This window comes from Zootoca vivipara, chromosome 8 (assembly GCF_965207765.1).
Source record: "Zootoca vivipara chromosome 8, rZooViv2.hap1.1, whole genome shotgun sequence".
NCBI lineage: Eukaryota > Metazoa > Chordata > Lepidosauria > Squamata > Lacertidae > Zootoca > Zootoca vivipara.
In genome coordinates this window covers 49,928,931-50,001,019 of record NC_142591.1, presented here as the reverse complement: position 1 = coordinate 50,001,019, position 72,089 = coordinate 49,928,931, and the positions used below count along the sequence as shown (strand labels likewise).

The 72,089-nt window shown below is 41.5% G+C and overlaps 1 protein-coding gene across 1 annotated transcript; it reads left to right on the top strand.

Moving 5' to 3' along the window:
* The first annotated feature begins 41,329 nt into the window (after positions 1 to 41,329).
* On the top strand, positions 41,330 to 57,024 carry OPRK1 (opioid receptor kappa 1). The gene is made up of 3 exons (XM_035125287.2): positions 41,330 to 41,604; positions 52,310 to 52,662; positions 56,492 to 57,024. The coding sequence occupies exons 1-3, from the start codon at positions 41,342 to 41,344 to the stop codon at positions 57,022 to 57,024; spliced, it is 1,149 nt and encodes a 382-aa protein (XP_034981178.1). The 5' UTR covers positions 41,330 to 41,341.
* Positions 57,025 to 72,089: the final 15,065 nt, after the last annotated feature.

Sequence of the window (72,089 nt, the reverse complement as noted above, 5' to 3'; positions counted from 1 at the left end):
TCTCTCTCTCTCTCTCTCTCTCTCTCTCTCTCTCTCTCTCTCGTCATTAATTATACTGTCTGTGAAGTCAATCTGGTTTTACTTTGCTCACAGACGGAAGTGTTGATTCAAGGATTATAGCTCTGAATTCTACTGCAAGTGACAGGTTAGCCTCCAGACCTAAAACACTCTTACTTTCCTTTGCTCTAGTTTTAACAGCTTGTCCCAGACCCCTGCATTAACCTTGTTTGGGTTCTATGAGCCAAGGTTTCCAAAGGCAAACCAGCTTAATTTGATTTCAGGGTACTAGAAGGGAAATCACAGCTGTATGGCTGATAAAAGAGGACTGCTGTGTTTTGATGGGGAAAAGCAATAGAAGAGACCCCTAGGAAAGCTATTAAGTCAGTGCTGGCATCAACAGAGCATTTTAGTTGTTTTTTTAAAATGCAAATTCATCCAGGACTGTGAGCAGGAAGCCAGCTTTTCTACATTCAGAAAACGTAAGGGCTCGGGTCTCAATTATTTCCCTATCACTAACATTTTTCTAGCTTTTCTAGGTCAGTAGTTTTCACAGAATGTCCAAAGTTCAAGTCGGTCAGTCCAAAGTTGGAAATAACTCTTTAATAGCAAATCCATGATCTCCACAGACTTGTCTGACTATCAGACCTAATGAGCACAGCAGCTCCTTCCTGGTGGATCTTCCTCCAAGAAATCAGTTGCTGAGGCTGAAGGTCTTCACCTCTCCACAACTGTTTAGGTCTCCTTCTCTCCAGGGCTTTCCCCAAGCAATTGGAGACTGCATTTGCATGCGGCTAATCTCTCCTCTGCCCTTTTCATGCCTCTCCTGGTCCTGGGAGACCAGGGGAGAGGGCAGCTTGCCACAGCAAGAGGAGGTGACACTTGGGCTTTTTCACCAGCCTAACTCATCTCTGCCTCTTGGCCTCCCTCCTCCCACTTGCCAGCTTCAGCTTCTGATTCTGACTTTTCTCAATCACAGACTCTCCCTGCTCACTAAACTGTCTTCAGCTTCTGACACCTCCTCCTCCCCAGCCCCTCCCTCTTTTCCCTCTGACCACTCATCATTGTCCCACCACCAATCCCTGGGCTCTGAACCTTCTTCCTTTAGTGGTTCCCCAGCTGGTTCCTCCTACCATTCCTCTGCATCCAACCAGACCATGACAGTAGTATTTCAGACCCAGGATTCACCTTTAACCCAGAGTAGAGTCCATAAGACGATTGGATGGTACCCTTCCTTGTGGCAACTCCTGCAGCCAAGCTGGTGCCAAATGTATTGCTCTGCTTTCCTTTGGACCACATAAACAAGAGGAGGGGGTGGCCTTGTCTGGGCAGCCCAGGACCTCCATACACACTGAGCAGGCATGCACCCCAGAGAGGTCTCTTGGGTGGTGTTAACGCAGAAAAAACAACATGGGAGACAGCAGTTACCAGTTACCAGTCTCTGCAGCAGCAGCAGCAGCAGGCACTGTGATTCTCCAGTGGTTTGACTTCATCCCCAGAGGTGCACTCCATTGTCTCTCGGGACACATGAATGCCAACAAAACTGAGGCTACCATCTTTCAAGGAGAAAAAGCTAGAAATGTTACACCAGTTGCAACTAAAGATGCCAACTAGGGGAAATGAGCTCTGAGAAGAGACTGAGCCAACATTTCAAATGTAATCTGGATGAAGGCAGCTTTTGAAATTAGGTATGTAAAGTTACCCTGCCCTTTCCCCTGTACAATCACACACCAGTGTGAACTTTGAGAGTGGTCCTGTGGGTATCAAATATCTGTTTGCTGTGACTGTGTTATTAAACTGGAAACTTGCCTAAAGCTTTCAAAAGGTCATAGCCCTGGAATAAAACACAGTGTAGATTTTGATTGGCAGGATGCTGGAGACTATGCCATACTGGCAAGGAGCAGCCAGTTGCTGGAAATTAGGTAAGGGCTCCTGTAGCCCAGCAGTAGAGCAACCACCACAACAAAGGTTCTGGGTTCAATCTCTGACATCAGGACTCCTTTCTGAAAGACTAGATTGCTGCTGCCAGTCAGCGTGGAAAACACAAAATCAGAAATGCCAGTGTTTGGGGAATTTAGGAAACTGCCTTGTACTGTTTCAAAAACCAAACAAACCAAAACCAACAACAAGACCACCACTTCTGCCTCTGATTCTAGACTTCTCTCTACCACAGTCTCTTCCTGCTCACTAAACCCTGTTATGTCTTCAGTTTCTGACCCCTCCTCTTCCCAGTCTGCTCCCTCTTCTACCTCTGACCCCACATCGTCGTCCCACCACCAATTCCCTGGCTCTGAGCCTTCTTCTCATGGGGGTTTCTCAGCTGTCTCTCACCATGCCTCTGCATCCAGCCAGTCCATGAGAGATGTAGTAGAAACTGTTGGAAATTTTCATTCCACCTTTAGTTGCAGACGTGGGATTAGTACGTGTTTCATGTCTGTTTACATTCCAGCACTGTTTGCTAGCGGGTTGCTGCTTTTGCTTTTACTCTCTCTCGGAAGACACGGCAAGGAGAAAGACAACATGTTTCTTTCTTCCTGATTTATGATTAATAAATCCGTAGTTCCTAGTATGCCTTCACAAGCCTCAAGCCTCTTTGTGTTGCACAGTCTGCTCTGCTAAGTAAAGTGAAAGTGTGCCCATGTCCGCAGACTTGGGTCACTGTTTTATGTCACACCAGAGGTCGAGGGATCTTCTCCATGGGGGTTCCCCAGCTGCTGCCTCCCACCATGCCTATGCATCCAGCCAGTCCATGAGAGATGTAGTAGAAACATGACCATTGCTTGCCTGCTAACTTGACATCTCCCTGTCTGCTGGTCGCTTACATGTTATTGCAACACATAGAAGGGCAAATACACATAGTAAAGGGATGTCAACATGATGGGCTGTGATTAAACCAGTTAAACAGGGAAAGATTTTACCCTTATCCCACACAGCATATATACCAGGCCTCCAAAAGGAAATGCCATGTGAATGTAATCCTGAAATCACTGCTCTGTTGTACTAGATGCCAAAACACAGAAACCAGAAGAACAGTTAGAGAGTTTCAAAGCCACCCTTTGCATGCACTACAAGGAGATGTCTTGTAACCAGGCACAAAGATAATTTATTCCGAACAGACACTGGAAATCTGCCATAATGTAGTAACAAGGAGTTCAATTATCCTTAAACCGCTAATTCATTGGCACACGAGGAAACATTCATTTGTTCTAACAGTTACTGATTGCTTTTTGTCTCATTAATTATAAAACCAGCATCATCTATCTTGTGCACCATTATATAACTTTGATTTTCTCCTGCCTTCCCCCCACTCTGTCTCCTTATGGCGACATTAGCCAATATATAGTATTTATTTACTTACTGGTATTTATTTATTATCTTTCTATCTTACCCTTCCTCCCAAGGGCCTAGGGTGGCAAACAAGAAATGATAAACAATAAAAGCACATTAAAACAATTATAATACAGAGACAGACTGTATAAAGCACATAAAGGTGAAGCAGATACACAGCTTAAATAAAATTGTTTCTTGTGTGGTTCCACACAGAGGCTTGACTTACAGTGGATTTTGCTGACCTCGTATGTGCTTTCAAAAAGTCTAATGACATTTTCAGTGCACACATACGGCAGTTGGGTAGTCATGGGTGTAGCCAGGGGGGTGCAGCTCCCCCCGTAAATCAAGCAAATAAATAAAAATACTTAACTGACCAATCACATTGCAGTTAACTCAATTATGCCCCCCCCCAACATAAAGCATGCCCCCCAACATAAATCATGGCTATGCCCATGTGAGCAGTGCTTTCTCTCTAAAACCATATACAGGATGCTAACAACAAAAACAATAGAATGAAAGCTTTACAAAATATAGCAGAGACCTAAAAATAAATAAATAAACAGAAAGGGAAGAGCTCCAGCAGTTTAAGATGTAACACAGACTCCAACTCATGGACAGCACACACTGACTGACTAATGAGCTGACATCAGGAGTGCCAGCTTGGCCCCGCAACCATAGGTGCCATGCAGCATGCATAGCCCTGGCCCTGAAATTTGTGGGTGCCTGGCCCCTTTATGGAGAATTTTGTGGGTGCTCAGGGTCCGAGGGGATTAGCACCTATGACTGACATGCCTTAATCAATTATATAGAATCAATTATATAGACAACGCTGGGCCATTGCCACAGCAACTTGCTTTGCTGACCTTGTACCTGTTGACAAAGACGGAGCTAGCTGCTCCGGCACCTGGAGTGACGCACATGTTGTGCACCTGGGGGCAGGGCCATGTGGGCGGGGGTGAGCATTCCAGGGGGGCACTGCTGCGAGCATCCCAGGGGGCGAGACACCCATGGGGGTGGAGTGAGCCGCCCATGGCGGGCTGCTTCCTGGGTGGGGAGGGAGCCGCACTGCTTTGCCAGCAGCCTTCCTCTCTTCCCTCTTCCTTTTGACAGCTTGAGAGAGGCTTGCCCCCCCCCGAAGCATCCCGGGAGCTGGGGGGCAATGGCGTGCCGCCCACCCTCAACTCCCAAGCCTCCCTCGAGCTGTCAAAATGAAGGGGGAAGGCCACCAAAAAGGCAGCACAGCTCCGCCCCTTCCCCCAACATCTCGGGGTAGGCTAGGGAGTCGCGGGCGTGCTGCATGCTGAATGTCACCCCCTCAGTGATGACACCTGGGGCAAACCACCCCCACCGCACCTACTTCCTCTACCCCTGCCTATTGACTTATCTCATACATGGGTGATTTGGTCAGATGTTTGTGGCCAAAGAGTGCCAATGAGACAATGAAGAAGGACACCATGCACAGCCAACCCTTCATCTCTTCACCACCAAGCTATGCTTAACATCCTCATAGGTGGATGCAGAGAAAATAATATGCTAGTACCAGAGTTGGTGTTTTTCCTCTAATCCAGGGACATGTTGGGGAATCTTCCCTTTCCTAGAATGCTCCCTTTTGCCCTCTCCACTGCTGGAGTAACCAACTACAGGAACAATGATAGCAGTCCTTTCTGCCACAGCTAGGAGGGATATTCCAAAGGTGGGCCTCCTTCCCCAGGAGTGGAATATTCTCTCCATCCATAGAGAGGCAGAACCACAAAAACCCTCTGGTTCACACAATACCCTCCCAGTCAGGATGGTAAGATTTTCAGCAGTGTATTTAATGGGGTGAACCAAGAAAACGCGATAAAAAGAGGAGACAAAAGGAACCATGGAAGGAGAGGATGGGAAGTCGGTGAAGGACTGCTTTCTGGTTTTCTGTTTATTTTTCGATATTCCAAAACTGTTAATTCTTTTCTATTTCAGAGGGGGTTTTTGTGCCCCTTGCATTATTTCCATTCATTTCTTTGACATGGAAATGTATCAGGAGCACAAATAAAATTGAATATCAAGAACACCCTCCCAATCATAAAAAGCACTGTGGCTGCAGTGCCACAATCCATTCTTTGCAACCCTGAGCTTAAAGTACTGACAGATGATTCGCGGTTAAAGAAAATGTTAGCTGCATGAAAGCAGTGACATTCTGTGGTATTCATCAGGAAAAACGATGACCACATCAGATAACTGTAGACAGACTTTCTGATGGAACATAACTGAGATTTTGTTTTGGTGTTTCGGGAGCATGTGAACTTTTAGCTTTTGAATATAACAGGCTTTCAAATCTTGTTTAGACCTGTGCCCTTGTAATATGCAATAATCGTATGTCTATGACTGACTGACTCACTTAACAAAAGCTTAGAAACCTTATCTTTGCACATAAAGATGCACAGGAGTGAGAGCCAATGTGCTGCAGAGAAGAAATATAACAGCAGTATATTGAGAATAAAGCTTTCGGAATAATAGCCATTCGGAGTAAAGATTTGATAGCTCTATACATAATAAGGATGAGGGGCGGGGCTGCACTGATTCTGCCTGGAAAATACTAGGTAATCAATCAATCAATCAATCAATCCTTTATTTTACTGCTAAGTGGAACAGTAAAGGCCTGGTTTCTATTTTGTGTGGAAAGGACTTCTGGATAAGACAGTGTCAGCAGGAAGCCTTCACTTTCAGTGATTGATCAGCATATAAGGGGTGAGACAACTTTTTCAGTTATCCAGGTGCCATCTCGAGCTTGGTTTGGTAGCTAACTGACAGCTACTGCCCAGTGTGTATGGAGGTCATCTTTTAGCTTAGATACAATCCGCAGACTTTAGTTACATATAAAACCAGCTGCAGCAACAGAAATTCAAAATCCCAGTACTTGAGCAGTTTATTTCTTTTGTATAAACTGTGCATAAAGGTAATTTAAGAAAAAATGTTGTTGGACCCCAGTGCTCTTCCCAATGAAAGAGCACTCTGTTTTCTCAGTGAGAGTGAAGAACAATCAATGATACTACTTGTTGCATTTCTAGATAACACAACAATCTCTGACCCTAATTTTAGCAAAACCTCACCACAAGAGAGTTGGAAGGAAGCAAGCCTTCATAAATTGAAATTACCAATTTAAGCTAATAGTTGTCATGACATCCACTGAGCTAATGAAGATAACTCAGCAATGCCCAAAGGAACTTCTCACTGCCCTGCCCTGCCCCTTGCAGCAACAATATAAGACCTATCCTTTTCAAAGAAACAGAATACAGTGGTACCTCGGGTTACAAACGCTTCAGGTTACAAACGCTTCAGGTTACAAACACTTCAGGTTACAAACTCCGCTAACCCAGAAATAGTACCTCAGGTTAAGAACTTTGCTTCAGGATGAGAACAGAAATTGTGCTCCGGCAGTGCGGCGGCAGCAGGAGGCCCCATTAGCTAAAGTGGTGCTTCAGGTTAAGAACATTTTCAGGTTAAGAACGGACCTCCGGAACGAATTAAGTTCTTAACTAGACGTACCACTGTAAGTAGAATCTGCTTAGCTCCTGGCTGTATTTTCTTTGGTAGCAATTTAGTTTAAAATGCAATAACCCCCCCTCTATGTAAGAACTGTAAAGCAACAGACCAGAAAATGGCAGAAAAATGCCAGCAGAAACAAAAAATTCCCCAAAAGCCATTCAAAAGCCATTTTGATCCAACCGATGCCAAGGATGAACCAACCAAAAACAGTTCCTCCATTTTTGAAGAGGTTAGAAACCACTCTGAGAAGACAGTCATATACTTTCCCAAAGGATGTGGGAAAAGGTTGAAAGGAACAGAACAGGCACATTTAATGGGATGTAGAAGAAAATGTTGACCATGTACATCACACCCATGTTTTTTCTTGATGCTCCTTTGTGGACAACTCTCTCTGACACTTTCCTTTAACCTGCTTTGCACCATAGACCAGGTACACAACTAAGGAGCACAAGTCCCCCCCCCATTAACACTGTAAATCTATGTGAAGTTTTTTCAGTTCCTGCACCAAAGCATCTCCACTGGAATTCTTTCATGAAGAAGCTTCTCTGAATCACATCATTCTAAACATGGTTGCCAAGTAAGAGAGAGAGAAAACTATTCCTGTCTAGTAGTGTAAGCTTGATCCCTAGGCAACAAGCATAAAGAATTATCTCTTGGATACCAGTGTTTCTGAATCAATAGCTGGACTGGAAGCAGGAGTTCAGCAGGCCTGATTAAATCACTCTAGAAAAGTAGCGAGGACGACTGGATAAATGAGCTTTTAATCAGGAAACCATTGCCCTTTCAGTCGAAGAAACTCCTAACAAACAGCAGAAGTCAAATTTTCTCTTTGTGGTGAGAACAGATAATAACATCATTTTCTTTGCCCACAACCCCCCATCTCTGTTCTTTCTCTACTGGTAATTTAGTTATCACCACAATGGCCATCAGTAACTTCACAATTAGTGCTTTTCCTTCAGGCACTTACATTTGAAAGCCCACATAGAGGATTTCATTTGAGCTGGGGTTTCTGGGACATAGCCCCAAAGTATAATAAAGTGAAAACAAAGAAGAAAGTAAAAATAATGTGAATCTGGAGATGGCTTTTTCATCTGAATGTGGTTTGCAGGCCCAACATATAGCCTGGAGGAACCAACACGAGATTCTCAAGAGTCCTCAGCAAGACTGGCCCAATACATTTTGTTGCCTGTGTTTCAGGACAAGATAGTAACCTCCATACCAAATTTCACATCTAGAAGCTTACTGGAATACTAGTTGATCATTCTTCCATGTGAGACAGTGTCCTCCACTGCTCCCAAGGGCAGCAGGCTACTTACAAGGGTACAAGACAGGGTTAGGATCCTCCAAGAAGGAAGCTCAGGAGTGCCAGCCAAGGGAGGGGCCTCTCCCTGCTTTCCCTCAGCACTTGCCACCTGAGCATTCACAATGTCAGGAGTGCTGTGGAGCCAAGTGGGATGGGGCAGCGAGAGCAAAATCTGGGGGACGATTTCGGAGATGGGGAGAAGCCAAGTGGTGAGTTGGCAGAGGTTTCTGCCTCTTTTCTGCTAGAGAACACAGAAGGGATGGGGGAGCAGTTGGAGACAGCCTTCACTCCATCTTTTGAGAATGAAGTTCCTATGGTAGCCAAGGACGCAACTGTCCAATGGACAGGGCCAGTTGAGTCAGAGGCGGAAAGACAATTGAAGTGAGTGAGTCAGGTCCTGTTGCCGACAAGAGACCTGGCCCACCTACAGGACTGCATGCTTGCAAGTACAGTCTTTTGGCTTGGGTGAACTGTGCACACTCTTCAAAAATCAAATGAATCTTAGAGCTTAGCCATGAATCTTAGAGCTGTGCTTATAGACTTGATGAATCATGTGTCCAGTACTTTGAACTTATGCTGAGGGGGAAAAAATAACACATGAATTGTCTGTCTCCAGAGGGATGGAGGATCCAGGATGCATTTGGTGGGATTTTATTTCCTCAGCTTCGGAGTTAGATGCTCAATGTTAACCACCAGTGCCTTAATTTTTATTGGTATGTTACCATTTTTTTCTTCTATTATGTTTTGTTTGTTTCCTTTATATATGGAATGATGTAACACCATCTTACTGCACTTTTGTGTTGTTAGCAAAGGTCGTTATGTGTGTGTGTGTGTGTGTGTGTGTGTATATATATATATATATATATATATATATATATATATATATATATATATATGCTGAGACAGTGTGCTTTCATTTCCAGGCTTCCTCAAGCTGAGAGTCTGAGGGTGGGGGCCAGGACATCCTATCACTGCCACTGAGGTACCTGCCCTACGATCACAGCTGAATTTCTCAGCCGGGTTGTGGTTATGCTGAGAAAAGTTCTGGGCTACTATGGCACATGTGTAGACTGGCACTACCATGTTAATGATGCTACTTCTTAGATACTACTGATTCTAGCCTCACTCCAATGTTTCAAAGCTTGGGTATTGGGCTGGAGTCATTAGAACCGTATTGTTGGCCAGTAATAGTGTGCAGACTAGGAGCTCTGCTCGCCATTGCTGCTGGGTAGCCCCATTCCCTGGAATTTGTTCTGTGAAAGACTCTGCCCAGGTGCCAAAATCTGCTACAAAAATCTAGGTTTTCTGAAACCCTAGTTTTCTCCACTGATGCTAGTGGTCAATGAGCCCACATTCTTTGGGTAACATGGATCCCAAATCCCTGCCTGTGACCTTTAATTATGTGCACCAACAAGGCCATGCAAAGCTATGGACCACTGTGAACCATAAAAAGCTTCTCTCTTGGCTGATTGTCATAGGAGGTACTGTTGAAAGGTCTAGCTTTTCTGCTATTGTTAACAGCAGCCTTTCACGGTTTCCATGGAAGCAAATGTGGCAGTGAAAAGTTTTAAGTGACAGGCATGTTTCAAACCTTGACCTTTTTCATTTCTACAGAAAGGGCAGTAGAGAAGCTGGCAAAAGCAGAAGAGTTACATCTATGCTAATGCCAGTTATCAGTCTAGAGAGCTCTGGACATGTAGGCTGTCTGCAGTGTATAGAAAAAAATCAACCACAGAGCGGGGGGGGGCAGGGATCTTTGTATACCTGTATTACTTTTTCATTTTAGTGAGAACAACCATCAGGAAAGATAATTTTTAAATTATTGGCCACTCGGTCATGTTAAAGATAGGCAGGTGATGGAACTTGAACTTTGCGGTGGATTTTAGGTCATTTATGTTTACTGGCTTCTCCATGACATGATTTCCAGTAAGCCAGGGCACTTATTTCTGGAGATATTGTTATTCTAGAAATCATAGTGGCCTCCTGCACAAGTAAAGTGTGTGCTCCAAGAATACCGCAGGGTCCCGAAGCAATTACCTGTGGGTTGCTATGGTGCTGAGTGACCCATGGCATTGAGGCACACTTGTGAAGCTGCATAGGGACAATTAAGTTGTTAAAACAAAATTATGCATGGTAGTTAATGTGTGAATTGCAGTATTAATTAATTAATAAAAAATACCAATACAGCTAATCCATAAAAAAGTGGTTTACAAAAAATTCAAATAAAAACATACAATAAAAATCATATTAAGAAGTTAAAATCAGAAGTCAGGTAACTACTGTGGAAAGATGTATTCTTAACTGCCTGCATAAGTCTGAACAAAATAGAAAAGTTTTCAGGCAGCGTTTAGAAGTTGGCAGAGGATCCCACTAGACTGGGCTGAAGACACTAAAGGTTTGGTTTCTTGTTGTCAAATGAGCTTTGCCAACTTGAGGAATAACCAGTGGTGTTCCTGCAGATGGTATCAATCATCAAGCTGGGATAAAAGGGTTCAGAAAGCCCTTGTCGTACCCTGGTCCTAAGTTGTTTAGGGCTTTGTAAATTAATGCATGGGCCTTGAACCTGGCTTGGTAGTAGAGCAATTACCTCATAAAAATGTGCATTGATAATGCCCATAATGTGTAAAATCAGGGTGATTTCTGGGAGTGTTATACAGGTAATTGGTAAAAAAATTTTTTTTACCAAAATGTCTCATGGGAGGGCTGAAAGCATAGAGCCAAGAATATAGCCCTACTGTTAACACTATTGTCATGTCCCTGGGAGATTAAGGTAATTTTCTATACAAGTGCTAGCATATTGCATTTTGATGACAAATTAGAGCTGTTCAAATATGCTTTACTGCATGCAAAAACTGATGGAGTCTTTAGGCTATTTTTGTGCAATGAGAGTTTTGGGATACAAAGCTAAGTTTTTATTAAATTCTGCATCACTTGGAACTTTCTGAAGTGAAAATTGCTTTAATGATCGCAGCATGAAGAACAGTAGTTACCATACTCAGCCATTTTCTTGCCCAAATACCCACATTAGGAGGTAGGATTATCTATCAGATGGTCCTTGCTACAGAGTTTTTGGAAATTACTCTGGTGCAATACAACAGACTGAACTCTTCTACTGCAGAAAGTGTGCATTAGGGAGTTTGAATGCAGTCAGGAATGGACTGAAAATTCAATGGCACCAATCAGTATTAGTTACTTAGGATTCGAGGTGTGAAATAGATGGAGAGCATGGAGGAAGAATGGGTAAGTTACTAATTTTATGAGAAACAGGAGGGCTAACTGCCCTCTTTCCTATCTGGTAGAGTCACATGATTTGAAAGAGTGTTCTGTCTTTCAGCTTGGATATGCTTGTAAAAAAAAGAAAACCATATTCACCCTATCACACTCTTAAGTGAGGTTTCCAGTGGACTATCTGCCCATGTTGCTGATCAAGTGGGTAACCCACTTTGTTTGAGCAACAGCAGGTGCTACCAGACTATTTCATTGGATTCAGCTTCACTTTGGGTTCACTTTCTTCTTGGATTGTGGATGCCTGGATTGTGCATGGGGACTATTTAGAGCTCTAATAATAATAATAATAATAATAATAATAATAATAATAATAATAATAATAATAATGCTATAATATTTGCATTACTACTTCCCTGTTGCTATCTATAGTTGATGATTCTGCTTTGTGGCTGCTTTGGAAAAGGTTAAGAGCAACTATATAGGTAACTGGCCCCTTCCAAATATTTATGTTTGGATGTATGTCCTAGGCCAGGAAAACCCAATCTGTGGTGGTCCACAGACAGCTTCAGCTATACAGAATTTTTTCTCTTGTGTCATTGGGTCTGGGCCCATCGTTTCCATTTGGCCTGTTCCACCCAGCTCTCTTCCACCCTGACAGCATCATAACTCACTTTTCAGGTAAGCAAGAAGGTAAGTTAAAGATTCTTTAAGCATCATCATGCTTAAAGCCAGTCTAGCTACTCCACTAGGCTTTCCTTCTCCTTTTGTCTCCTGTACTCAGTGTCCCCTGATGATTGAATCTTCATACCACCAGATCAAGCAATTACATGATAGCTGGTGGGAATTCTGCAGCTCCTATGACAGGGAAATTGGCTATCATTGCTTATAGAAATGGGCAGCTCAGAGACACAGATCTGCAACTGAGTCAAAAACTTCTGTACTTCTCAACTGAACAGGCCACTGGGTTTGGGTAGACTGATGTAAAACTAACTAGCTTTCTTCCAGCCCCCCAAGCTGCTAAAAATGGGCTTGGGAAGGATTCCTAGCATATAAAACCTGCACAAAGGATAGATTTTGGTTCAAATATAGGCTACTCACTATATTTTGGGGGTCAACATGAAGTCATATAATTGATTATCTGTGGTGGCGATCTACCACCAACTGTCCTATGGGAAGAATTCTAGGACAGAAGGATACAGGTGAAGACAACCTTAAAGGCTGCTCCAGCTGGATTTAGCAAATAACCCAGCTGTTAGCCATGTCCAAATATATCAAAGGATGTCATATAGAGGAGGGAGAAAGGTTGTTTTCTGCTGCTCCAGAGAAGCAGACACAGAGCAATGGATTCAAACTACAAGAAAGAAGATTCCACCTAAACATTAGGAAGAACTTCCTGACAGTAAGAGCTGTTCGGCAGTGGAATTTGCTACCAAGGAGTGTGGTGGAGTCTCCTTCTTTGGAGAGCTTTAAGCAGAGGCTTGACAGGCATATGTCAAGAATGCTTTGATGGTGTTTCCTGCTTGGCGGGGGGTTGGACTGGATGGCCCTTGTGGTCTCTTCCAACTCTATGATTCTATGTTTGATGTTGATGAAGGAATGGTGAGACAAAAATCACAAAGCTTCGTGAAGAACCTGAACACATTGTGTAGAAGTGCTATGTATGAAGGAAATAGTGCATATCATACTGGGGAAGAAGAAGAAGAAGAAGAAGAAGAAGAAGAAGAAGAAGAAGAAGAAGAAGGGGGGAGGAGGAGGAGGAGGAGGAGGAGGAGGTGGTGTTGGGATTTGATATCCCGCTTTATCACTACCCTAAGGAGTCTCAAAACGGCTAACATTCTCCTTTCCCTTCCTCCCCCACAACAAACACTCTGTGAGGTGAGTGGGGCTGAGAGACTTCAAAGAAGTGTGACTAGCCCAAGGTCACCCAGCAGCTGCATGTGGAGGAGCAGAGATGTGAACCCGGTTCCCCAGATTTTGAGTCTACCACTCTTAACCACTACACCACACTGAGCAACTGCCAGGACCAATAGTGGGAAAGGAGTTTGCAAAAGTATCTACATATCTATACACCTTCCAAGTAACTAACTGAAATTCTTATATATTTATTTTAAAAATTATACTCAGTTCTTAGATATTTACCTAGGATCAAATGTAATGATCACCAGCATCCACCAGTGGAATGATTTTGCTTGCATGCTGGAATTTCCACTTCCTCTGCTCCAGATACAGCCCATTGCTCAGTTCTCAAATTTTCTCTGAAGAGTTAAGGGACACCCCCACGCCATGCAGGTGGGGAGGGGACATAGGGGCTTGGGGGAGGAGAGAAAGGGGAAGTTCCTTTGTACCAGCAGAAATCTGCTTGCACAATGTTGGATGTCACCTGTAGGATTTTCCCATCGACTCCACAGGGATGTCTAAATCTAAAACACATAGGACAGCTGTATTAGTAGGACAGCTTTTCCTTTGTTTTTAGTTTTGTTCTGCATGCACTGTAACATAGAGAGAGGACAGCTGAGTGAAAGAAACTTCAAGATCCCACTCCAAATTATTGTATGAACTGTGACTTTTAAAAATATTGGCAGTCCTCTCTGACTGAATTTAGAAGCCAGATCACCCACATGAATACTTAAGGATAAATAACATTATTAACATGAAGGACAAAAGATTAAGCAGGAATGCATGCCAAGTGTTTTAATTGATATAAATTTGAGGATCTGAAGAGTCTAGGTTGTGTGTTTTTTGTTGGGGGGGGGAAATCTCTTGTTCACTTTTCTATCTGCTCTGCTGGTTTCAAAACACTATTCAAAACAAAAAATGAGGATAAAGAAAGGTACAAAGCTGTTGGGAAAAATACACCATTTATTACTGATGGGTTCTTTGTTTCCTGGGATTCATATTGTAGATTCAGCTGTAATGAACAAATAAAAGCCACAGTACTGTGTTTTGGCTAGCTGTGAAAATTTCAGGTTTGTTTTTATTTGCACTCTTTAATCTTAGAAATGTAATAATAATTCCACAATGCAATGTTTCATGGGCACTTTATTGCTTTATAGAAATTCTCTGGTGTATTCATTTAATCCTGAGTAAGACAATAGGCTCCGTGAAGCCTTTCTGGGAAGTTTTCTGTATATTTTCCTAGCTCCCTTGTGGTGTAAATGTGCCCACCAGTTATAACCATATGTTTTTAATAGGTATTTGATGGATCTCCTTGAAAGCTGCAAATGTTTAATACCAGGCTGAATTGTGATTCCTGTCAATATGGCGTGCTTCAAGCAACAAGAAAAATAACACTTTTGTTTAATGTCAGTAAAGTGCAAACACATCTGCTTGAAGATATTGTGCCAATGCTGCAAATAGTTGCTCTTACCCCTGGCTAAGCCTGCTTTTAGACTTTATTATATTTAAGAAATTGACATAAATGAGATGCAGTTTTACACAAAAAGTTGAATTTAAAAGCAGATAAAAGCTAATAGCAAAAAAGAGAAATTGTATGGTTTCTCCAATGGGAGAGGAAGTTCAGTAACCAAAGCAGCAGAAAGTAGCAGGAAGTAGCCCAATGACTAATTGTGGTAGATCTCACTTGTGACAATTGTGGAACCCAGCAAATGGCACCATTTATGGCAGTCTTTGCCAGCCTGGTGCTGTCCAGGCTCCACCATCGTGCAGCCATGTCAGCTGGGGCTGATAGGAATTGTAGTTCAAAACATGTGGAGGGCACTAGGTTGGTGCAGGGTGATTTATAGACTTTCCAAAACAGAGAAATTGTGTGGGAGAACTAGCACACACTAAGTCATGCTGGTTCTTGTTCTTTGGAAAGGTGTGTAGTCAGTGACCAAGCTTGAAGTGGTCCCAAGTTCTTCGGATGACAGCTGTCACTTTGGAAACCAGGATTAAGGCCAGGCTCAGAGGTGCCTTCAGATTTGTGCTTCCCTGTAGAGAACTCTATACATTTAAAAAGTTTGGTCTAGAGTATCTTGTACAGCACAGGAAATTACTGAACATAATAGTTAAATAACCATGAGGCTATACTTCTGTGTATATTGAAAAGTCCCATTTTCTCCATCCTACTCTTCAAAAGCCTGTAAATTCTGAGTACGATTTTGCTTTAAGAGAAGCTTGAGCCTAATGGGCTAATTCTTAGGATTTAGAATTTCCTTTAGTTACAGGGGAATGCTTTTAAAAAAATATTTTTTATTAATTTTTCATTAATAACAATCCAATGTAAGCCACATTAATACAATACCAATTCATAATACAGTGGTACCTCCATTTACAAACACAATTGGTTCCAGAAGTCTGTACTTAACCTGAAGCAAACTTTCCCATTAAAAGTAATGGAAAGTGGATTAATCCGTTTCAGACGGTCCGTGGAGTACTCAACCTGAAGCATACTTAACCCGAGGTATGAGTGTAATTGGTTCCGGAAGTCTGTACTTAACCTGAAGCGTACTTATCCTGAAGCAAACTTTCCCATTAAAAGTAATGGAAAGTGGATTAATCTGTTCCAGACAGGTCCGCGGAGTACTTAAACTGAAAATACTCAAACTGAGGCATGACTGTACAATTAAAAGAGCCAATTATCAAATTCCAAATTAAACATTTTTGAATGACTTCTCATGTTCTGATTCTAAGGAGATGATGTTGTTCCTTCGTCCTGCTCTTATCCTGTTATTTAATCCAAATAAAACAGTTCCGATCTTGATCCTTTGTTTTAACAGCCACTGATGTGATGACTTTCATTCATAGTTAACTGTTTCATATCCAATGATTTGCAAGAGGAGTCTATTTCTTGTAACTTTCTGTGTGAAATGTTTTTTTTTAATGTTCATCATTCCCTTCATGTTGTAATACATCATTTTCAGCATTCCCCCCTACTCCAAGGACTCAATTGTTACTGCTCAACAGCCTCACACCATCTTGCTTTCCCCAAACTGAAAGAGATCTGGTGTCTGGCCATTGCTTCCAGGCAGACTTCCAGCATTTTCTTGTTTGATTTCTTTCCCAACTGTTATCAAGCTGGTATCTCGCCAAAGCAGTAATAAATCAAAGTTAGAGTCCTCTCTAGTGGGCGAGGCCACAAATCATCCCAATGTTTCCACACAGTTCCATTCTTTCAATTAATCCATAAAAATTATGAAGTTCTTGTTGATTCCCTCTTGCATTCCATTAATAATTGTATTCCATTAATAATTCCATTCCATTAGTAGTTAACTTTTTTCGGTGAAGGCTTGCTGAATCATAAAACAGCAGATATAATGTACATATAAACAGAAAACAAAGGTTCCCCTCCACCTACATACCAATCCGGTTATGGCAAAAATCCCCTACAGATCGAGACCTTGGTACTCAGTGACTGATTCATTTAGCAGGTTATCTTGTCTCCTTCGTCCAGAACACACCTGTTTCTTAAGTTCAAATTCAGATCCATCTTAAAAAAACAGAAGAACCTCTGCTCATGGTGGCTGCATTGGAGAGTTTCCGATATGAGCTGTGCTATGCACTCAGCACCCCCGGCCCCCTGCATTCCGTCGGAACAAGAGGCAGGTATTGGACGATCTGCAAGTGAAAGCTCACACCCTTGACCCTTGGGAGGGCTTGCAAGGATAATTACTCTCAAATATCCTTAATTGGCTGCACAGGGACCCACTGCTCACCATCCTAAATTGGCTATGTTGGGACCTGCTGCTCGCCATGGCGGCTACCGCCGGAAGTCAGGGGAATGCTTTTTAAGTATCTCCCACAATTACTGGGATTCAATTCACTTTTTTAACAGATTCTTGATGGTTGTTTAGAGGGTTCTTTCTACCATAACACTAAAGGATATCTACACATTGACCCAGAACTTCCACACTGCTTTTTGTGTACATAGCACATCAGGGCAACCATGCTCAAGCAGCTGTACTTATGCACAGATGTGTAGTATCATGTGACTGTATAAAAAATGATTGCCATGTATTGGTCCACAACAGGTGAACATTAGTGCTTTAGAAAACAATAATAATACACCGTGGTTGTGGAAAAACTGAGCTACCAGCACATTGTAGTACATTGTGACACAGTGCACAATGTAATCAAGTTTTTTGGCATTACAGTTTACAATAAATCTGGAAGGAAACAAATCTGCCTGTGGATCCAAATTTAATGATCTCTACAGTATACCAAATGTCACTTCTGAATATATATTTATATCTACCAAAGCAAAGTGGCTTCGTTTACTGCATATGTTTCATATGAAACAGTTGCTAGCATAATTATAGCCCTGTTGTTAGTGGCAAGACTGAAGATGCTATAAATCTAGATATTGATTTTCAAGTGATTTTGCATTTTTAAATGGACAAGCATAGACAGAACAATCCCATGTATGTCTACTCTGAAGTAAGCCACACTGAGTTCAATGGGATTTACTCCAGATAAGTGTGCATAGGATTGGAGCCATAAAGGACAATTATTGTGTGTATATAACATATGGATTTGGCATGAAACAAATACGAGCAAGTCTTATTACTTTATCAGCTCCCTCATCTATGCTAGATTGCAGGCAAAGGCAGCTAGCTGGAATTATAGATTTTTGGCCAGCATGAGTTATTACACCATCTAAATTTACTGCTTATTACTACAGAAGGAGCCAACTGGCAGACACACCATCCATTTTGGAGGAGCACAGGGAAAGGATACTGAAACAGCCACTTTTTGGATTTCAGCACTACAGCTAGATTCTGAAGAAGAAAGGTATTGTTAGAATATTGGGGTGTAAATCACCAATATTCTTACTATTGCCACTGGCTTCGGTAAAGAAGACAGCAAACAATCGTAGGTGCTAATCTACGTTTATTCAGAGAGTGTGGTTTAAGTGTGAATAAACAAAATAAGACTTTCCTGCTGTGAAACTCTCTGAGACTGGATTGACCAGCTTTGGCTTCCAGGGGACCAGAGCAGTTGCTCTGTTGACAGAAACAGTGTTGCGTTTGACAACCTGTTGTTGTGGCTTAGCCTGTGTGACTGCTGCCTGTTTTGGAGTTCTAAGCACAGCTAAATTTGCAATTGCTGTGTTGGCAAACTCCTGAGAATACCTCTTGGGTCCTCTTCTAATATTCTCATACCTGCGTGAGAGGTGCAAATCCTGTTTACTGAGATTCTCCCCTTCAGGACTTTTGGGAGAACTCATACCAATGGTAAACAGTGGGTCAAGTGCTTCTAGCACTTTTTCATCATCCGATGATGGTCTGTTAAAAACAGCATGAGTTCCTTTGTGTATGACTGTCTCCCCTGTGTCAGAGCTACTCGGGGTAGAGCCTTCAGCAAAGGAATCATTATCACTACCACTTGTGTCAGTGTAGGAAGCATCAAAATCATTGGCACCTATGGGAAATTCATCAAGAACATATGTTTCTTGTGGCGTAGGAGAGTGTTCTACCTCTTGAGTAAGAATCACCTCATTGGAAGAAAGCAACATAACTCTGTATTGACCTTGCTCAAAACCCAATAGAATGCCTTGGACTGGCTTGCCCTCAAGCGAAGCCACCCACATTTTGGTTCCAAAAACCTTAGTGTTGCTCACATCAGGCTTATGTTGGAACAGAATCTCATAAGGAGAACGCTTCTGTCCTTTAGGAACCTGTCTGAGCCACTGGTAAAGGAAAAATGAGATGCTTTCAGCCCACAGTTGTTCAGACAATCCTGAACTCAGCAGTTGCGCTTGCATGCCTGCTTCTAACTCAGTGTTAACCTTAACACATAAGTTTTTGTCCCAAGCTGCCTGGGTTTTGGCAAACTTGTGATGAATGCCTTTGTCATCAAAAAAAGCTTGAAACTCCTGTGAAGTAAAAAGAGGAATGTCATTGGTCAATAAACATTCAATTTTACAACCATGTTTCAGTTCAACCTTAGCATGAAATTCAGAAAATTTCACAATAGCCTGCTGAGGCTTTTGCAGAGGATAAAACCACGTATACTTAGAGAAGTGGTCAGTTATCAGAAGATAATATTTGGCCTTGCCAAGGGACTCTGGCATAGGACCAAAAACATGAGCAGAAACGATCTGGAAACAACGTGTTAGACCTTTCTTGCTTGGTTGCTTCTTTGCCACCTTAGGCTCCTCTGGACCTGTTAAACAATCATCAACAACATTAAAACATGCATCACTTTTATCATAAGATAATCTGAAAAGGTTATCTTTGTCTCTGTGTCCCGTCAAAAGAACTTCTCCATCTTTAGAAATCACACAGGTGCCCCTGTGAAAACACAGCTCAAACCCCTTCTCATCAATTTGAGAAACACTGAAAAGGTTTTGCTTCAGCTCTGGAACAAGATACACATTACTGATACTCAAATTTAGAGATTTCAGAAAAATAGTTCCTTTTCCAATGGATTTCAAGGAATTGCCATCTGCCTGTGACACGATGGAGTCCAGCTTTTCAAAAGTCTGGAACAGTCTCTTGTCGTTCACCAGATGGTGCGAAGATCCCGAATCTATGATCAGATAAGACCCGTCGTCTTCTTGGTCATCAAGCTGAGTGAGCATTACAAGCATCTTGCGTGCTGTAGGGCCCTTGGTGCTGGTGCTGCTGCTGCTGCCGCTGCTGCTTTTGCCTTTCCCCTTAGGCCCAGAAGCCTGTTGTTGACTTCCTGAGTCCTTCTGGAGTCGTCTGCATGTCTTGGCTGTGTGCCCAAGAATATTGCAAATCTGGCATCTGATTACAGCTTTAAGGGCTTGTGCAGTCTCTGCAGATGCACCAGGTGAGGGTGAGTAGCGCTCCCCGTTGGCCTCCGCCTGTGCGCGGGTCCTGTCCTCCTCATTAAGCAATGAAGCATAAATTCCTGCTGCAGTCATTTGCTGAGGGTCTTGAGCCCCCAGCTGGGCTGCAATAGCATTATAGGACTTGGGAAGGCTATTTAGCACTGTAAAGCAATAAATGTCGTCATCCAAATTGACGTTTCTGTCAACTAGCTCCTGGCGTAGTTGACGCACCTGATGCAAATGGGCTCTCAAGTCTCCTCCCTCCTTCAGACGCGAATTAATTAATCTCTGAAAGAATAATGTTGTTGATCCGGCGCGCAACCTCAGGTGCTCGTCCCGAAGATGAGTCCAAACATCATAAGCATAGTCTAAGTTCTGAATATGAACCAGCTGTGATGGGTCCAAATGCAGAACTATTGTTGCCCTTGCCTGTGCGTTGCGATTCAACCACCTGTGGCCTGGCAAAACGGGCGGTGCGTTCTGAATCAACTCAATAAGTCCTTGCCGGATAAGAACACATTCCATTTTAACACTCCACGTTGCGTAATTTGAGTCATTTAACAGAGGACACAAACTCTTGGGTGTTTGATCTGAATCCCCGGCTTTAGCCATCTTGCTACTGTAAGCGTGCCGCTAGCTTCTGACTTCAAAGTACAAAGAAGCTGCAAATTAGGCTTTCGGCAGGCATCTGCAATTAAGCTGCCGCTTTAGAGGTTTTATTGCCGCTATAAATCAGTCCCGGTTACTCACTGCTCCATTGATAAGGAACGCAGACGTCCGTGCACTTCCTCCTCTGGAACGCAGAAACCGTGACTCCCAAGCAGGCGAAATTCCTCAGGATCAGCTGCTGCAGATTGAGGCCTGTTTACGTGCCTGTTTTCACGCTTTTCAGAGGTCGATGGATCAAAATCATCCTCTGCTACCACTGTTAGAATATTGGGGTGTAAATCACCAATATTCTTACTATTGCCACTGGCTTCGGTAAAGAAGACAGCAAACCATCGTAGGTGCTAATCTACGTTTATTCAGAGAGTGTGGTTTAAGTGTGTTCGCCATCACTCTCCGTTCAGAAGAAAGTGAAAGTAGAAAACAGAACAAAGAACATCACATGACAGGAGATCAGGTTACAGCTTGAGCTCCTGTGTGGGAAAGTTACAGCAATCATATAAAGTAAACATTCAGCCACATGCAGCATCTGTGCCATGCAGAGGATTTATGCTAACAGGTATGTTCACATTACTGCTTCCTCCTCATCCGGTGTGCTCCCACTGCTAGGTTTTGAAGCCAGTTCACACGACACTTACCACAATCCATATCGATCCAGTAGTTGCACTGGAAAACTTAAGCCACATTCCCTTCATACTTAAGAATGGCATGTACATTTGAGGTAACCGAGACACTTGTGCAGATGACAGCTTTATGGTTCTGGGGTTGCTGGGGTAGTGGAGAACTACTAAGGTCATGTCCATCTGGTAAAGACATTCCCTGACTGCTCCCTGATGTTCACAACACTGGGCCTTCCTGGTAGTGGTGCCCACCCTGTGGAATGCCCTCCCATCAGATGTCAAGGAAATAAGCAACTATCTTACTTTTAAAAGACATCTGAAGGCAGCCCTGTTTAGGGAAGTTTTTGATGACTGGTGTTCTATTGTGCTTTAAATATTCTGTTGGGAGTCGCCCAGAGTGGCTGGGGAAACCCAGCCAGATGGGTGGGGTATGTATGTATGTATAAATTATTATTATTATTATTATTATTATTATTATTATTATTATTATTATTATAGCTTGAAATGCAGCAGATGTGGGGATGACTTCACTGCCTTTTAAGTATACAATGTGAACATCCCCTAAGTCTGTTTATGATACTGTACATGTTTTATAAGGGGGGGGGAATGTGTCACCTAAACTGTTCCATCTTCTCCCCAGCCATCTTCAGCCACCCCATTATTCCACCATTTCTCTTCTAACCACAATACTTGGAAAGGCACCCAACCCATTTTTTTTCCATCTCTCCTTGCAGAGCCCTCCTTGAATGTTATCTGGAGTTGTTTTTCACTCTAACATTCAGTTAGGTTCCTTCCAAATGGGTTCTTAATACTTTTGTGGTCAGGCCATACCCTTGCATACATGATACTGGTGGTCCCACTGAAAATGATTTGATTTTTTTTTTTTACAGAATTTCTACATCAGAAGCAACCATTGTCTCTATACTAAAATAATCACCACCAACGTGATTTTACCCCCTTTTAAAAAGGAATCTGTCTACCAGCCATATACCTTCCCTCTCAGAAGTAGAGGCACATTGCACAGAAAAAGGGCAGAAGAGGGTGAACTCAAGCTGAACGCAAGGAAACAACTTGCAAAGCCTTGGATTTTGTTACTAACCAGAACAGCAAACCAGTTATATTAGTAATTATCTTTTTCCTTTCTCGGCATTATTTATTGTTGCATTCTAATGCTTCATTTATCACTTGAGAACCTCGCTTCACTATTACTTAAAAGCTCATAAAATATACAAAATGAATTATGGTTAATGTTAAAAAGTCTGAAGACATTTATATGAACAGAGCTAATAATTAACAATAATGGAGTGATCTGCCAAGTACCGAAATTTTGACTTGAGTTTTTTTACTTCACAAATCTTCTTCTTTCTTCTTTGGTGATCACTCGTAGCCGAGTAAGATTGTCTTCCATAAACACGGTTTTAACAATGAGAGCGTAAGTGACTGTGGAGGAAAATTCTGCATCCACACATCCTTCCAAAGTGGGGACATTGGTTTCTGGGCGGGAGTTGATCACGCTTTGCCAAGTGTGCCTTCCTCTTAGCACATTTCTCCCTTGCGACCTGAGTTCGAGTGTCTTCAAAGCCCACGACACCTTTGGTAAAGGCTGTTCTCCAACTGAAGCGCTCACAGACCAGTGTTTCCCTGTTGTCAGTGTTTATACTACATTTTTTTTAGATTTGCCTTGAGACAGTCTTTAAACCCCTTTTGTTGACCACAAGCATTATGCTTTCTATTTTTAAGTTCGGAATAGAGTAGTTGCTTTGGAAGACGATCATCAGGCATCCACACAACATTACCAACCCAACGAAGAATCATTGCTTCAACACTGGTGATCTTTGCTTCTTCCAGTACACTGATATTAGTTTGCCTGTCTTCCCAAGTAATGTGTAAATTTTTTCAGGGACACCGTTGATGGAATCTTTCGAGGAGTTGGAGATGGCATTTATAAGTGGTCCATGTTTCACAAGCATACACACACACACACACACACACACACATACACATGCTTGTGAAACTTCACAAATATAGCACTCAGGCCAAGACATTAGGCCCCGTACGACATATTTATGGAGAAGCGCATTAGTTATAATTTCAATAGCGCGATGAGTGTGCAAAATGCTTTATGATTCAGATTATTCATCTTCAAAGCAACTCTATGGAAAACTTGGTCTCCCCACCCTACCCTACAGGACTGAACTAAGGCTGAGCTAGCCAAACCGTGGCTGAGTTAGGATCTGAACTTTGTTTCTTATTCTAAGGCTCTATGTCACCTACTGAACCACCTGATTTTTCTGTATAGATACAGATTTAGAAATAATTGTTATGATTTTATAATTTTGATATGAACACAATACTCTTCTGTCTGCTGTCAAGCTTCAGGACCCTTGCTCCCCACTCCTTGTGAATCTTTAAACCAGACTTGGACCAGACAGCTTTTCTCTAACAGAGGATGTCTTCAAGTAGAGAACTCTCTTCTGACAACACTTCAAGTAGAGGACTGCCATTCTATAATAATAATAATAATAATAATAATAATAATAATAATAATAATAATAATAATTTATTTATTTATACCCCGTCTATCTGGCTGGGTTTCCCCAGCCACTCTGGGTGGCTTCCAGGAGGATATTAAAATACAATAATCTATTAAACATTAAAAGCTTCCCTAAACCAGGGTGCATGACTATTCTATGTGGTATTCAGTGGATTCAAGTGGAGACTTGGCACCCACAGTTCCCGCATAAGGAGTATGCCTGGGAGATAGAAGTTAAATAGTATCTCCCTGCATTTAAGCAGTTAATAAATGTACGGTCCTTGTTTAACTCAATAGTGATGACTTGCCTCTTCATTTGCTGGCCTTGGCAGGAAAACTAGAGGCAGTGACATCTTTTCAGTGCCAAAGACAATGTTTCTTATACCAGACACTTCAGTGTTAAAATACCACCGGCTGCTGCAGAAATTATCTTCTTAATTCTTTGGTGGCCAAATAGTGTATTGGGAGGGTGAATTTGTTTTTGTGGGGGTGTTCAATCACTTTGTCGCATTGTTATCACTGGTTTTAAACAGCTTTGTACTGTGTATAGTTATTTAATTTGTAACTACTTATTTAGCAAGCAAATAAGTTGTTTTGTTTTTGAAGTTGTTTTCAGACTTTTGTGGAAAGTGACCAATTGATTAATAACAATAAATAGAGAGATGTATTAATGAAGCCAGGGGAATGACTGTATATGACAGATCTTTTAATTTCTTGATTCAGATGACCCTCAACTTATGTAAGGGTTACATTCTGGGAATTTTGTGTAAAGTCAAAACTCCATGGGTGCAATGATGGGTGGGATGCCAAAGTTTTCCTCCTGGATGTCCACCCATTTTTATTTTTATTTGCCAAGCATGTGAAGCTGAATGCGCACAAATTAAATGTATGTACATTGTGAGTTGCCTGTATTGTGTGTGTGGTAGAAAACTAATTTTAAAGGAAGATGATCTGGAGCCCCTACAATCCATAGTGCGGAATGTTTCAGAAGTATTCAATGTTTTTAAAAATGGGATGATATTTTAGGAAGGATGAGAAAGAAGTAATACTATAGTTTTGGAAGATCTATTCAGACCAACAAGTTAAATATGGTAGTATATTTATATTTCTTACCTGGTGGCTACTTTTTCCATTTATTAGTATTAATAAAAATATCCTGTCCAAAAATGCAGAAATGTGAAAAGGAACATTAATATGCTGTGCTATAATGTGAACACCTGCTAAAATAAAACAGCATACTGTTTCATTTAAGTTTTTACTTCCATTGAATCTGCAAAATGAGTCAACAAACTGATTGTGGGAAGACTCTGACTATTACCAATGTGCCAGCTAATTTCTCACCTTTTGAGAACTGTAATTTAACTGTTTGCTGCCTGTGAGGACCACCCCCCGCCGCCCCCCAAACCCTGCTGGCTTGCATTTAAAAGCATTTGGTGACCAAATGGACTGAAGATGAAACTGAAGATGAAACTGAATATTGCCCTCCAATGTCCATAATTGTCAAATAAGATACTGTATTAGGAAAAGGGAGTATAACTGAAAGAAAGGCCCATAAAAAGGATGGTTCAGGGATAATTATAATATAAGAGTGCAATGCATTGGGAAAATGAAAACCTTAGAATAAAAACCAAGCAGGCATGGTGGGTGGGGAAAAAAAGGAATAATTCAAAAGTTACAATTTTTTGATAAAGCACATTCCTTGTGTGTAAGGTTCAAACTCTGGCATCTCTAGATTGGGTGGGGAGAAACCACTGTGTCTAGCTGGGGTTAGTTATAAGAGGGCTCACCAAACATTCTCACCAAGGTGCAGCAAAGTTTCTCTTCCAGCCTATTAAAAATGGTTATTAAAAGTAGCAGCATATGCATGCTTGCAGTTTATAACTTCTAACAACATTATTTCCAGGGTTTAAGGCATTTTCATTACCATATTCATGGAGGGGTAGCACAGGCCTTTTAAAGCAGAAGCCATAACAATATATTCAGTATTTTCCATGGCACTTATTCCCAAGTATGTGTGCGTATGATTACAGCCTTCTTCATTCATTCTGATTCTGTTTTCCTTCTTCTGATCTGCAGTAAGGTGTACAGTGATGAGACGTCAACACAAACAACATTTGCTCTGGCGAGATCATTCGATTTCTTTCTGTGTAGGAGAAGGGGATATACAAAGACCATTAGACACTGCTAAATCTAACTTAATGGAAAATTGAAATCTAGAAGTTCTGTGGCCTCGGGGCAATGCACCACTGAGCTGCTCTGCAATACAAAAACATCAGCAATAACAAGTTTTCAATATCAAGGAAAGTTCAATAAGTGGTAACTATTACATAAGCGACATTGAGCAGGTGTCCTATTGATTTCATATCTGTATTGGGCAGAAGGATAGTAACCCCATGATTATTTTGCCTGCCATTGCTTTAATGTTCCCTGGAGTAGATAACTGAAAAATGAATAAAGATTGAGAGTTCAGAGCTGTTTGATGCAGAAAAGTGCCACTTTGCCAATGAAGAGAGAGGTCTGCTTACAGAGCACTTACATGGCTAGAAAGTATCTTTCCCCACCAACCACCCAACTACCCTTACAAAAAGAAGCTCTGTGGTTGTAGATATCCTGCTGATGGGAAACATGTTGGGTGTGTGCTCTGCAGGAGCCTATGGGTTCTAGCTAACCCAGTAATACTCAGAGTAGACCCACTGAAATTAATGGACATAAATTAGTTAGTTAAAACTATTAATTGCATTCTAACGTAGTCGGATATGACTCTAAGTACCCTCATCCCCCTGACACCCCACCAAAAGGAGCTCTCCATTTAGCCAGCCCTGGACTTTGCACTGCCTTCTGTTTACTGCAATGAATGGGAGAGAGGGGGAAACAACAGCAAAACTAGGTAGGAAAAACCTCCACCTCTTGCCTTAAACTGAGTGTGAGGCAGCAGGGTTCAGAAGTGGATATAATTGCTCTCTTAGTGTGTAGGTCTGGCTGGATACCTACTACACACCCGCCAACACCCACAAATCGGGACGTCAGCAGGGTCAAACTAGAGCACCTTCTGGTCCAGTGCTCTGGCATGAGTCAGAAGGGTCCAGAAGGCATTCTGACGCAAATCTGCTGACTTGTGCTACAGTGCTAGCACCAGACAAAAAAAGGGAGGACATTCTGGGATGCGAACTGAAGTCAGGATTGACTTCTGTGTTTTCTGGGATGCCCTCTTAAAATGGGACAGTTGGGAAGTATGCTATTAGCCTGACAAAGGAAAGCCAGTGTGTGTTGTGCAGAGGACAGTTTTGTACACAGAGTGGGAACACCTAAGTTCAAATCCTTAGTAAGTCAGGATTCTTACTGAGCAACCCTGAGCAACCCTTTTACTCAGCACTTCACTGCAGCTTACCATAAAGCCAAAAGTCTTACTTTTAAGTGTGATTGGTTTCCCTCTCTTCTGATAATAAATAGTGTTAACTCATTGGAACTGAACTTCTAGGTCTATATTTCTCCTGGAAATCATGATTTTTTTTAACATCCTTTTCAATTCATTTATTGATTTTTCTTGGTCACAGATAGAATGATTTATTTATCAACTAATTTTTCTGAAGAGCTTTGCAAATTTAGCATACACTCAGCAGGCAGGTAGTTTCAGCTACTATACCATATCTCAGAAATGCTAACCTTCCAGTAAGATTCTCATGTAACATTTAATTACATTTTGCTACACACACACACACACAATATTTATTTATACCCCACTTTCCCCGCTGACGGGACTTAAGGTAACTTACAGATAAAAAAAAGATGGAAAACATAGAAAAAACAATAATTAAAAAACTATTAAACATTAGGAGAATTAAAACTACATAATATATAAAAACTGTTTAAAACATACAAATAATTACAATAAGAACCGCATAGCACCAGTCCATATATAGTGTGCCAACTGTGTTTCCCAATGGGAACCTTGTGCTCTTGTCTTTAAGATCTGTTGGAAAGAGTCCACATGATCTTCAGCAGAGGGTTCCAGTTTCAATCCTTGTCCTCTCAAGTTAAAAGAATCAGGTAACAAGTGATGGGGAAAGACCTCTATCTGAGACCTTGGAGTGATGCTATCTATCAGAGAAGAAAATCCTGGGATAGCTAGGCAAACAATCTTACCTGATGTGTAGCATCTTCCTAAGAGATCATAGCAACATCCGAGCTACCCGCTTCATAAAGAAAAGTGATGCAGTTATTGGGCATAGAGCCAGCAAGTTCCCTCTTTGCAAATCTGCAAGAATTTGTATCTGATAGTTCCTTTCTAAACAAATCCTCCATAATTCCACAATTCAAAGGCAGGATGTTAACCATGCAAGGTAGACTGATTGAAGGCTCATTATTCTCATTATTACCAGGAAGTTAGAATCTGTATTTAATCAACATCTAGTTTTATAATGTCCAGTGCAGTATTACTAATGATGTCAATGAGAGTACCTTCTAATCTGCAGAAAATTCCCCCCTCACCCACCTTCATTTCCCACCCTGCAATGTCTTTTGACCTTTTGCAAATATCCCGTTCAATAACTTTAAGATTTATGCAAGTTGTTTAGAATCTGTCACATGCAAAATAAACTACAAAATAAATGTTTCCATGCTTGGCCACCATCACTATTAAATTATCTGGGCCACAGTTACGTTATTCGTTTAGGGACACCAAGCAGTAAGGTGCACCCAACTTAATTCAGAATAAATACTTAATGATCCATTTTATTATTTATAAAAAGGCAGCCCAAACTGGATGCAGCAGACATATGGTTATGCTATTCAGATGTAACTGCTGCATGATAAACTGCTCAATAAAGCACATTATGCTTTTTTTTTAAAGGATAGGGCGACTGCACCGCTCAGATAGCATTTATCTTCCCAAACAATGCTTTGTAAAAAAAGGAAAAAGTCACACATTGTACCTCATTTCATAACACTGATTAACTCTAAGCACAATATGCCATTTTTCATTCTTCTTAGTGATAAGGAAGATGGCACTACTATGAGACACATATAAACCAGATGGCATATTCTGATATTGATCTTTCTTTGCCTTTATCTGGCTCTGCAGAACTTTAAACTATAAAGACTAGGCTGAAGCAGTTTAAGAGGTGATTAAATGGAGACACTTCAGCACCATTAGTGGCTGATGTCGTGGGGTGTGTGTGCTGTGTGATTACCCCCCCCCCCCCCGACAGTGGCATCACTGGTGCTTAAATGAACGGGGCAGGGCAGTGGCAACTTCAGGGCTGACTCTGTGTGCCTCCAGTACCTTCTCTGTAGGCAGCAGAGGGTGATGGCACTGCAGTGGCTCATCATACTTACCACTCTTCTTCAGCACTTCAGGGAAGGAGGCAATTCGTGCCACTTGTTCTGAGCACACCCAGCCCCCAATGAGGACACACAATTGGATGATTAGCTCTTTATTGGCAAAGAGATGTGGGTGGCGCTGTGGTCTAAACCACTGAGCCTCTTGGGCTTGCTGATTGGAAGGTCAGCAGTTCAAATCCCCATGACTAGGGGAGCTCCCATTGCTCTGCATCAGCTCCTGCCAACCTAGCAGTTCGAAAGCATGCCCGTGCAAGTAGATAAATAGGTACCACTGTGGCGGGAAGGTAAACGGTGTATCCATGCACTCTGGTTTCCGTCACAGTGTTCTGTTGCACCAGAAGCTGTTTAGTCATGCTGGCCACATGACCCAGAAAGCTGTCTGTGGACAAACGCTGGCTTCCTTGTCCTGAAAGCGAGATGAGCGCCGCAACCCCATAGTCGCTTTTGATTGGACTTAACTGTCCAGGGGTCCTTTACCTTTTACCTATTGATTACATCGGTGCCTAATGTGCGAGAATTACATATGCCACTCCTGATAAATAGCTTGCTTGGCATCACCTTCTTCAGACTTGTGTTCTGACCTGGATAGTTGGAGCAACAGCACGGCCATCCTGCAATCAGCACACTTTAACCCCCTCTTCTGAAGTTGTGCGCACAAGCAACCAGCGACTTCTCGGGCTTAGCCACACTTCTTTTTGTTCTGCCGCTTCGCCCTGGGAAAGAGCTCTATTTAGCACTCAATCAGAGCAAAGAGCAGTTTGGGTTTCGCCAGATTTTTAGAAGATAACTGGGCCCATTATTATTTTTACAGCCATTGCAAAAAATTACAAATAAAAAGTGTATATTAAAAATTTATAAAAACCACATTTTAAAAACTTTTCACAATAACTACTTTCCACAAGTAAAAGTTGTACAGTCTGAGATAGTGTTACAATCAAAATGTCAAGATGCACACCAAACTTCTAATAACAAAATGTTTGCTGTTCCTTAAATAAATCTTTCCTTAATCTGGAACATCCCTGTAGTGTGCTCACATGGCTTCTGCCAGGATGGGGAGAGATCCCCCTTATTTATTTATGTTTATATCCCACTTTTCCTCCAAAAATGGTGTACATGGTTTTCCTCTTCCTCCATATTTTCATCCTCAAAACAACCCTGTGAGGTAGGTTAAGCTGAGAATGTGACTGGCCCAACATTATGGCTGAGTGGCCATAATTTGAAACCTGGTGTCCCAGGTCCTAGCTCAACACTCTAACCACTATGATACACTTCCTCTCTAGATAGGCACAGTGTCTTTGCTTGGATGAGAGGTTTAGTGGGGAGCCTTCTTCCTGTCACTAGGTGTGTGTGTGTGTGTGTGTGTGTGTGTCGAGAGAGAGAGAGAGAGAGAGAGAGAGAGAGAGAGAGAGAGAGAGAGAGAGAGAGAGCTTATTTATATCCTGCCTTTCTCCCATCAAGGCACTAACAAGACTCAAACATACTTGGCTTCAGCAAGTTGATGGTCTCAGGTGCTTTCAGGCCATACGTTGGAAAGGGGGAAGTGGGACTGAGTCCACTGGTTCTGCATTCTGGCTCCATTTCATGACCCTGACAGCCTCTGAAAAGGGTGGCTACATATGTACAGCTGTGGGCACATAGGTTCTCTATGTGACTGAAAACCCCAGATGCATAGAGGTTAGGGTTAGGGAGTGTGTGTGTGTGCCGGTATTGGAAATGGAGCCAGCAGGAAACGTCCTATCCCACCTCGATGTATTTGGTATAAATTTGTGAGGAAATGAGTGATTAGCCCTTGCATGCTTGAATAATTTCCTCGGTTGCCATTGAAAAACATGTTCTGATTGATGTGCCCTTGAAACAACTCAAGCAAAGATGGATAATACCAGGTCAGAAATAGCGGGACCAGTAGGTAGAGTATTCTTTCAAAGCAATGTCTAACAAATATAAGAAAACCTTGCATGAATAATAATAGCACCAACCAGACTGTGCTGAGTGAAAGGCTAAGATAGCAAGCTTTCATATTAATCTCCAATATGAAAATTTCAGGGCAATGCAGCATCCTTTTTCATCTGGTTCGCTGCAGGGCATGCAGCTTATCAGAGGATACAGTTGTTGAAAATATATTGTATAATGGGCATGGGGGGGAAGCTTAAACTTTACTCAGTCTGACCTGCTACTGGCCACTTGGAGTGTCTCTGATCGAATAGAGATAATCTTTGATGATTATAAAAGTTACACTGAAAAGTTAATAATCGATGCAAACTTTGTTGAAAAGGTGTTGTTGCTGAAATGTGGAAAGAAGAGCCCATCAGAAGATGATGGATAGATGCCACCTGTATATCTGCAGCATCTTCAATAATTCAGTAAAGTGCACCTTTAGCAGACAGAAATCATAATGACAGAAGGAAGGAAAGGAATCTTTTCTACCGCCAGCAGGAAAAATACAAAAATGGAAAAAAGTGCACTCCTGTGACTCCTGTTCTTAGTGCCAACAAAATGATCTTGGTTTCCTCCTTTATGACAATCTTTTGAGTGCTGAATTCATAAAGAACCCATTCCCCAAAATTATGAATCCTTGTGCTGATGGGGTAGATATTTGAATTACTTAAGATGTAAGCCTCATGAAGTTGTTATGGCATGAACTTTCATAAAGCAGAGTCCACCGTCAGTTGCAGATTGTGCTTTTGGACTTCCCAAAGGCAACTGGTTGGCCACTGTGAGAAGAGGATGCTGGACTAGATGAGCCTTTGGCCTGTTCCTGCACAGTTCTTCTTTTCTTTTCTTAGTGATGAAGTAATTTTGGTGCTCACGGGGCCCCTTTATGCTTCTGTGGAGTGTGTGACTCACCAATGATGTTCAGGATGTGCGGCTAGCATACATGATCTCATTTGCCTCTCAAGTACAGTATTCACTGAAGTGTGAGGAGCTTCATTTGAACTTTTCTATGTCATGAGTAACTTGCTGTGCCAGGTCCCAAAAATATTCCTTAGGTTCAAGTCATCAGTGTCCTGAAAAGCTCTAGGGCATTATATTTTTGCTGTAGGAAATGATAATTGTATCAGAAAAGAACAGAAAAGGCTGTGGTTGATTATAAAAGGGAAAGGAGCAAGGAAAGAGAAGTTACAGATCATTGTATTGTTTTAATTTATAATCACCATGACGAGGCCCTTTGGGACTGAACTTTAAACCCTAGATGTTGCATTTGTGATGCCTGATGTATGCAGTGTACTACATCTAATTATATGAATTATATGAATGTCACCTCCACAGATTTTACATAGCACCCCTCCACCCTGTTTTTGCATGCCTTATTTCCAATGAATTGCCTGACAGCCAGATTCCCCACAGGCAAGCAGCATTTGTGAATAGGCAGGAAAACTAGGTTCCCTTAGCAACAAGCGCTGCATGAAAGGTTTAAAACAGATCCTTCCATTATTGGATCTATCTTTCTTTCTTTGTTGGATCATGAGATATTAACAGACACTCTAGAAGTGCCCAGGTTTATCAAAAATGAAAGCAGGCTATGCATGTATGCAAAGATGTATGCATATATTTATTTGACAAAGTATCATCTCCTTTGTGCCAGTATCTCGATTTTTAAAAAAGAAGAAGGTAAAAGTAAAGGACCCCTGGACGGTTAAGTCCAGTTGAAGGCGACTATGGGATTGCAGCGCTCATCTGGCTTTCAGGTCAATGGAGTTGGCATTTGTCCACAGACAGCTTTCCGGGTTATGTGGCCAGCATGACTAAACCGCTTCTGCTGCAACAGAACACCATGACAGAATCCAGAGCACACAGAAACGCTGTTTACCTTCCCACCACAGCAGTACCTATTTATCTACTTGCACTGGCGTGCTTTCAAACTGCTAGGATGGCAGGAGCTGGGACAGAGCAACAGGAGCAACAGGAGCTCACTCCATCATGGGGATTCGAACTGCTGACCTTCTAATCAGCAAGCCCAAGATACGCGTCCTGTATCTTGATTCTAAGCCCCTGCTGGCACCATGTAAATAAAAAATTATAATATGACTTTTAAAGAATATACAAATACTTACTGTATCAATGACTTCTGTATTCCACTCAGAGTAGAAAGATGGCTGTATTTTCCTAAGGTGTAGCATGTGAAAACAACAACAGTAGTTTTTGATGAAACACAGAAATGAATGTGGGGCATGTTCTGGGCTGATATTGGAGCCCACGGAGAAGGAGGCACAGTGGGTATGGCCAGAGGTTGCAGGACCATGGACAGCTCTGAGTAGCTTGCTCCAATAATAGTTGTGAGCAGTCGGCACCTTCTCTCTCAGACTACATGAGTGTGACTGCCAAGGCTTTCATGGCAGTTTAAAATATAAAATATTTACTTATTTATTTAGTCTAATTTAATTTTTAGAAATAAAATAGACTTTTCTTAGGCTAGTGAAGGCTTACTTGTATGCTTTGGGGCCTGCAACTTCTGAGGAGACGTGGTAAGGATTGCACTGTAAGTTGTCTCTCTCTCTTCCCCTGCTGCAGGCAAAGATTTGTTTGTTTTTTAAAAAATTTTTCCCCTATGTTTTAGAGAACTTAAATCAAAAACACACCATGGACTCTAACTTGGATTTCTTCTGCATTCTCTGGTGTTATTATTATTTTAATTGCAGTATTTGTACTTCATGATTGGAGCATAAGAAGAGCTAGGCTGCATCAGGTCAAAGACCCATTTAGTCCAGCATCCTGTTCTCAGTGTCCAACCAGATGAGAAGCATACTAGCAAGACCTGAGTACAACAGGGATTCTCTCACACTTGTGATTCTCAGCAACTGGTAGTTAAAGGCATTCTGCCTCCAAAATAAAATGATTTCTTTGTGCATTTTTCATACTAAACATTCTAACACAAAAGAACCCCCTATCCCCCCCCTCCCCATTCATGGTTGTGTAAGCTTCTGGATAAATTCTATTTGAAGGATGCAATATAAACAAACACACACACAATGACGGTGAAACCAGGTGACGGGCTGGAAACAACAGTAAACATTTGTCCATTGATTCTGTGCTTCCCAGGCTAACATGGGAGAGGACCTGAATAAAAATCTAAGAGAGATCAAAATTCTCTGTCTCGTTTATTGTGCGCTTGGGAACAATGAAGAAAATCTCCAAGGTGGAAATCTCTAGTTTGGTCAGACTAGAGGGTATACTTCACAAACCCTTGTAATTGCTAAGGATCATAGAAAGATGCTTCCTCAGAAACCTGAGACATACCCACTGGTTATAGAGGATGGATTGTCCTTGGTGTAATATTGTTGTCAGAACAAAGGATGGTTTTGTACAACAGCCTCAAGACATAAATGTCTTTTACCTCAAATGCTACTGTCTGTCTGCTTTCACTTAGAAATATTTCACTTAATGGATCCCCCACCTCCCTTCACTGAGAAAGGGATACAGAACAGATCAGGTCTGCAGAAATACATTATTATTTTTCTCGACATTCAGACTGTCCCTGCTGAATGATAGAGTAATACCAAGTCTCTGCTTGGTACAGTAAGAATATGGTTTAATTTCCCCCCAAAAGCATTCCAAGTTAATAAGAATCCTCTTTCAACTAAGTGCAGTTCTGCTAGGTTCAGAATTTATCTAAATGATAAAGTTCCAAGGAACTGTAATAAATTAAGTTTTGAAATGTAAACTAGGTTCACGAGTATTTGTACTCTGCACTCAGGCCTCTTCACTTTCTTGCAAGATTGACTGTAGGCTAATGAACTGCACCTATTGGCACCTAACTGCAAGAGTCCCCTGAGAAAACAGCTACATTACCAATTAACACACTGTCCTGGAATATTGCATGATGAGCTAGTAATAAACTGATCTACTGCAAAAATGCTATAACAACTCCTGCCCTATGATTGTACAGCTAAATTGATGAAGTAGAATAAAATAGTTTTATCTAAATAGTTATATTTTCATGCAACACTGCTAATGGGAAGAATTAAACAGTAGGAATGTCAGCCTACTTGAATGATTTTGCATCTAATTTTGTTGGATGACAACTTTAGTCCTAGACTTTGACCTGATTTGCATGTCACACTGTGCCAATGCTTGAATTCAACCCCTTTCTTCCTCCCTGGTCCCCTTTACTCTCTCTAGACTAATCATGAGTTATAGCCATGGCTTGTTCTTGGTTACAATTTGTGTTTTGTCTGAAGAGCCTCTGGGTATAGGGCGGTATATAAATTCAAATGATAATAATAATAATAATAATAATAATAATAATAATAATAATAATAAGTTTAAACATGGACTTGGGTTCAGGAGACTTGTGACGCCCTTGGCTTCGTCAGTGCAGCATGGCGGCAAAAAACAACAGAGGAGCAAAATGGCTGTGAGCTCCCTTTTCAGATTCTGCATGCTCACATTCAGGCCAATGTTCTTTGCGAAGCTTGGGCATTCATTCGGGATGTAATCACTAATAGTCATAACTGGTCGAAAGATGACGATGACGGATATTTCTATCCTAGCCTTCCTCCCAAAGGAGCTCAGGGTAGCAGATGCCAAAGTGCTAAAACCATACAGCTTTCACTGGACTAGAGGGTTGCTTCTCATAATAAGAATTCAGCTAAGATGTGGGTCTAAGTAGACCATGGCCTGCATAAAACAAAGTTCTGTCAATGGCGTTCAAGTGTACCCAAAACAATGAAAATAGTTTCATACATGGTTTTGTATGTTTTGTGGTATTTTATGCATTGTGATTTGCTGTTTTTATTGATCATAGATTAGTAATTCTTTATCATAATGTTTAATTATTATTATTATTTGCTGATGTTTAATTTTACTGTTTACTATTAGATTCTAATGGATTGTTGAATATTTCTTTATTTGATATGTCTATTTTTTAAAGTTATTGTGACTTATTGTGAGTTATTGTGAGTTATTGTTATCAGATTGTTACTATTAATGTCTCGTGTCTAATTATTATTTTTATATGTGATGGAAGCTGCCCAGAATGGCTTGGGCAACTCAGCCAGATGAGTGGGTTATAAATAAAAATTATTATTATTATTATTGCAATATTTAACTATATGATAGTGCATATCGATCTTCAAAAGATCAGAGATACATCTGTTGAGTTCAGCTAAGTTTTGTATATGAAAGGGTATTTTTCCTATAAGAAGTTCCTGACTACTCCCCAAAATGTTATATATCACTAAGGATAGCATGCATGGCTGGGCTAAGAAATGTGAAGATGCTGTCCTTAATTATCTGTTGACCCGTCATTAATTAAGAGCCGTCCCAGTGACTTCAGCTATGGGTAGGATTAAGAGCTGGATCAAAGAGTTTGACATACAGCCTGACATGGGCGATGTGTCTGAATTGCAAGTTTCTCTGTGGTATAGGATCATTAAATTTAACCATACCCTGGAGTCACATTTGCATAATTGAGCTTTCCGTACTTTGTGCAGTCCTTTTGACTTTTGTACGCTTTCTTGGCATACTTGGTGCCAAATGGCCATTTAGTGAATGATCTATTTTCAGACTGGCCCCGGGCCAAGAGCACTTCCTAAAAGACACAGTCCATTGTGTTTTAATTGCTTGTTTTATTTCAGTTCTAGGGAAAATGTTTCTACCTTAAATTCTCACCACAATTTCTTGATGGGTCTTATTATTTATTTTTATTTTTTAAGACTTCTGCCTGTTATTAGATCTTGAGAAGTTTAAAACAGATAGGGCATAGGTAGAGAACTTCATGCCTATGGAGAAATGTGGCTCTCCAATCTCCTTGTGTTTTATCCAGGATTAGGTCTGCTGCACACTCCCAATGAGTGTATTTTCATGGCTACAGTGTGGTCTTTAGCTGTGATGCTTGCCTGGATAGAGAGAAGGGTATCTGTGTGCAGAAACCACTGGCTTTTGGATGGCTGAACCATAGGTTACTGAGTCAGAACCTTTGGCTCCTTTTCCCTCTGACCCCACCCACCTTTTCCTCTGGCCCTGTCCATCACAGGCATGTGATCCCTGGACACATGAGAAAATGTGACCCTTGGCCTGAAGAAAGGTCTCCCAACCCCAATATAGGGCCACCTTGTTTACATCTGCAAGAAGATAGAAAATTGTTCTGCAACATTTGGGGATCAAGGAATCTTCATGTGGCTGGGGATATTCTAATTGTTATGACACTGAAATAAACTGAGATGTTTTTGTTTAACTAAGGGCTCGTTCACACTTCCTCTTGTTCCGCTGCTTTCCCCCAGGGAAAACCACTCTTTGGTGCTCAATTTGGTTTTCCTGCAGGTTGACGTTTGTGCAGCAGGACAAGGGGGAAACTATTCGGACCCATGCTTTCTAGGCATGGGTCAAATGGAAGAGTGGATTAGCTCTAACTCTATTAATGTTCTGCTCACCGTGGTGATAAGCATTGGTTTAAATAAATATCCTCCCTCCCTCCCTTGTGTGTGTGTGTGTGTGTGTGTGTGTGTGTGTGTGTATTGCGTTCTGTCATGAAGATTTCCCTCATCACTGCTGCTGGTGGTTGGTATTGGGTGCTGGTGTGGAGAAGACCTATGCTTATATTGCTTGTTTAAGTGGAATCTGTGTGATGGAGACAATGTGAAAGGGATTACATCAGAGATCTTTTTGGGGGAACCCTTCTAACTTCCCATAGTCTGACTGCTCTGTGACTGCAGCTCCCATCCACTTTGACCATTGGCCAAGCTGACTAAGGCTGATGGGAACTGGAGTCTAACAACATATGGAGAGCCACAGCTTTCACATCCCTACAATAAAAAGTAACCAAAGTACTTGGGTTTCCCCCCCTTTTCTTACTGAGATTTTCCCATGTTCCCAATTAGAGGGAAATCACATTGGAAAACATCACCATAGCCTAGGAGTATAAGCCAAATAATTGCTCCTGTGATGATGGATGCTTTTGTTCTTTGGGATCCTGCCAGTGAATATCAATGAAACGGCCTCTGGGATACACATTCAATTCTATTCATCTACAATTCATGAATCGATTCCCCCAAATTAATAATAGCTAAGTATCCAAACAGCTGCTGTCTGTCCTGATCCCCAATCAGGATCCCCTTAATTGGCCATCTTGACTGTGAGTTGGTCCCCTAGCTGATGAAGTGGAAACTGCAATTTCTTGAAGACTCGCAAGGCAAGGAAGGCACCTCTCCCTTGGTATGTCCACAACTTGTCAGATTTTTTCTCTAGCAGAGGACTAGCACAAGCTGAATCGCTCTCCCCTGAAAACTGCATGGAGCAGCATGCACCTAGTCCTTGGTCTATCTGTCCATGTTCTATATGAAAGAAGGGGCAGTTGCTACGAAGTAAGTAATTGCCTCTCTTCTCTCACACTGCCCTACTACAACTTTCATGTCTGTATGGCTGAAACAGAAGTTTCATCTTGACTTACCCCTTTCCTGCTAACCCAGGCATCCAGTACTCCAGGTGAAATATAAATGGATGGTGCAGATTAGTGGTGGGGAACATGATAGGAACCTCAGAGTGTTTTCTGCAGTCAGGATTTGGTGATACTAATAGTTGAACACCTTAGGCTGTATTACACTTTGGGTAGAAGATTGTCTGAACATTTTCCTTCCTCATAAGTCAGTCTTTATACTTTTTATGAAACAAGAAAACTGAGAGTAAAACTCCTCATCTCTGTTCCTAGCTTTTGTGTGGTGTTGGGTACATTACATGAGTATCCTATCAATCAAAGGGATAACTGGGAGCTTCACACAAGCAGAGTGGCACTGCCTGGTGGAATGGAGTTTGTGCCTTATGTTTTTATAGGAGACCACACATTCCTGGAGCTCAGGGGGCCTTGATGCTCATAAAACAGGCTGGGAGAGAGGATGTGTCAGGCTGTCAAATGGATGGTTTTAACATGCATCTATCAATGCCTCTCTTTGTGGAATCCTGGAGGGAGATGGTGGAGCCTATGGAGATGGGAAAGTCCCATCAGGAGGCAATGGCTCCCTCAGTTTCACAGCCTTTGGTGGTTTAGTGCCATCCAGTGTGGTGGCCTTAGGCTGTCCCTGAGATAGCATTAGTTTCCCATGGCCCCAGTCTGAACTGAGGCCCACAGTAATGTTGTGCTTCTGCTTACTTTTCTTCTTAAGGGCACAATCTTCTTGATAGGCTTAAGCCAATCTCTCCCCCTGCCCATCTTGACTTATTGACATTCATGACAACAAAGCTTGACAATTGTTGACTTATGAGGGTATTCTTTCATGCACCATAGGATCGCTGAAAACTGGAGATGGGACACCTGTGGCCACCCAGATGTTGCTAGACTCCAACCTGCATTGTCCTTGACCATTGGCTGTGCTACCTGCAGTTGATGGATATTGGAGCCCATCAAAACTTGCAGAGTCACACCTTCTCCATTGTTGTTGGGACAGAAGTTTTCTTCACTGAGCTGTTAAATAAATAAAGCAAATAAATAAAGGGTGCCAAAGTATCTTCTTCTTCTTCTTCTTCTTCTTCTCCTTCTCCTTCTCCTTCTTCTTCTTCTTCTTCTTCTTCTTCTTCTTCTTCTTCTTCTTCTTCTTCTTCTTCTTCTTCTTCTTCTTCTTCTTCTTCTTCTTCCAAATCTCCTACAATGTGAATAAATGACAAAATCATTATCCAATATAAATGGAGTTGTTGGCTGTAGATCTATAATGAATCTAAATGATATGCAATGAATCTAACATGTTCTAACGCGGTTCTGTCTTATCCATTCTGCAGCATCATAGGAGAGAGCATTCTCTGCCCCCCTTCTTTGTATGGATTTAATGAAACAGGGGACACAATGTGAGAACAATCCTGAATGCATTCAACATGTATCAAGTGGGCAGTCGGATCTGCTTTATCACAGATGTTCTTTTTGCTGTCTTTTATATAATTAACACGGAGGAAATATGATTGCTTAAGCATTTTAAAACCTGGGGAGAGGCTGGGATAGGGTGGGAGAGCAACTTGTAAGGTGGTATTTAAAAAATCTCCTAGGTGCTGCAGGACTGGCTGCCTTATTCTTCCCAAGTGGTGTTTAGAGAAAAGTCATGTGAGCTTGGAGGAGAATGTGTGCAAGGACTGCCGGCATATACTGAGCTGTTTAGTGGGAGACAGAGTGTGAGTGAGAGACTGCTTGTACAAAGGTAAAGTGCAGGCTGCAGTTACAGCTTCTGCAGTCTTGGAGCTAATACTGATGATCTGTCTTGGCATCCCGGCTATTCTTCATCCCCAGGGTGTGTGAACCCTCCAGATTCCCAAGATAACAGTCACCTCTGAGAGAGAGAGGGAGAGGATGCTTTTCAAATTCTGAAAATATCTCCTGGGAGATCCCACTCCTTCCATTGAATTTTACAAAAAGGTAATGTACTTTCTGTTCTGTTTCTCTCATTTTATTTATGATTTTTATTTTATTGAAATGCATTCTGTGCTCTCCACCTGTTTTGAGAAAACTGGCTGTACTTTAAAAGGAAATTGATCCCCTTTTAATTTTACCTAAGAGGAAAGAATCCCTTGTCGAGATATGCAATAAATTACTGATGAAATGAGAGCAAACTGAAATGTATATCAGGTCCTGAGCCAATGATGCAGTGTACCTCAATCTAAGAGGGCTTAAAACTTATCTGGAAAACTGATCAAGTTTTTGGTGCTACCTAGTATTTTAAAAGTCCAAAGGAGTTCAAGCACTTCAATGATTGTGAATCTCTTCCCTAACCTAGTATCTGAAGTATGTGAGGTCTATCAAGTTTTCTCTCATTGCATTATAGAGGACTAAATGAGTTTAATTCAAAAGCACTTTGGTGCAGTAGGAAATCTGGATTAGTTTATTACTTTGCTAGGAAGTGATGTTCTTGAGTCCAGGTTTTTTATGAATGTCCTTTGCCACTTTATGCTTCCTTTTCCCAATACTGTTCTTTCCTTTTATATTAAACACAATGTTCAAGAAGGAGTTCATGACTGTTCCAATGACACCTTTATCCTCTTTAGTGATGCCTCTATGGTAATTGCACTCTTTTAATTTCACTCTTCTCTTTCCAGTGTATTCTTCTGCTCTTTTCTCCTCTTCTCTACCTGGGCTGGAGGTGAAACCCTCCATGGAATCCCCAGTGTATATTTTTCGTGAGGAGCCGGGCCCTACCTGCTCCCCAGGATCTTGCCCACTACCTAGCAGCAGCAGCAGCAGCTGGCTTGCGGACTGGGCAGAATATGGCAACAATAGTAGTGGCACTTATGAGGACTTACAGCAGAATGACACCAACATCTCCCCGGCTATTCCCATAATCATCACTGCAGTCTACTCCATGGTCTTTGTGGTGGGCTTGGTTGGCAACTCTTTGGTCATGTTCGTCATCATAAGGTAAGAGGTATGAAGGATGATTTTGTTGGGTCTTAACTGTCATTGTTGGGGGAAAGCTACATAACTAAAGGGAACTAAGTGAAAATAGGAAGGGTCATAGCTTAGTGGTAGGTAGAGCATCTACTTTGCATACAGAAGATCCCAGGTTCAGTTCCCAGCAACTCCAGGGAGGACTGGAACCACTGTCAGTTAGCATAGACAATACTGCGCTAGGTGGATCAATGGTTAGCATAGACAACACTGCGCTAGATGGATCAATGGTCTGCCATGTTATAATGTTTCATTATAAGGGGAAAAGCTCTCTGTTTCTTGATGGTTGTGTCCCTTGGGTTGCTTGAGTTCTAGGATGCTTCCTTACTGAGGGCTATTTGAGTGCCAGGACCAAACTACAGATGCTGGATTGGTGCTTGCAAATGGCAGGGTGGCATTACTAATTCGAGATATTTCCCCTCACAGATTACTGTGCTATCCCAACAAAGGGGGAAACTGCTTTGTGGACATAGATGTGGCTGTTTTAAGTGTCAGTCAGAGACTGTCTTCATTTGGTTGTAAGAATAAAAGTGAAAACTGAAGCAGAACATGGGCTTGAAAGTTAAAAGTCTGAGAGAGTCAGTGCTGGCAAGCACTGTGGAAATATGTGAGCAGAGCTCCCTCCAGGGATAAGACACAGTTAATGTGGTCTATATTATTGCTAACATTATATAATACACATACACTTCAACTGCCAGTAGATCTAGTATTTATGATATTTTCCTTTTTTGTTTTTCAAACGAAAGTGTCATTATTTATTATTTTTTAAAAATCTATATAGAAGTTTTGTTACCCTCCCTACCACCCCCCATCAAATGTCTCAGTAGTATAACATGGGTATAGGAGCTTTGGAAGAAATATTCCCCCACCAGGCCTAACAGAGCCCTGTTTTACCCCCACTCCCTGCCTGTAAGTAGATGTACAGGCAGCACAAAATGCCATTGGGGTAAATGTGAGGTCACTGTAACTCTAGCCAAGCGTCCTCTCTCAAAGGGTTTCTCATCCCGTGAAGAAGGGAGGGCAAGGGTGTGCTCGCTACATCACCTTCCTACCTCATGGTCTGACGCCAAAGGTTGGGTTCTGAACTTCTACAGCAGGGAGGCCACTCAACAGGCAAGGGGCTCTGCCTCCTCTGATGGGAAATATTTGAGGGAGGACACCTGACTGGGGTTTCTGAGTTTCCCACCCAGCCCTCTCTCTAGGTTCGATACAAATTGCTTATGCACCACGGCATGAGTAGCTTGTGCTGAGTGGAGGGAAGGAGTAGAAGGGAACATGTGTGGAACATGTGTGGTGATGTCCCATTCACCCTATTGGCCCATGCCTGGTAAGGGGATAGGTATTCTGTTGAGCTTGTGGGAATCATCCATAAATGAACACTGCACTCACAGAGGATGGGGTTGTGGAGGATGGGGAAGTACACACACAGACTCTCTCTCTTTCTCTCTCTCGTGTGTGTGTGTGTGAGAGAGATGCAATTGATTTCAATACTCTGAGTATGAATAGCATGAACTATCATATAAGTAGACATAAAATTACAGATTATTTTTTTACAGGATAGTTGATGGATGTTTTTTGGTGGGGGGGGATAGATAACACTACAGGTAATCTTTGATCAATTTTCTCGACTGTTCTTTTTTCCCCTTTCAAACATCTGCTGTGAGCTTTGATTGTGATTGAAGCCCTGATGCTGTAGAAGTGGGATTAATCTTGCATCACATGCCATTTCCCTGATAGAAAATGCCCTCCCCCAAAGCGAATGGTAGCTGTAATATGAAAAGAAAAATGCAGGGAGCATACAGTTAACTGAATTGTCCCAGTCCCCCCAGCAGAGCTAATAGTAGCTTCAGGATGGGGAAAATTTAGATGGAGACAATGATGTTGGGAGTGGAATATCTTAAATATCTTTTCTCCCAGCACTGCTTCTCAAATCAAAACTAGAGTTTTCAATAGCTTTCTTAAATTACCATCCAGAGAAAGTTGGTAGCAGATCTCCCAGGCATTTATCTTTGGGCCTTCTGCTTCTTCACTATATATTTTTAAAAATATATTACCAGTTTTGCAAGCCGTCAGTTTTCTGTACTAAATTTCTGGTGTGCTTTACGCTGTGATCAAAATCCTTGGCAGCATCCTTTCCAGCTGCTCGAACCCCACAGTTTGGAATGTTTGGTGCTAAATCATGGGGTGGGGCTGATCAGACAGGTAAAAAGGGGGTGGAGAAAACAAAGCAAAAAATACAAACAGTGAACAATATTGAATAATAAAATTAAGCAGACACCTGCACAACATTAACAATTCATTGCAATACTCCAGAGGAAGTGCTTCCAAATCAACACAATAAATGGATGTTTTAGTGGGAAAATGTGTATATCACAAAATATATGTGAGGGAAACACTACATCTTATGAACTCCTAAATTATACAGTACAAACAATTTGTAATGTGTTTTAAATGAGGAGTGTGATACTGTATAGAGAAGCTTTCTTTGTGCCTGTGTGGAAGGCGGTGTTATATACTGAGTTTCTCTGTATTCATATGGGAGTGGGTGTCTCTATGAAAAGGTATACATTTCTGTTTGTTTGTGGAAAGAATGATTGTGTGCAACAGAAAAATGATTTTCCAGGTGCCTAATTACTTTGACTGGCTACAACTCTATATACACTGACATGGGAACAGATCCTACTGAGTGCAATGGGGTTCTTTGTGTGCAGGTAAGCCTACCTGAACCTACCTGGCCAATCCCCCTGGCACGCCTCCCCTTGGCTGGATTGGTCGGCTAACTGAGTGGGCGGCGACTCCAGCCACCAGCCTCAGGTAGCCAGTGCTAGCTTCCAAACTCCAGTACTGCCTCAGGGATCCCAGGGGGGCTGCACGCGACTGCGCAAAATGCACCTCCCCTTTCATGTTGGGGAAACGGTCATTTCTGAAAAATAGGCAAATGCTTTCTGAAAATTCTTCTAAAGATGTAGTATGTTGGGTTCCGGTTTCCGCCGGCAGGAATGGCGGACCTGTTTTCCATCTCTCTGACCTTCGTAAGGAATTTGGCGGTTGCTAGGGGAGTAAATGGCAACCCCCTACCCTCTCCGGGGGTTACGGAGAGGGGCCGCTGGCCCGTGATGCCCCCAGACCCACTCCGACTGTTTTTGGAGTGGGGGGAGCTTGGGCTGAGCACTTACGAGGGCCAGGACTCCCGGCCGCTAATCTGCATGGCGGGGATTTCCATGGTTAAAGAAGATAATTAGGCTTAAATCTATGGACATACTTCAGAAGGAGGGGAAGAAGCGCTGTTTACTGCTGAGAAATTTATGCTGCTGAGGGAGAGGAGTCAAAGGCTGTATTTCATCTGAAAGAAGGATTGATGGGGACGGAGCGATAAGGGAAGTGAGTTTTTTTAATTTTTCTTCATATGAGTTACTTCGTACCTTCCCAGACGCGATGTCCTGGTTTGTTTGGAGTGAAAGAGAAGCAAAAGACTGTGTGAGTTGAACTTTATAAACTGTTGTTACTGAGCATATTTTTTAAAGATGTGGAGTTGCCGACGAGAAAAGCCCCCCTCTAGTTGGACGGAAGGAGTGCCTGGACGCGTTCGGAGGATTTATGAGCTGTGACGCACTTTGAATTGGAGCAGCAACCTGAAGCTAAGTTCAGCTATAGGGCAAGGAGATCCATTAATTTACCAAGAGTCTATGGTTTGATGTTTGGGTCTTCTGCCTGGAAAAGCTGTAAATTTTATAAAGATCGTTAATCTACCCGGTTATGAGAGAAAACGAAAGTGTTTTGAGTTTTTTTAAGATGGCGCTGCTTCGTGTTGACGCAACAGGGAGCTCCAGACCAAGAAGATTTATGGGGAGGCTGGACTGATTAACCCACACAGGAGAAAGAACATTTGTGAAACCTTGTTTGATATTTATCTCAGCAGCTGGGAAACAATCGGTTGAAAGTGGAAAACATCTATGTGACTGTAAGGGAAAGATTCGGATTATTATGAACTTGGAGAGACGATTTGAACTTTAGAAAAAAGACGGCAGTGGACGGTTGCGAGGAATCCCCAATTTCTTGAAGCATGGGAACCCAAAAAATTTTTTTAGATGATTTGGCATAATATTCGGTTTGATTGATATATATGTGTATAATTTGAAATAACGAATGTGATATAATTGGTTTTAATTGGAAAATTAATAAAAATATATTTTAAAAAAATAAATAAAGATGTAGTATCTTAATAATATGCTGCAGATATATGTGTTAGGCATGCACCTTGACAAGTAGGTTGGATTTACCTCATTGAGTCCTTGTTTTGTGCTTGTGATGCAGCCAGGGTCGGGAGTGTGTAATCTCTGTCAGCCTAGTATAATGACAGGAGAGCTGTGCGCACCTAGGGTAACAACTGACACCTTAGGTGAACATGCAGTTTCTGTGAGCTTAGCTCCTTTTCTCTAGGTTCTTGAGTCTTGTTCCGAATTGGATTCTATTTCTTGAGCATTTTCTCTTTTGCAATCAGCTGTCTCTTAATGCCACTTCCCTCCTCCTATATAGGTCTTACTGTACCATTTTCAGTAACTGAACCCAGCTGGATCTCTGCAGGGGTAGAGGCTCAATTTCTACAGGAAACAAGACTGGGTTTAAAATAAAATGGCGCCTTTCTAATGCCTTTTCTAACTTTAGAAATCTAATGCATTTTCTAACTCTGGCATACAAGAAAAGCCTTTGTAATTTTAACATATTTTTGTCACAGTAGGATGTTCACTGGAAATGTCGCAGCTTGTTTTAAGGCCTTTTATTGTAAGGAGAGGGAATGGGCACTAATTTCAGCATCTAATGGAAACAGAACTTCAGCCTTTTGGATTTGCCACTGTGTTGCCATTGTCAACTAGTAATGGCTCCCATATGAATGATGTGACTCCAGCAGTAATTCTGGAGTCACTCCCTCAATGTACTGATGCCCATTGCCCCAGGATGCCAGTTAAATGGAAGAGCAGATGACTGTCATCAGACTCCAAATTAGCCACTTTCCCTAATTATCTAACAAGCCTCCAGTGATTTGAATAATTTTCTGTGTTAAAAAATGGTCTTTATAAGAAACATTTTTGCAGATATCTTGCAGTATGGATACAATCCCAATGAGAAGGGAGGAAAAATATACCGTACTTCTGTTTCTCTGCTGCTTCTGCCTAAATTTCTGCTGAAAAAATATCAATACAGGGTTCCTCAGTCTCAATCACCAGTGGAGTTTGCATGGGATTGCGCTATAAGAATGCCCATTTCATATAGAAGAATGTATTAAACATACTGTATAGGGAAAATACACTTCTACCACACTGTGTGTGTAGTAGTGTTAAACAACCGTTAAAGAAACTAACCAGGATTTAGAGATCTTCCTTATGATTCCTTATTGCAGGTGTCCTCCAGAAGTTTTAGACTACAACTCCCAGCATCCCTGACCTCTGGCCATGTTGAGTGGGGCTGAGCAGAATTTTAGTGCAAAACATCAGGAGGGCACTGTTTGGTTATCCATGCCTTGTGTATACAATCTGCACAGGGTACTATTCATAGTTCTAAGTTTTTATTAACTCAAATGATTGATATAACCCTGCCTATTAACATTTACATATGCATATGTAGAAGAGCTATGCTTTTCAAACAGAAGTACTAATACAAAGTGTGTCTGAAATGATACACAACAAAACCCACCACAGGCAATTAATCCAGCCTGACTGGTCAAATCCATATAGTCTAATCCATATGTTCTAGTGCATATAAAAGGTAATATGGAATTCCTTGGTACTTTTAAAAAAGAAATTTATACCCCATCTTTCTACATCACTCATAGCACTAAGGCAGCTAACAAACACATTTTTTTTAAAAAAAACCAGCCTTAAAATAATAAAATGATTCAATGGGGGCTTGTCCACACTCCCTTGTCCCTTGCCTAGAAAGCATGGATCAGAGTGGTTTTCCCCTCTCCTGCTCTTTCTATGCATGGATCCGAGAGATTTTGCCCCTACCACACCACTTTCCCCGGGGAAACCCACTCTTCGGCAATAAATCAGAGCAAATATCAATATGGAGAAAATCTGAGTTATTGTTTGCTTCAGTTGAAAAATAATGTTATTTATGTTATTTTCACCAACACACACTTCTTTGAGTTTTGTACACATTTGTTCACTTGAGAATTTTCATTGCAAAATTTGAGTGGGTGAGACTTGGGAAATCTGTTTGTGGTTTGGTTTGCATATTGTTTTGGAAAGTGAGAATTATAGTAGGTATAAATGTGAAATGAATCAAATGTGAAATGTGAAATGAATCAAATTTATCTCCCATCCCTCCCTGTGAGAAAAAGGAAGTGAGATGCTACATTCAGTAATTTGTCTGTCATCAAAGGCTCCTAAGAAAGCTTTGTGGTGGGATAGATGGGAGATCACCTCCTGGATTAGAAACTGGTTTAAAACAGCTAATAAACTTTTCCTGTTTAACCATTTCTTGTCATTGGTAGTAGCAGGTGACATGATTGGACAGTGCCACTCAACTGACCTCCAGCTAGTTATGTCACCTCTGCTTATTGGGAGGTAGAGTAGTAGTAGTGAGGCAGTGGTGAGGTTGGCACAGTGCAAACATACTTACACAGTCAATCCGGTGTTGTTCTTGGTGAGTTTGCACTATGCCAACCTTGCCTCCCCCCCCCCGTATTGCCCAGTAAGCAGGAGTGATGCAGCTGGATGAAGGTCGGGTAGGTGTTGCAGCCACAGCACCCACTAATGGTCATAAGCTTCAGTCACAAATGAATGAAATCCTTTAATTTTCCAGTTTGCAAGTCCTTTGGGTTTCTTGGGCAAATGCTTGGCTGCCTCTTTTAGAGATGTTATTTTATGAGCAGTCATTTAGTATTATGTTTTTCAGATATTGACTTAAAAGGCTAATTTGAGTGAGCAATTTCAGTCCTTAAACATTAGTGTTAATCATAGCAACATTTAATATATAGTTTTAATCAATGCAAACAGCTACAATTTGCGACCCTGATTATCTGTGAGAACTGTATATATATGACTGCAGATTGTTGTTGCCAGCTAGTGCATGATACCATCTGCAGACTAGCAATACAAATTTTAAGAATACAGCTGCAAAGAGATCATAGAAGCCTAATGGAAATCAATTAAGTTGTGACTTACTCAAGTATTGCTACTTTAACAAAATTCAATTTTTTTCATAGAGGTGGTGACAGTGTAATTGCACAGGTTTCAACTAGTACCAGTGGAATGAAAGCGTTTAACACTGCAATGCCACTCTAAATAATGCTGGCCAAATGACACAGGATAGGATTGCAACTAAATCCTCAACCCAACTATGACTTCAAATAACAATAGTGTAGTAAAGTTACAACAGCTTAGCAATTTTGTTACACCATCACAACCTTAAGTCAGTGTTTCTACTATGTTAATATATAACTAGTAACTACAGTGGTGTGTGTGTGTGTGTGTGTGTCCATATGTAAACATGTCCATGCCTCAGGGCCCAAAATATTTTGAACTCTGTAGATAATAAAATAGGGAAGATCAAAAGCAGGAGTGTGGGCACTCTTTGCAGCCAGCAGGCAAATTCCTGGGCTCTCCCCTCTCCCCCACTGGTGGGCAACTTTGATTGGTGGACAGGGCTGGCCAGGTGCCATTCACTTGATGTCACCATGATGTTAGGAGAACCATTTCTCCTTTGTATCATGACTTGAGTTCAAGCTGTGCTGTAATGTAAGAGCCAAGTGGGGCTTTGAAGTTATTGCAAATTCACCAATGGAGGCAATCTGTAAACTGGGTTGGTACTGAAGTCATAATGTCTGAATTGGTCAAAAATTCATTTTTGTTCTACAGTCTTAGAAGGGACATGGCTATGAGGGCATGGCTTGGGGATTGTCCTGAAGAGTGCCTGGATTTCATAATTTACCACTTCACCCGTGCTAGGAAAAGCCCTACATATGTATACATTCACAGTGATTATCATGCTACCGTTTGCATGTGTGATGTTTTGTAATATAACCAGCTGGCAATATTCAGCTGTTCAGTCCATTAAGCATTTTGTCTTACAGCAGTAGTGCTGAATGTTGCTAAAGGCTGACAGTTCGATGGCAACCACTCACTTGGCAAAAAAACACAACTAAGGTTCCTGAAAAGAATGGAAACACTAGGGGGCGTTACTTGTCATCCACTGAAAAAATTATATCCTCATTTAGCTGTTGTTGGATCTTATTTCATGAAAATAAATCTAGCAACTTTATGATGGCTTGACTAATTTGCATAATCTAATTAAAATTGCTCATGAATTTAGTTCTGCTGCTGGCAAGTAAAACCTAATTGCTAACACAGCGTGCAGCAATAAATCAGTTAAAGGGTGAAATAAAATATATAGACTACAAGCTTTGGCAAATGCTAGTATTTCTGTCTGTAAACAGTAGCCTACTGAAAACGGCTCCAAGTTTTCTTTTGCAAAAAAAATGGAAAAAGGTAAAAAGTGGGCTTACAGAAGATGTGAAATGTTGCCTGAAAAATCCAAATAAATCTGTCTTTGCCCTCCCGCAATTGCTCCCACAAGTGCTATTTTCTTCCCTTGAATTTTTCTCCAGTACTATTTTATTCTCTCTTGCTGCATGATACTTACACCCAAAGGAGTAATTAGCATAAAGCCAACAATCAATACAGCAATTTACACATTGGAAGAAACACACAGAGAAGATTGCAAAACTGTAATTAAACAATACAGCATCCTTGCTTTTCTTAGAAGGGTTCATTCTCCACCCACTCCCAGATTCAAACTAAACAATTAACTGAATGCCTTTGTCTCAAGGCTAAAATATGGCAATGTAGGCACTCAGATATGACTACAGTGGTACCTCGGGTTAAGAACTTAATTTGTTCTGGAGGTCCATTCTTAACCTGAAACTGTTCTTAACCTGAGGTGCCACTTCAGCTAATGGGGCCTCTTGCTGCTGCCGCACTGCTGGAGCACGATTTCTGTTCTCATCCTGAAGCAAAGTTCTTAACCCGAGGTACTATTTCTGAGTTAGCGGAGTCTGTAACATGAAGCGTCTATAACCTGAAGCATCTGTAACCTGAGGTACCACTCACTCAGTCAGTCAATTTTATTACAGCAAGAGCCAGCAATACAAAACAACATAATTCCGAACAAAAGATCAGCAATATCATCATTGGAGGGGAGGACAAATTGTTATAATATGTTATTCAATAAAAGAGATTTACGTTTTTTAATAGCTAAGGTGCAAAATTTGGCCGCAGCGTAGGATACTGAGCTCAAAGAATCTTCCAAAAGGAATTTACATAATGTTTCGGGGGCGGGGGATTCCAGATAATATTGCAAGGGTATGAATTTTGATAATAGGGGTAAAATGAGTCGCGACCGTTGTTCACTATAGAGTTCACAAAATAAAAGAATGTGAATAACAGATTCCGCCTTATTGGACATGCATAGGCAAAAGCGCTCATCGATTGGTATATGCAAGAATTTGCCGTGTAACACAGCTGAAGGCATCACATCAAATCGAGCTCTGGAGAAGGCCCATCTATAAGATTCATAAGTAATATTGGATAGATACAGGGCAGCTGCCAAATTAGGCCAAGATTTTAGACACCTGTATATAGCATCATCTCTGAGGGAAAATAAAGAAGCATTGTCCTTATTGAGTGGGGTAAGTAGGAAAAGGAAAACAGGAACATGTATTTCTTATGCACTGCTGAACCAAGCAATGAAATTGTCCAGTTGCATTGGAAATTCAGTGCTCTGTTTCCTTCTCATAGATCAGTGATGGGAAACCTGTGGCCCACTAGATGTTGTTGGACTCTAGCTCCCATCCACCCCAGCTAGCATGGCCATTGGGTTACAATGGGAACAGGGTGAGACCTACCATTAGGTAAAATGAGGCAGTTGCTTCAGGCAGCAGATGCTTGGTGGGTTGGGGATGGGAATGAATTATCAGAAGATAGAACTGTCTGTTTGCCTGCCCTTCACACACTATCTTGCTTTCTTCCATTGTGGTAAAGTACCCCATAAGTGGTTTTTTAAATGAATGAATGAATGAATGAATGAATGAAGTTTTTGCCAAATGGTTGTGCATCACTTGGATAATGTTAATCCTAGAGTGGTTTTTCAGTTTCTCAGTGACAAGCCACCACCATTGAAAATGTAACTACTGTAAGTCCTTGTAAGGAATTCCAGCAGTTTAATGATAAAACATGGGCAACAAAGTTAGCCGAGAAGTACATTGCTTACACCCCACTATTTTACTGATACCACTAGTGTTCAAGTGAAATTCAACTGCCAATCCAGCCTGCTTTTGTAGATGGAATTGTGGTATTCTAAGCTGCAATTTTGTCCTTTGCCTCAAGTAGCAAAATGTCTTGGCCTAGCCCAGAGTGGGAGTGAAGTCCAACATCTGGAGAACCAAAGGTTCCCATCCTAAAAGGGAAACATTTTCACCCCTGTTAGTGCACCATCATCACATACACAAAAGTAACTTAAAGGGGGAGGGAGTACTTTGGGTGCCTGGGAAACCTTCAGTGAAAAGTGGGTCCCCCCCTATTTAAGTTTACTTCAAAGTTAAATGTTTCTTTCAGAGCATTCTCAAAACTAAACTGACTTGTGGGATGACATGATGGAAATTCTTCTTGTGTTGCAGGTACACAAAGATGAAGACAGCAACCAATATCTACATTTTTAATCTGGCTCTAGCAGATGCCCTAGTAACCACCACAATGCCTTTCCAAAGTACTGAGTACTTAATGAACTCGTGGCCATTTGGGGATGTGCTGTGTAAAATAGTTATTTCCATTGACTACTATAACATGTTTACCAGCATATTCACGCTGACCATGATGAGTGTTGATCGATACATTGCTGTGTGCCACCCGGTGAAGGCTCTAGACTTCCGTACTCCCCTGAAGGCAAAGATCATCAACATATGTATCTGGCTCTTATCTTCATCAGTTGGCATATCGGCCATCGTCCTTGGAGGTACCAAAGTCAGGGAGGGTGAGTATGGGCTCTGTTCGTTGCAGGTGATTTGTTTCTGCTCAATAATAAACTTTTTTTAAAAAAAAACATAGAAGAGACTAACAATAATTAACTTTTGAATACCAGCTGCTTTTATGCACTTGGCGTGTTCTTACTAGAATCCTCAAAACTGCTCCTTTTCCTTTTTCAAAAGATGGATTTCTAGTGATCATGGCTGTAACTGCGAAATAATCTAGCGTCCAATACTGTACTCTTACTTGAAAGTTAGTGTAGGTCAGTGCCTAAGAGTTTAAGGTGTGATAGTGATTGTAGGGAGAAAGGAAGCTGCTTTGTCCCATTAGTCCATCTAGCTCCTTATTGACTGAAATTATGGAGTGCTGCAGCCAGTCATTAGAGACTCTGCACTGACCGGCAGTAACTTTCCAGCATTTCAGACAAAGGACATTCCCTGGAAATGCCAGGGATTGGAACTGGGGCTTTCTGTAAGCAAAGCAGATGCTCTGTTATGGCCCTTTCTCATTAGGAATTCACTGGTTTAAATCTTGCCTTCACCATAAACTCAGTAGATGGTGTTTGACAGGTTTCACTTATTGGGAAAATCTCAGTTCCCACCCCTTTAACAATATGAGAATAATACTTACCAATTGATATTAATGATTGCTGAGATGACAAACACACACACATGCACACACACACACACACATCTCTGCAGTTTTTTTACAAAATGCATAAATGCGAAATATTATTCATAGTTGTTACTTTCCTGTGTGAAAGAAAAAATAGCCCACCCCGATTCATATACGAAATAGTAACATACGTAGCAGTCTGGCAACCACTCATTCTCACAAAAACACCATCCATATGAATCAATTGCAGGCAACAGAAATCTGCTAACTAGTTGGATCCCTCAAGTTGATGGTGTATCTTTCATGGACTCTGCAGTGATGAACGAGCTGAATGAGACTGGATACTGAAAAGGATCCAGATGCTTTGGCTCACATCTGTTAAATTATGTAGCTGGTACTTTGTGTGTGAAAAGCACAGCCACAATTTAGCCTTGTTAATATGCAGCGAATACCGTAATTAAGCGATTAGATTATAATTCAGAAGCACTTAGAATGAAAAATACATGATATTATGCTATGAAATATAATCACTAATAACCCATTGGTACTCTTATCAGGTGAGTCACTCTGCAGCGGTTGCCTGAAGTCAGTCAAACTATGTTGACATAGTTTCAGGATTTGATTTTTTTTAGCCCATGTTTTCATTCATCGTAACACCTAACCATTGCACCTACCCTTCTAAAAATTTGCATGCTACTTACCTTGGGTGCTTGTGTAACCTACGTATGCTATATTCATACAGTCCCCAAAAGTGCAGGGGGAAAGTGAATTGCTCCTCCCCAGATTTAAAAAACTCCCCTTACACAATGCCACTGGCAGGGTTCATCCAATCAGAAGGGCTTACTATGCCAGAAAGTGTGATTATTAGTTACAATAATTTATAGCCCACTCTCCCTCCCTAAGGAGATCAGAGAAGAGTACACTAAAAACAGCAAAACAATATAAACAAGCAGCAGCAAATAACAAGACTCATAGTTTATAATCTCAACAAATTCTGCAAAAATCAAACAAACTATTGGTTCAGTTCCCCATCATAGCTGCCAAGTCTCCCATTTTTCACGGGAAACCCCTGGATTTTAATCCGTTTCCCGCTGTTCTCCTGAATGGGAAAAAAATCCCAGAAATCCACCAGATTTCCTACCTGCCAGAGGCTCTATTTTGGGTGCTGGCGCCGCCCGATTTCCAGTGCCGAGACATGGGTAGTGCGGCACCAGAAGTCGCTTCTACGCATGTCCGGACATGCATAGAAGTGACTTCCGGTGCCGCTCCGCCCATGCCTGGGCACCGGAAATTGGGCAGAGCAGCACTGGAAGTTGCTTCTACACATGTCCAGACATGCGTAGAAGTGACTTCCAGTGTCGCGCCGCTGCTGATCCTGCATTTTTCAGCAGGAGACTTGGTAGCTATGTTCCCCATGTTCATGGTAGACTGGGGAGACAGAGGAAGCGCTGAATTTCTGAAGCAGGCCTCCACTTTGGACTTGAGTCTAAGCAGGTCTGGCCCAAAGCAATCCACTTTCCAGAGGCCCAAAGATGGATCTAAACTAAGGTCACATACACACTATACAATTAAGGCACACCCTCCTCAAAAAACCCTGGGCACTGTAGTTTGTTAAAGGTGTTGAGAATTGTAGCTCTCTGAGTGGTAAACTATGGTTTCCAGGATTCTTTTTTTGGGTGTGTGTGTGTGCTTTAAATGCATGGTGTGTGCACAACCTGAACTTTGTCCTCAGTGTACACTTTACACTGTGTGATTTACACTAGATCCAAGGTGCAGAACCTTTCTTAGCCCAATGGCCACATTCCCTTATAGCTAACCTTTCAGAGGCTGCAGGCTGACTGTGGTGAGCATGGTCAGAGGCAAAAGTGGGTGGATAAACGGATGTGACTCTTACTTTTGTACAGTAGGCCACATTCCAGCCAACACAAAAGCCTGAGATTTCTACACCCACACCCATCTCTTCATTCAGGTAAGCAAGAGACACTGTCCCACTTCACAGATACATTCTAGACAGGGGCAGTGAAGGTTGTGGCTTGGTTCTGAGAAAGAGAGACTCAGAGAACTCTATTCTCTCTCTCTCTCTCTCTCTCTCTCTCTCTCTCTCTCTCTCTCTCTCTCTCTCTCACACACACACACACACACACACACACACAGAGAGAGAGAGAGAGAGAGAGAGAGAGAGAGAGAGAGGACCAGCTACTCCATGTATAATTTTTCAGCAGCTTCCATGCTTTCAGTGTTTTTCTTGTCAATTTAATATCAGGAATGCAAAAAGCACAATTTGTTGTGGAGGAGTGAAGCCTCTTAAGACCATCGGTTCAATCGAGAGGGTTGAAGCATGATATTACTCTGTAGAATATTTGTTCTCCTGCATCATGAATGTCTCATCTCTGTAAATCATGCATTCCCACTCTCAGCTGTTCTTCCTCATTACTTACAGAACAACCCTTCTAAAAGCTACATCTCTTTCTAACCACCATAATTGAAAGAGCTCCAGTTCATTAGAGAGGTACAGAATCGCCTGCAGGTAGAGACAATAAACTCTCTGTTTGAAATACATTTGAAAGGGCACATGAAAGTTCACCCTCTCAAATCAGCACTAACATCACAAAGCAAAGTTGAGCAAACTGCAGAATGCATGGAGGATAAGGGACTGCAATTAGAAAGTGAAGGCCCAGTTAGGAACACCTGACCCTAACAGTGCAAAGTGGAAAGTCTTGAAATCACATTAGTAGTAGTAACAACAACAACAACAATTTTATTACAGTATTTATATGTCACCCATCTGACTGGGTTGCACCACTCACCCTGGGCAGCTCCCAACAAAATATTAAAATCAGATTAAAACACCAGCCATTAAAAACTTCCTTGAATAGGGCTGCCTTCTAAAAGACACCTGGTCTTCTAAAAGGCAAAAGTTTGACATCTGATGGGAGGCTGTTCCACAGGGTGGGTGCCACTACCGAGAAGGCCCTCTGCCTGGTCCCCTGCAACCTCACTTCTCTCAGTGAGGGAACTGCCAGAAGGTCTTTGGTGCTGGAACTCAGTGTCTGGGCTGAATGATGGGGGTGGAGACGCTCCTTCAGTTTTGTTAAACATTGTTTTGGAATTGTCAATGACATGCATACTTTTTTTTAAAAAAAAAAACACCCACTGTTAAACCGTTACCTGTAGTTTAATTTGTTCCCATGTTTCCTTCTTATTGGCCTTTTCATTTACAGACACAGGTAGTACCGAGTGCTCTTTGCAGTTTCCAGATGAAGATTATGCCTGGTGGGACACCTTTATGAAAATCTGTGTCTTTGTCTTTGCATTTGTTATCCCGGTGCTAATCATAGTCATTTGCTATACTCTGATGATTCTGCGCTTGAAGAGTGTGCGGCTCCTCTCTGGATCTCGAGAGAAAGACCGAAACCTCCGCCGCATCACTCGACTTGTTCTTGTCGTGGTTGCCGTTTTCATTATCTGCTGGACCCCAATCCACATTTTCGTCTTGGTCGAGGCCCTTGGGGACGTGTCACACAGCACTGCGGCCATTTCCAGCTATTATTTCTGCATAGCTTTGGGCTACACCAATAGCAGCCTAAATCCCATCCTGTATGCTTTCCTGGATGAAAACTTCAAACGGTGTTTCAAAGATTTCTGCTTTCCTTTTAAGATGAAGACAGACAGACAAAGCACCAGCAGAGTCAGAAACACCATTCAAGATCCTGCTTATTCCAGGGAGGCTGATGGTATAAACAAGCCAGTATGACTAGTCGTGGAAATGTCATCATACTGTCCTCCTGGAAGAGAGGAATCCAATGATCTTGGACTAACTCAAATAACCACCGCAGTGTGAAATGGACAATAATAGACCTATTTGATATTGTGTAAGCTTTCTCATAGCAGTTGCTGATGATGAGGGTTTCATCAGCCATGTTTACTGATTATTAGTTTTTGGATCATATTAATAACAGATCTTTGTACATAGCATAGCATTCTTGGCAAAAGACAGTAAACTTCTTCACAATGCTGATCTCTTTATAGGAAGGGAAGGATGGTATTTTCCGCTTATGACTCCTTGATGCTCTTACTTAGGATCCATATGGATGCTAGCATGTGGTTTTCAGAGATTGCTGTAAAAAAAATAGGGGGTGGGTGGGTTTAAGATTTTTTTATCGTGCAAAGATCTTGTGCAAAAATCTTGTTTTACTGTACTGTGTTACAATGAACAGTCTCAATTCTAAGCCAACATTTTCCTTATATTCTTTGAGTGAGAAGCATATTCTGATCAGTGTGTGAACCATGTAGAAAATTAGGGAATCTAGCGTTCCATTGCAAACATCTGGGAGCTGCTTTGGGTTAATTTACACAATTGTGTTTTATATTAGGAGGAGGATTCTCCAGATCCAACTCATACAATCCTTGACTATTGGCCAGGCTGGCTGGGGATTGATGGGAGTTGGTCCAACAAATCTGGGGGGCTACATGTCCCCCACCTCTGCTTTATAAGATGATTACATCTAGTGCTTGATAAGCTGGTCAACTGAAACTTCCAGCACTTCTACTGTATGTAATTTATAGTTATTAATCCTGAGGGAACACTATAGGATGAGCTTGCCATATAATTACTGCAAATAGAAGATTGAGTATGGTAGATTTTATTTCTTTGTACAACTATCTTCTAAGAAACCCAATGTGTTAACAGCAGGCACCCCCAAACTGCGGCCCTCCAGATGTTTTGGCCTACAACTCCCATGATCCCTAGCTAAGAGGACCAGTGGTCAGGGATGATGGGAATTGTAGTCCAAAACATCTGGAGGGCCGAAGTTTGGGGATGCCTGGTTAACAGGGAAGAGCCATAGCTTGGAGGTGGTGCAGAAGCTTTGCAAATAGAAGACCCCCCCACACCAGTTCAATCCCTGGTATCTCCAGTTAAAAGGATCAGGCTGCAGGCAGCAGGTAGTTTTAAGGACCCCCTTTTGGAATTTTTGGAAAGCTGGTGCCAGCAAGAGTGGACAGCATTGCACTAAATACTGGTACATAAATAGGCTGACCTGACTTTTCAGGCACTTAGTTTAATAATTATACCATCAAGGTAATTAGCTTGATGTAATTAGTTAATTAATGTAATTGATTAATGTAATTAATTAATTAATTAGCTCAAATAACCATGAAAACTCTGTCAAAATTCAAAACAAGGCTGTAAATAAATCAGTCCATGATACTACTAAAGTCTGCCAAAATAAAAGTGTTTTGTTTTTTTACAAATAATCATTACCACCACCATTATTTCAAAGATGGTAATATTGGGTTCTGGTGGCCTTTTGGGAGTTCCAGAACTGAAGCATTGTGCCCAAACATGAATGTGTAAATTAGAGGTTGCCAACACGCCACCCATAGACACCCATACAGAAGCTTTTCCTGGTGTCCACAGAGTACCCACCCTTCCCCGCAGTGAAACTAAGCTCGAAAGCAGCATTCTATTGTAGACAACTGAATAGGTTGTGTGCTTTTTGTGGTGTGTGTGTAGTACCCACAACAGTGCGCCTGGTTCACAAACATGCCCATGGCCCTTCAAAGGTTGGTGTCCTCTGGTGTGGATCATTTGTTTAAAAAGTAAGATACCAGCTTCATCTTAGCATAGAATGAGCTGTCATGCCTGCTCACTTTGCTCACCAACTCCTCCCCTCACAGCTTGACCAAACCATTTGCCTTCTTACCTCACAGATTGCCCAAACTGTGCACCCCCTCCCCTTACAGCTTGCACAAACAACAGCCCAGGTGAGCTTTAGAGGAACAGGCAGGACAGTCTGCTCCTGGTTCATTCCATGGCCTTTGACCATGCTGAGGCAGCATCATTGTGAGGTACACAATGGCAGCAGGGCCGAACAGTTGCTGGGGAGCTGACCCGGCCTGTCCTGCTTGTCCCTCTGCAGCTCACAAGGGCTCTGCTTCACCCACTTGTTTGTTTGCTGCGCTTGCCTGTCTGCCTGCTTGCCTGCCTGCCTGCCTGGGCCACCCACCTGCTGTTTTGTCATCATGCTGCAGTTCATTTGGCCACCTGTTGATGGCCACGTGAACTGCAGTGTGATGATATTCTTACAATTTTATTATATACAGTACTCAGATTTATGGTGTCTTTCAGCTACAGGCTCTGAAACCAGAGGACACCTGGGTATGGATTACAGGAACCAATGAGACTGCTTCTCATTGCAATGCAATCAAATTGTTCTAAAGTCACCTTCTCCACTCTGCCCTGCTGGCTACAGCTAATGAGAGTTATAGTTCAAAACGGGAAGGTATCAGGTTGGAGAAGGCTGCTCTAGTAGCCTTCCCAGTGTCATTGTCATTGTCATCCCACCCCACTTGTTCTATTTCACAGCTAAATTTCTAAATTGACATGCAGCAAAGCCACAAAAATGTTTCAACCAAAATATACTGTATAAATGTGTATAATTTATTCCAGCTGGGCTTTTTGCCAGTAACATAACTGTGGACTGTTTGCATATGTCTGTCTGCAATGCAAGCTTTCTTGATCTGCAAGATCACTTGTGTCTGTCTACCACAAAAAGTGCTTCAGTGTGGTTTTCTTTTACTTTCTTTTGTTAAATTACAAATATAGTAACATATATATTCTGCATCGTGATGATTACTGCTTTTTTGTTCAAAACCCCCAAAACATATCTGCCTACTGATTGTGAGAGTGACACAGTATGCTTTTCACTAATATGGAATTCTTGATAAAGACTAGCAGTCATCTAGAGCAAAATCTAGTAAAAATAACTTCTTGCATAAAGGTTTGATGACAGAGGTACATTTAATTTTTGTTTAAGCATTTATCATCCAATTTTCTTCACTTTCCCTAAGTTTAGTGCTTAGATTATGGGAGAAATTGCATAACATTTAAACACTATAACTCATGGTCAAACAACAAGTTACGCATATTGCACAGCATGCAGCTATGCCTCTTCTCTTTCTTAAACTAATTACTGTCATGGATATCAGGGGAAGGTGAGTAATGAGAGATTATTGGAGTGTGTGGGAAGGGGAGGTTTCTAAGGCCACATTCACACAAAACATTTAGAGTGCTATGCCATCCCTTCAAACAGTAATGGCTTCTCCCAAAGGTTTTTGGGAGCTGTAGTGTGTTAAGGGTGCTGAGAGTTGTTAGAAGACTCCTATTCCCCAGAGCCGCAATTTCCAGAATTGTTTAGCAGTCAATCCCTCTTCATAGGGAACTTGGAGAATTGTAATTCTGTGAGGGAATGGGGTCTCTTAACAACTCCTAGCAATTCTCAACATTGACAACTGTTTTCCGGGGTTTTAGGCCCTGAAGACAACAGGGCTTGAAATTGGAGCCTTCTGCATGTGAATCCCCTACAGGTATAGCACCTCACCATTTTGGATCTGTAGACATGGAGCAAGGTCTATGACATCACAGATACTTCAGAAATGCTGGTTCTCATTTGTTCCCTTCATAGTTCAACAGCATATTTGGACTGTAGAATGCAAAATAACGGATGCCAGAATATTTGGCAGAAATTTGCATGGTGGTGGTGGTGGTGGTGGTTTGCTTTTCCATTACAGACCTTTTCTATTATAGACCCAGAGAGTTCTGTCTATTTCTAGTAAAAACATGCCTAGCCTATGTACTAAGCAAAACGAGAGCTTGCGAAGTCTGACTAAATTCAGGAAGGTTGGGCAACTAAGATTGTAGCTTGTTTTTGAAGGGTTTTTACAGTTGGATATGCCCTTGTAAAAATATCTTTTGGTAACTTTGTGAGCATTGAATAAGACACACTGCATTCTGGCTAGAAGCATCGCCTGCCCCTTTCACAAAGCTTTTACAACGATGACTTTGCTCATTGCCATACCTTAATGTAGGGGTGGCTTGTTTGTGTTGATGCAGATGTTACTGAAATACATTTCTCAGCATCCCTGACCACTTGCTATGCTGCCCTGGGGCTGATGGAGTTGTGGTTCAACTACACCTGGAAGGCCACAGGTTCCTTATTTAATGTGCTCTCCAGAGCTCTACAGATGGAATGGGAATAGAAAGTATGATTTTTATTCCTTCCTCATTTTGGGAGGATATGAGGTGGGTTATTATCTGTAAAGAGGAGATGAATGGTCAAAAGATGATCCATCAGATGGAGAGCAAGGGTCTGTGATTGAAACCATTCACCTCTCCTCCTACCTGTCTCCATTTGGATCCCGCTGCTATATTTATCTATATTGTAGATGACTGTAATAATAAGTTGTAGCCTGTGACTGTACATGAGCTAGCAAGCTCTAGAGCGGACAAGCACTTTCATTTGAAAAAAAAAACCTCTCAACACCCACTCTCCCCCATTCATGTGACAATGAAATTGCATAAATATAGATGCTAGTGGTTATCTGTTGTCGTTATTTATAATTCTTTATTACACACATAATAAAGTATAGGAGCATCCCACATTTTTGCCACCTCACATGGGACACATTGCTTTGTGCTGCTTAGGCTTCAAGGTTGGTCAAATCCTAGCATTCAGTTGCAGCCTTCATCTTGTCAATGACAAACAGAAACACAAATATCAGATTGTCAGCCCTGCTGGATGGAAGGACATTCCACGAGCATAGAGCCATCATTTGCTATTTTTTAATAAATCAATTTTATTAAATTTTCCAAATTAACAATCCAATTAATTCACATTACATATTCCAAATTATATATATGCATCTCAAATAGTCCAAATATTCTGCCAAATTATAATTGATTCACAGAGCCATCATTTGCAATGGTCCTGTCATCAATAGTGACTTCTATTGGAAAATGATTATGTACCACATTTTTTTATTATCATACTTTTGGGTGGTGAATGCCAGTTTGTGTAACTCTCTTACAAAATTCAAACTATTAATTTTATGTGTGTTCCAAATTTTTTATTCAGGGTCTTAGGAGGGACTTACACAGCAAAGGGCATTCAGAGACAAGTAGCACAGAACTCTAAGACATCAAACAACACAATATTCTATCTTAATCGTGTATATAGTGGTTTTACATATATGGCACGACGCACACAAATACTGCAAAGCAATGAAAACAGAGTCCTGTGCTCCCAAAGTTCCATCTTTTGGGTTGTCAACACAGAAGTTCTCCTCTGGGCCACCGTCAGAAGCAGTTGAGGCACCCAGTGGAGGTCCCTGAAAAACAGGACAACCCCAAAGTCCTTTAAATCAGTGGACTTAAGAATGCCTCACTCTTGAGTCAGACTCTGGCATTGCATTTCTGTTCAACTGAATTTAGGATTATTCTTTTTCTTGGCAAAATGCCAGTCTGTTAACAGATTTCATACAGTCAGTGCGGTAGCACTGCATATGTTGGCTCCTCCTCTCTCACACTCAGGAGGAGCCCATGCCAGACTCAGCTCCATGCTTGGCCTCCTTCCCCCCCCTCCACATTGAGGGGGCCCGCCCCCCTGCCAACATATATTGAGGGGGCTGAAGACACCCCTGAAGACACCTGCCTGCTACCTACTGCATCTCCTTGCAAAGGAAATGTTTTAGGGCAGTGATGGCTCCTTCCCCGACTTACGCAAACTAATGACTTGCAAAATGGAACAACTGTGCCACAGCTTTAGCCTAGAGAGAAAAGGCAGAGAAAACAACCCTGTAAATATAAGCAGACTGAAAAATAGAAGATAGCAAAATGAAGTTATGTGCCTCAGCTGCTCTGGGGGACTAGAAAACCATACGCTTTGTGAGGAAGCCACTTTTGCATCTGTTATTCATAGTAGCAGAAGGGCAATGTGTGTTAGCTCACACTAGAGAATAGCACTGCTTTGATGCAGTAATAACAACAGATTTTGTTGCTAGATGGGGCTTATAACTAATGAACATCCAAGGTGACTGAATGGAAGCAGATCCTATATCAAGCCATGCTATAGTAAGAGATTATCCACTTAGACTGCAAACCCAGTGTATTGCTGGGGGACGGGATGGGACCAAAAGCAGTTTAACTGCCTCATGTAAAGTCCTGTCAAGCTCTCACCTGCAAGGTGAAAATAATTCCAAAACAGTGGTCTTGCACTCTTCTGCTCAGTTTGATTTATTTTCTTTTTTAAACCCTTTACTTTCCTCACTTTGTTTCCCAAGTGATACTTATTGCAGGTTTTGGGAGGTGTCTGAGGAGGGGAGCGATATTGAGAAGGCTATGGATCTAACGGTTCCACACTTTCCCAGTGCTTTTTTTTCTGGGGGTACACAGGGGTACGCATACGCCTAAACATTTTGTGAATCTAAGTTTGGCCTCATTGAGGGGCAGTTTTTCAATATGAATAGGAAAATGAGATTACCCCTAAACATTTTTAAAATAAAAAAAGCACTGCCCAGATCCACACCTTTTTCGGGGTTTACTGACATTAGCACTCTGATATAAGTAGGGATAGACCCACCAATGTTTCCATGAGTGGTGGAGAGGTGGCATCTGATGTTGAATCTCCCTCTCTGTAAAAGAGAGAGACCTGTTGTATCCTTTGGTCCTTGCAATGTCCTCCCAGAGACCATAGAATTGCAATCTTCTTTCTCTTGTTTCTTTAAAAAATAAGTATTAAAATTAGGTAGCTTTAGGATTTTGGTGTTTTTCATTTTCTACTGCAAATTGCCTTGGAAGCAAATGTTGAAAAATAGTACACATAAATTTTGTAAATGGATAATATGAAATGGCTGAAAAGCCCTGCCAACGCCTCCTCATATTATGAAAATATATTTACGTGTGTGCATTTTTGAATGTTCTGACAGAAGACACTCACCTTTTGGTTTCAACTTTAGATACCCAGGAAGAATTTGAAATTCTATCTTTACCATTCATCATGTGCTTGTCAGGATTCAACCATCTGTATCAGAACTTCTGATTCAAAGGCAGGCTCTTGTTTCTGTGACTGTGAATTTGAGCCCCACCTTGGCTCCAGACAAATCACTATTTCTTAGGTTAAACCCCTTTCCCCAAGGCACACTAAGGAATGATAATATTAACTTACTGTGTTTATATTAGATTTCTCTAATATAATATGTTATCTCTAATATGTTATTTTTATTTAATCCAAAACCTGCTGATTGGGTCTTTGTCACTGAAATCTTGATAGAATTTAACAGAGTGAAATTAATAAAATCATGGCCTCAGGTCTTCCTAAGTAAGGAGGGCCACTCTGAATCATAAGAACACAAGTAGACTAGTATTATTCAAAATTTATCGGTGGCTCTAAAACGTACAGAGCTTGAACTGCTCCCTTTTAGATTTATAAAAGCCCTGGCATGCAGCAGCTGTGGAATTGCCACCCCTGGAAGCAATAAAGGAACTATTTATGTGCCATAACCCTTAACCAATGTTGCACATAGAAAACTTCAATTGCCATATATTTTACTGGCAGGCTAAGCCCTAGAAAACTTTCACTTACAGTTCCTTAAGTCTGAGAAACTTAAGGATTTTGAAGGAATTGGAATTGCCACTACTTCTGAATTTCTAGTTATAAATGTAATGTTTCTGGTGATAATGTAATCTGACATAGAAAAGCCATTTTCACATGACCTATTGTATCTCTAATATGAAAGCATGGACAGGGAGAAATGGAATTGTGACCTGGACCTAGGCCACAGGCCAGATCAAGTGAAGTAATAGTGCCATTCTATTATGCCTTGGTCAGGCCACACTTGGAATACTGTGTCCAGTTCTGGGCACCACAATTTTAGAGGGCTATTGACTAGCTGGAATGTGTGCAGAGGAGACTGGGTAAGATGATCAAGGGTCTAGAAACCAAGCTTTATGAGGAATAGCTGAAGGGACTGGATATATTTAGCCTGGAAAAAAGGAGATTGAGAGGAGATATGATAACCATCTTCAAATATCTGAAGGGCTGTCACATGGAAGATGGAGCAAGCTATTTTTCTCCTGCTCCAGAGGATAGGACTCAAACCAATGGATTCAAGTTACAAGAAAGAAAATTCTGACTAAACATCTGGAAGAACTTTTTGACAGTAAGAGCTGTTTGACAGTGGAACAAATGGGCTCCCTTGGAAGGTTGTGGACTCTCCTTCATTGGCGGCTAGATGGCCATGAAAAATGTGGATGAACCCCAAGTCCAGATCCGACTTGACATCTTTAATATGGTAAACAAAAAGTCTTTGAAAATCCATCCATTTATATGCTGCCTTCTCAGATGCTCATTTAACTTGTTGAAGAAATGACTAAGACTTTTGTGTTCTGAAGGTGGAAGCAAGATCCTCACCCACAACATATGGTTCACCATAAGACAGTAGTGCTCTTTATATAGGCTTGGTACAGTACTGTTACTGTGGACGAACACCACAATGTCTTTGGTAATGTAGGGAGTATTCTTAAAAAAGAAAAGAAAGAAAGAAAGAAAGTGTGGTGTGCTTTTTATATATAATGACAGTTCCCCTTCACAGCTAAGTGCAATTTTTTGAAGGAAAGAGAGAGGGGAAAATGGGTTTATGGCGTACTACCATTCCCCGAGCAGGAACATTTGAAAAGCAAGGTCAAAATGCAATCAGCAAAGCAATCGAGAGAATCCTTTAGGATGTGGCTCATTAGCTGCAAATGCTTTTATGAAGAAGGTCACTGGCACTTTTAAATATATTTTTGTGGTTTCTACAAGTCTTTTCTAGAGTTAAATCATTAGCACCGATTTGCAGCATTTTTGTGAGTTGGCTGCTGAATTCTGAAGTTTTTTCAAGCTACATCTATGAACAAAAAGAATGTTTGGTTTTGTTTCTGTTCTTACTTTTACTATTGGATTTTTTTTCCATTGAGATTGGGCTTGGGGTAAATGGGTTTTTGGGGTTCCTTGCACCAATTTCTCACTCTGTAAAAAGAGACTGTCAAAGAATTCAAATGGTACTGGACAAGTTTAACCTGACAGAGGTGGCCAAGTAGAAGTGATGTGGTAACATAGAAACTATATAGTTGGAGATATTTCTGGAAAAACAGGTGACTCCCCATTTTCACACACATCCATATACACAAGGTCGCATAAAATGGGGAGCACTCTAGAGATGTCCTGGCTTGGGAGGAGACCCACCCCAGATCCCAAAGGAATTTTAGCAAACTCCAAGATGGAGGAGAAAAACACAGGAGGAGGCTGCAAAGAATGGAACTCGATCACCCCCATCCTCAACTAACTGTGTCGTTTACTATCAATGATATTACATTGCTATTTCTTGTAATTAGGAATTACTATCTTCTCCTTGGGAGTCACAGTTCACTACACACTGTTTCGACCTAATTTATTCTCTTTGTGTGCACAGTTTAATTTTGCATTGGTTTGAGCTGTGGATGTAGCAGCTGTGCGCCCTGGAATCAAATCAAAGTTTGGCCTTGCGGCAGTATTAATTTCAATTCTTTGCTAATGTTTCTGAATATCCGTTTCTGAGTTGGCTACTTGCCAAGGCTTTCAAGTAAACAGAGGCACTTTTTGCCTTTCCTCTCGTCACAAAGGAGGGGATTTTAAGGAACTGTGGGCATACATTAAGTGGTGACATCTTCAGAAAGTGATGAGGTCATAGAGGATACTTCCCATGTGAGAAAAAGCCAAAAGAAAAGCCAATTTATGTACTAACCTAGTTTCCATCTCAGACAAGAAGCATATAATAGCTCTTCTGGAACATGCCAAAGGTCCATCTAGTCAAGCATCCTATTTTCACATTCATATGTGATCACATCAACCATCAAAATAAAAGCTTTCCATTTCTTTCTCCCTCCACACTTTCCTCAGTCTCTTGATAATTCAGACTATTCACCACTCTGTAAAACTCCCAACTATCAGTACAGATAAGATAAGAATACTGGCACTCCAAGCTAGAAAACAGATGGTAATAAATTAATACAACACCAGACAGTGTCACTGTCAGCACCGGGAATAAAATCCAGAACCACTGTTCCAAATGACTGCACCGACTGCTAGACTTAATTAGGAGCCAAGATTTTCAAAACATATATCGTAAATTGCAGAAATGAATCTGGCATTTTATGTTTCCTTGCCTATTTCCTTAGTGCTAAGCATAAATAATATTTTTGTTTTGCTTTTGACAATTTAAAATTCACCAAAGGATAAAGTAGATGGTTGTGGGAACAGATTTTTTTCCCTACAAGGATAGAAGAAACAAATCATTGATGATGTATTGCCTCTGTTTATTCATATGACACTTGTGAAGACATTGGGAAAGTGAAGATTTCATTATATATATATTCACATGCAGTTTGGGTAGCTGTTTTTCCTCATATGCAGTTTGTCAAATAAGTTCTGGGTTTCTTTTTCTTTCTTTTTTACTACTGGAATGACACTAATAGCATTCAGCAACTTTGCCAGATGCTAAACTCATTTCACCCCTTTCTCTGCCATACGTTTGCAATGCATTTTCTTTGCAATGCAGAAGAACCAGTGGACTAAAGATTCAGACTCCAAGGCCATTCTTCAGCAAAAATAAAAGTTAAGCAACCTGAGAGCCCCGCAGGACTGACACATTAGATATATAACACGGTAGAAATACAGGCTCCTAATACAGGGGGAAATAAATCAAAATACTGAATTCCACTTTTTGCTTAGAAGAAATGCTTACATAGTGTAGAATGGAAAATATCTGGGGGAGCAGGAATGGAATGGAATAACCTGGAAGAGGTAATAGCAGAATAGGACCCTTCTATTCTGCTCAATTTTGTTGCAGTCATTATGTTATGCATTATCAGTACAGTATACCAATGGTCCAAGGGACATTTGGAAGGAGAGAATTTCCCAAGAGCACCCTTGCAGGGCACCATAACTATTAGTGAGGGAAGCAAATAGCTGGGGGGGGGAGCGCAATAATCATACAAACCAGGCTGTTAGGCTGGTCTGAGAACTGGGAATTCGGAACAAACAATACCATAAAAAAATTAATGGGAGAAACCATGACTAAACCAACCCCCATAACCACCTGTCCAATGGCAAAGTTGTTGAAATATTCTGAAATTCATTGAACAAGGAACAAATCCATTCATGTCACACACAATCCGGTTCCAGTGTTGAAAGAGATGTTTCCATGGTAAACAGAAGCTATCCGTCATCTTTTGAAGGAAATACAATAGACAGAGGGGAGAAAAACACCAAATGATATTCATCCTGGTTTCCATTCTCAACCTTTCATTGGTAAAGGAAATAAATAAATATCATCTTGACGAAGAAAAGAGTTGCACAAAAGTACAAAGGGCAGCCGATAATATGGATGATAAAGTGGCGGCAAGGGAGGCCATTCAGAAGCTCTGAGAAGAAGATGTTCCTAATGCAGCATCAGATGAAAATGGAGAAGCAAACGTTTTACGAGATGGTGATGCAACATTCATGAGACAGAAAAGTTATAGCTTGGAGATACTCTCAGATGGTTCAGCATCTTTTTAGGAGGTGAAACAGCATTTTTTTCTCTCTTCAGGAAGAGAAGAAGCTGTCTTATACTGAGTCAGCCCCACAGATCCATCTAACTCAGTATTGTTGACACTAATGGGCAACAGTTCTCCAGGCTTTCAGAGAGAGGCTTAGGCATTTGCTCTGGGCTTGGTTTCTTGCAAAAAGACAGACAGACAGACAGACAGACAGACAGACAGACAGACAGACAGACAGACAACCTCACACCCTTTTTTATGTGAGTATTTCTGTGGGCATGAGTCATTGTGTTCAATTTATTCATGCTGTTCTACTTTGGAAGACCACTGAACCTCTTGGGCTTGCCAATCTGAAGGTCAGCAGTTCAAATCCCCGTGATGGGGTGAGCTCCCGTTACTCAGTCCAGCTCCTGCCAACCCAGCAGTTAGAAAGCACTCAAAGAAGAAGAGGAGGAGGAGGAGGAGGGGGAGGAGGAGGAGGAGGAGGAGGAGGAAGAAGAAGAAGAAGAAGAAGAAGAAGAAGAAGAAGAAGAAGAAGAGGTGGAAGTAGATAAATAGGTACCGCTTGGGGGAAGGTAAACAGCGTTTCCATGCACTGCTCTGGTTTTGGTGTTCCGTTGTGCCAGAAGCGGCTTAAGTCATGCTGGCCACATGACCCGGAAAAACTGTCTGTGGACAAATGCCGGCTACCTCGGCCTGAAAGCAAGATGAGCACCGCAACCCCAGAGTCGTCCGCGACTGGACTTAACTGTCAGGGGTCCTATAACTTTACCTTCTTTACACTCACCAATCAGTCAGCACCTTCAATCAAAACGTTTTCCTTCTCTGATGTGATTCCATTTTTTTTTTTGACATTCTCACAACAACATGACTTACGCTGATTTGAGCACTTTTCACAGGGTGGGGAGGAGTCAACCACATATGCTGCTCCTTCATTGTGTATCTTTAGGTGCCAGGCAAAAACATTCCTCTTCAACCAGGCCTATGGCTGATTAATATTCTACAGCCTTATAAATGTGTTTGTGGGAGGGGGAGCTACTGGTATTGTTTTGTTGTTTTTGTTTTAACCATTTTTGTTTTTATCTTGCATTTTCAAATCTGTGAACCTCCCTGAGCTCTTTCAATGAAAGGTGGTATATAAATCTTAATAATAATAATAAATAATAATAATAATAATTCTAACTTCCATGAATGCAGGTGAATATACGTCAAGATTCTGAAGATGCGTCTGTTTGACAGACATTTCCTTGATCTCTCCACCCGAGTCTCCAGTTCTAATTGCTCTGTCGTTTTAATAGGGTTGTTTTATTGTGTTTTAATTATGAATGTTTATATGTTACTGTTTGTGTAACTGGTTCTTATATTTTGCAAACTTATTGTGGCCTTAAGCAGCATAGAAATACATAAACAATTTGTGTACAACTCTTCCCATAGAAATAATATTTCTGATCACATCCACAAAAGGAAGCTGAGAAAACCGACTGCACCTGCAATCTTTTGCATATGCACACACCACTGAACATATGAGAAGTGCTTTAATTGTGTATTTAAGATATTTTGACACTGTGGTCAGTTTAATGAAGAAGGGGTTGACTTGTTCTTCTACAATTGAGCTTTGTTAAAGTTTTAATTTTATTTTAAACCCTGCTGTGTTTAACTTTCAACAGTTGCACATGTTGCCTAGGCAATTTTCCATTGCTGCCTGGACAAGCACAGCTGATAAAGGGGACAGTTTTGCATTTTGCATTTGTATTATTTATATTCCAGCAATAAAGTTCTACCGGAAACAGTGTTGTTCATCACATTCTAAATCAAAAACTGCCCTTCTTTCCCAATGAAGAAAGACTTCCAACTGTTTTGCAAACTAAAATATGGTTCTTTATTCTGCCAGTGGCATGCAGGACTTTGAAATAAGTTAAGCTTCCCAGTAGAAAAAGGTATAGTACGGTAAAAGTGAAAGATTCTGGTCATGTCAGTTAGGAAAAAATAATACTGGGGAGAAGGAGAGAGAACTAAGATAATCTCTCTTAGTTTATGGTCAGGGATGATGGAAGTTGTAGTCCAGGAACATCTGGAGAGCTACAGGTTGACCACTCCTGTTTTCATAGTAGAGAAGGCAATGACCCACATGTGCATTTTTGTCATTTCCAATCAAGAACTTTAGATTGTAGGGCTGATAAAAACCTCTTCCTGAGAGTTCCTCAGTCACTGCAGTTGTTCGTTGCGGTATCAGACTAGGGCCAGGTAAAACCACATTCAAACTGCTACTCTGCCATGGGGCTCACGGAATGATCTTGTGCCAGCCACAATTTCTCAGCCTACCTACCTCACAGGGTTATTTCAATGCTATTCTTTTCTGGAAAAAGAGGTGCCAGAACTCTAGAATGGCAATAGTGCATACCTGAAAAGTGCCAAAACTGAGTTCCTATGAATTTCCCCTGAAAAGCCCTCAACATGCAACCAGACTTGTTTCATTGAGTTTCATAGAATGATGATGCAATCAAAAAGAAATGAATAAAAATAACAGCCTGGTGCAGTGTGAGCCAAGCTTGAGTATTGGGTTGGCATTGGTGATTTGAGCAGTATCTTGGCACTAGGGCTGGGGGAGAAATATGATTCAGTTGGCATTTAAAGGCAATCTATAAAATTTGCACATTCTAAAACAATGGGAGAACTTAAACACAGCCATCCTTCAAAATTTGCATGTATCTGAAGTTTGTGGTGTCGTTCACCTTCCAAGCTGTTGTTGGGATCCGTCTGTCTCAAGAGACAATGAAGTGCACCTCCGGAGGCGAAGTCTGGAAATGATGACAATATCCCCACTTTCAGATCACTCCCTTCCTGTTCACTTGAGAAAACAAGGTCCAGAGTGTGGTCTACCACATGCACTGGGCTGATGACATGTTGGGACATCCCCATAGATGTCATGGCAGCCATGAAGTCCTGAGCTGCCCCAGAGCTAGTTGCCTTGGCGTGGATGTTGAAGTCCCCTAAAACCAGCAATCTGGGAGTCCTCAACACTGCCTCCGTACCAGCTCTGTCAGCTCAGGCAGGGAGACTGCTGGGCAGTGAGGAAGGACAAAATCCCTAATCTATCCTGAGTGCCAGGAACACACACTAGTCTAGATCCACCCTCAACTGGACAGAGAGCCTATGGAGAGAAAGAGAGAATATTTATAGACCACAGCAACTCCTCCATAATCAGATCATGAATAAGGGAGGTCTTACTCGGAGCCAACCCAGCATTTAGCAACAGCAGCCACAGATTTGAAGGTTGACTGATAGGACAACCACAATTCCCCAGGTTGCCTGTGCAGTGTGCCCCTTACCCAGCCTACCCAGCCTGCTCCACCTGCCATACCATACTGCCCCTACCCTGAACCAATGTGACTGGGGCCCTGCTGCTTTCCCCAACGTTTCTCCTC

What these genes read in the sequence shown, in the direction of transcription:
- OPRK1 (XM_035125287.2), top strand. Translation starts at nt 41,342, where the DNA reads ATGGAATCCCCAGTGTATATTTTTCGTGAGGAGCCGGGCCCTACCTGC. An exon ending in GTCATGTTCGTCATCATAAG is followed by an intron (nt 41,605 to 52,309) that starts GTAAGAGGTATG and finishes CTTGTGTTGCAG; the next exon opens with GTACACAAAGATGAAGACAG. An exon ending in AGGTACCAAAGTCAGGGAGG is followed by an intron (nt 52,663 to 56,491) that starts GTGAGTATGGGC and finishes TTTCATTTACAG; the next exon opens with ACACAGGTAGTACCGAGTGC.